Source organism: Pinus tabuliformis, chromosome 7, assembly GCF_031772625.1.
Source record: "Pinus tabuliformis cultivar Carrire ecotype Pingquan chromosome 7, CPIR1, whole genome shotgun sequence".
Lineage (NCBI taxonomy): Eukaryota > Viridiplantae > Streptophyta > Pinopsida > Pinales > Pinaceae > Pinus > Pinus tabuliformis.
The window spans coordinates 822,831,395-822,903,483 of NC_142293.1; positions in this window are offsets into that span (position 1 = coordinate 822,831,395).

Sequence of the window (72,089 nt, forward strand, 5' to 3'; positions counted from 1 at the left end):
GAAGGCCAATGATGTAAACCTGTTGCCAGAAGTGAGAAACTTGCCATTGAGGCATCCAAGCTTCAAAGTACTGAAAGGGTTGTTCCTAGATCGACTTCTTGGATAATGAGCTGATGTCGACAAGAAGCAATCCATCACAGGGGGGCCTTAGGGAATCCCACATCAATGACATGGAACAGAGCAAATGATTTTAATGGAGGTGAAAACGATCTGGTGATATAAGGTTCAGGGTGGCGGTCATGAAAGAATGGAGCGTGAATGTATCGCAATGGGTGAGACACAGGTGAATTCTATGAGCGACTTCTTTTGAACATATCGGCGACACTAACATGATGGATTGGTAGCATTAACCCCAAATATGGATGGTGTGATGGAACCACGGTGATGTGGCCAGTGAATGGAGCAACCCAACCTGACTCGGATGTAGAGTGAAAGTGTCATGTTCAAGAGCGACTTGCTACCAATAAAGTTTTTTCAAGTCTTCTTCCCAATTTTTCCCCAGTCATTGCTGACCAATACCTCTTTGTTTTTGTCAAGCTTGAGGAGGATAACATATGCTTGTTCTATAATTTGCCCTTCGGTCAAACCCATCGCTATGTTTTAACGAGCCTAGCGATAGTGAAACTCGTTCTTGTCTGTTATGGACAAGTTTGTCATTATTCAGTTTTAACGAGTTTAACGACAAGGATAACTCGATCCTTTTAAATTTTAGAGAGTTTGAAAAAGGGACGTAAAGAAAACTCCAATGATCCTTTTTTGTCATATAATCCCTTGATTCCGAAAAGGTATAAACAATACAAAAGGGATGAATCTTCGGTACTTTTAATGAGCCGAACAAAACAAGCGCTCGATCTTTTTGTGTAATAATCCCTCAAGTCCAAAAAGATTAAAATCTAGAGGAGGGATATCACTTCCTATCCCTTTAACAAGCTGGAGAGGCCAATCGCTCAGCAATCTTTTCATATTTTCCAAGTCAGTTGAAAAGAGCTTAAAGGAGACTCTTTTTTTTAGGAACGAGTGATAAATTCGGGTAGCAGTTGATTCTAGGTAAGGTTTGGAATTTTCCAGTCATGACAGTGTCAAAAGGATGGCTAGTAGGATCACTATTCACAGTTGTTCCTCAAAAAGGGTAAACAATCAAATGGAGGTGAATGATTGGCCAAAACAAAGTGGAGGTGATGATGAGAACACGACCAAGGCTTCAAAAGGCTGATGGTAATACATTCACAATGGCTATTTACCAGAAATTGGTTCATTTTTTAATGAGCTTAAACTCTGGGGGAACATTTGCTCATTGCTTATGTTTATTTTTTAACGAGCTTGAATTCCGCGTTAAAACTACTCGATAATCCAGTCGTATAATAAGGATGTCTCATATAAAAACGACATTTTTCAAAGCTTTGCCCCGCGTCCTTTCTTTATGCAAGTTAGGAAACGACCAATCCTACGAGTTTAAAGGGTTAGAGGACCTACAAATTTAAAAAATAAATGGTCGCTCTTCGCTTGCATGCCAAAAGGTTTGCATGCCCCCAGGTATAGCGAAAAATTTCCAAGTTACCAAAGATTGTTCTATCCATACTGCAGATAAAACACTTCTTCGGCGATGTCTACCGAAATAGACAAAGGTGAGTGGCGCAAACACCTCCACTCACATAACTTTGATGGAGGAATCTTATTCTAGTTTTAATCTCATAAACTAGTCATATATCCTTCACGGAAACCTACCCTATACCTGAAGTTTTCCTGCCGAAGCAAACCAGGGTGCATGCCCCATGGGTTTCAGTCATGTCCTCCGAATCACTCGTACTCATCAGGTGGATGGACTGGGGATTGATGAGACATTCCTTGCATGAAAAGACCAGTCAGGTATGGTATATGACTATTTTCTATGTGTGAACCGGGGAATGAAAGCTGGTCTACGAGCTTGACCACTCTTCCTTCGTGCGGAAAACACATTACTCTAAAGAGTGAGGAGACAATGGCTCCCATGCAATAAATATAGTCTCGTCCAAGGAGTAGATTATAATCCAAGGGTCCTTGGACTACCATTCCGTTCATGGTAACGGTTTTCCTTCTCAATGTTATCAACACATTGGGAAGGATCCCTAACGGTCGACTGGTTCCTTTGTCAAAGCTTGTTAGATTTCTCATCTAGGGAAAAAGCGATGGCGAGCCAAGCACTTTCCAAGCAGTTGAGGAAAGGATACTCACAAAAGCCCCTTCATCTATTATGGTATCAGTTATGACCAATCTATATATTTGAGCAATGATTTGAAATGGTACACTAGCTGGTAAGTGGGGTCTGCCTAGTAGATCCCAATCGAAGGAAACAACAAGGTTGCTTGGAGGTGGGACCGAATAGATGACCGGATACGACTCTGACAAACATCCTTCTTGCGGTAAAGGAATGGGTAGACTGTCCCCATGTTCATCGAAGTCTGTGCGTACGAAAAGAGTTTGGATGGTGTCATCCTTGTTCTCTTCGATGACTGTATCATCTAAAGATGGATCCTCTGAAGGCAAGACCGAGTCAACTACTGCCTCGACCTTTTGACTTTCATCTGGTGTGGATTCAGATGGTTTATCTTCAATGATAGACGCTTCGGCCGACCACAAGGGCGTGTCAACCGGATTTTCAACTAGTGATGGACTCGACAAGAGTTTCTTATATCCCAGAGGAAGTCGTAACGGTGAAACCAGACGGTCGTCCAAAACTCTTTTAGACTCATCTAAGAAGGGACAATAGTGGATGGCGTGATCGCCCTCACACAATTTACAAGGAAATTTACATCTTTCTTTTTGTCCAGGGGCTTCACTTTCGCTAGTTGACGGTGTACCTTCAACATGATCATCAGAGGTTGACGACATCGGATTGTGCAAACGGGGAGACCAGTCCCTTAAGATCTGAGGGATGCAAGGACAATCTCAATGATAGTGGTCTCCTTTGCAAATGACACATGGAAATTTAGGCCTGGTCGGTGCAGTGTGTGTATTTTCGCTAGACGATGCTTGGTTGCCCTTTTTCGCCTTTGGCTCCTTCTTCTTCTTCTCTTTCTTCTTCTTCTCCTTCTTCTTCTCGGTTACTTGAGTTTTGGCCTTACCAGCTTCATCAAGAAAAGAGGGAGGAGAGGAATAATTGGATGAAGTAGAGGGTTGGGGGGTAACTTTGGTATCGTTTAGTTGCTAACTTGATTGTTCAGGAATCATGGGGTTCTGAACGACAGAGGTTGAGAAGAGTCATACGGGCAAACCAATTGTCAATCCCGGAAGCGAAAATGTGGCCATATGGGGCGCACCAACATCTCCCTAAGAGGAGAAAGGACTAGGATTTCCCCCAAGGGGAACTCCTTGGTTGGTGGACTCCATTCTTCTCAACCTAAGACCAATGTAGGAAAGGTGATATTTATTCCGTTTAAAATAAATTTTAGACGCTTTGACACAACTTGTTTTTTCAATTTTTAAGAGTCGAGAAAAAACAAAATATGACTCTAGTCGCCTTCGATTTTTAATGAGCCTAAAGTGACAAGTGCTCAGATGGACCTTTTCCTTTAAGGAATCTGAAAAGGAACGAAAGGGACTGCTCTGGAAATCTAGACAGAGGGATTACCAAACCAATCGCAAAACTGCAGAATACTTTTTACGGTACGGAAATCAATCTTCTCAAATGTTGTGTTCAGTGCATTGCAATCGATAGGGCGGCAGACACGACTTCCTATGGATAAGGGATAAAGCCTATTGTGGTCTCCCAATATATACTTGACGGTATGTGGGAGCACAAGTCTGTACTGGCACTTATCGTCTCAAGGTGGAGGAATCACCCAACCAACAATGAGAACAACAGTTACCAGGCTTAATGACGCCGGAATATGTCTCTAGCCTAGAATTCTAGATGTTGTGCGTTAGGTTCCAAAGCATTTTTAGATTCATTAAATTTATTTTACAGTTGATCTTGCTTAAGAAATTTGCCTTTCAGGTTCACCGTGTGATGTAGATGTACAATTCCTAAAATGAAATCTAAGATGATAAACAGTCGTTTAATCTTCTTTTTGCAATGAAAATCCTAGATACTAAGGAAAGAGAGATGGCGTTCTTTCAACATAGAGCAAAGAGCACACACTATATGCATTATCCTAAATGAAACCAACAAACAGTCTAAATGCAAATGCATGTGCATGTATTTGTTTTTAGCCTTCTTAATGTGTGAATGATAAAAAGAAAGCTAAGCGCAAATCTGAATTATTTTTCAAAGCGACGTTACTAACAAGTTTCTTTTCAAGACAAAATGAGGACAATGACAACACTTTGCGATTTGGAAATGAAAACTTGCTTTCGACACTTGAAAAACTACTTATTCAAATCAAATACAAGAGTAACCGTGTAATCGACAATCAAGAACAATCAGATTCTCTTCTATGACTGAAAACAACACTTGCGACACTTTCAAATCAAGAAACAACAGTACGATTACGCTACTTCTTTGTAAAAGAGAACTGGAAATGGCTCAAAATACATAAAAACATTTACAGTCCTTTGCACAATAGAGGCAGAATAATGGCAAGGAAGGGGGTTTCAACAGAGGTGTACTGATTACACGCAGTAAAACTCTTGAATAGAGCTGAAAAGAGTGAACACTGGAACCAAATCTAGGAGCAGGAAAGGCAGTGTTTGATCACCACACCTGTAACACAGTGAACTGGAGATGCAGCGCACCTACTACACTCAGGACGTGCGATACATCTAGAATTCACAGAAGAGACAGTGCGCTGGACCAGGGACGAAACTTTGCTGGGTTCCAGGTCACAGTTTGCAGCTCAGTTTAGGGATATAGGCTGAGCAAGTGGTAATCAGTAAATCAATCACAGGGGTAGATCTAAAGAGGTTACTAGAGCCACCATAAGGTAAATTAGAGAGCTTGTAAATCAATTGTTCAGTTCATAAACAAAACCCGGAGATAGACTGCAGAAGCATTGATCTACTTTGCACTTGCATAGCAAATGCAGTTCGAAGGCTAGCTGGCTTAACTTCAGGATCTGTCTGTAAGTTTATAAAGTAAACAAATGCAGATAAACAAACAATCTATTCGCTCCCCAGCGGAGTCGCCATTTTGTTATTGGGAAAACTAGTGTCTATGCAGAGTTGTTAGTCCCACTAACGCTGGTAGCTACCTTAGAAACAAACAAACTAAAACTACTTTCTTTTTCCTTTATGAGAAATAGATAAGAGGGGAATAAGGAGACCAACCTCTATCTTGTGCTTGGTTCCTTTCTCGATTCCTCTCCCTTCTGATAGATCTTTGCTACTCGCTTCCTTGTCTAGCCAGCTTCACAGAGCACCTGTAAAATCAAAGCAACATAAACTATCCAAGAACATAGATCTATTATCATAAACAATATAGGACCAGATATATATTGACCACACAAATGCACATAACATCAATCATAGAAGAATGTGGAGGAAAACTTTAATAGCTTTATTGATAATCAAGAAAGAGCAAAGAGGATTACAACCAATTGTTCTGACCCAGCATCATCCTCTCAACAAGAAAGCCCTTCTTCACCTCATGAAAAGCTTAGATCACCCAACACTATGATATTGCACCATGAAACCAGCAGCACTTCCTTACAAGATACAAAATTCCAGCGTCTAGATCTCTGGGATGAGGGATCCATATATAGATGTTTGCAATGGGGGTGAGTCAACTTTTGAGAGTTGATTAGTTTCCTCTCTATGATAGTTCTTGATTCCACTTGGAGATTGATGATCTCTTACTCATCCCTAGGCGAATGCAGAGAGGCAAGTGTCACAGGAGAAGTTTCTAGAAGATTCCATGATCCTCCACCTTGCAGATTGACCCTACCATTTGTCCACTCTCGCCCATCACACCCCATAGAAGGGATTTTCAAGATGCATCGCACCTACTATGTGTATTTAGATGGGATGCAGTGCACTTTGACCATGGAGCAGGTGAGATGGTCAAGTTTTGACCAGTTCTGAGCAGTTTTTCATGGAGAACTTCTGGGAGAAGATGTAATCAATTGACCTTGTTCTTTTAGAGCTTGGAACAACACTTTTAGGGAATTAAGAGCCCTTGTTTTATGGACATTTATGATTGGGGTTGCAGTACCCAAAAATGTCTATAACACTCCTGTACTTGTACCATCACCGTGTTGCAACCTATGCACAATCTCCATATACCCAACATCTTGTTGTCTTGCCTGCAAGATCCTATCCTGTAAGTCCATCCCATAGGTTCTCATAGCTACCAAGTGATGAACTTGTACCTGTATACTGAGGCATCTGCCACCCTATACTCTTTAACATTGATGTACTTGATCTCGAAGTCAAACTCGTTAATCGTGGCCAACAATCTAGCTTGCCTGGCATTTAGATTCAAATGGTCAAACAAATACCTCAACCCAATGTGATCACCCATAAGCACAAACCGTCTGCCAAGAAGATAGTGTCTCCACATCTAGAGTGTGTTTATAATCTTTGTTAACTCAAGATTACAAGTCAGGTAGTTCTTCTCATGCTCATTTAGTTTTTGGGACTCATAACATGCCACCTGTCCATCCTGCATAAGGACTCCATCAAGTCCTCTCTTGCAAGCATCTATACATACTACGAACTCTTTGTTCGGATATGCAATCTATAGCACTGATGCATATGTCAAAAAATGCTTAAGGTTCTCAAAGCTAGCCTCACACTCTTCATTCCATTCAAACTTACTACCTTTCCTCTATAATGATGTAATGTGAAAAGAAATCTACGAGAATTTCTTGATGAATCTCCTATAATGAACTGTTAGACCGATGAAAGATCTCACCTCATCCACACTCTTAGGAGCTACCCACTCCATAATGGCCCTTATCTTCTCTAGATCTATTGTAATGCCTTCCTTGGAGATAGCATGTTGCAAGTAGTGTACTTCAATCTAAAAGAAGCTACATTTGTTGAGCTCAACATACAACTGATGCTCTCTCAACAACCTCAATACTGTTGCTAAGTTCTTGGCATTGTCTTCCTAATTTTTAGAATATAACAATATATCATTAATGAAAATAATACCAAAGTTATCCAAATATGGATGAAACAGGCTATTCATCAAACACATGAATGTATATGGAGCATTCATTAAGCCAAATGGAACAACAACAAACTCATAATGCCCATACTTGGTCTTGAACATAGTCTTGTAAATATCCTCCTCTTCGATGCATACCTAATGGTATTCGAAACTCAAGTCAATCTTTGAGAACACTGATGATCCCTTCAACTGATCGAGCAAGTCATAAATCCTCGACAAAGGGCACCTATTCTTGATAGTCACTTTGTTCAACTACCTGTAATCAATGCATAATCTGAGGGTACCATCTTTCTTCCTCACAAACAATACCGGTGAGCCCCAAGGTGATACACTTGACCTAGTGTATCCCTTGTCCATTGTTTCCTTGAGCTACAATTTCAACTAAACCAACTCAGATGTGCTCATCTTGTAAGGTGATTTCAATGTTGAATTTTCCCCTGGCGCTAACTTAGTCGAAAATTCTACCTCCCTGTGAGGTGGAAACTCTGTAATGTCCTCAGGAAATACATCCCTGAACTCTTGCAAAACTAGGTACTTGTTAAACACATCTGCATCCTCAACCTCCTTACCCTTATCACTAGAAATGTGTACGACAAATAGCTTACCCCCCTTCCTGCGGCTACACTTTTCTTGCATAGTTGTCACCATCCTAATTGATGTGGGCTTCTTCTTACCTTGCAAGACTCTTCGTTCCTCATTTTTATCAACGCAATCAATAGATTTGTCATAATAGTCAACCTTGGTTCTATGAAGATACAACCAATCCATGCCCAATAACATATTGTATGAACCCAACAGTAATACATTCAAATGGGCTATTGTAGGCATACCATTTACGTCAAATGTGCAAGCTCTTACCCAATTATGAACTCACTTCTTTGTACCTGTAGCCAACTACACTAACCAAGACTTTGCATCCAATTCCTTACTCAAACCACACTTATCCACCAAGTTAGGACTAACATAGCTAGAATTAGATCCATGGTTAATCAAAATAGAAATAAGTTGATCTCAAAGCTTATCGTCCATCTCAATGATATATGCCTAGTGTCATGCTTTCCTATTGTCCACTACTGCATAGATATGTGGAATAATCTGACCAACATCCCCAATAGTCTACACCTCCTGTGAATTATATATCTGAGGCCTACCACCCTGATTCTATGGAAAATCTCTCTTAAGGTGTTCGTCTCCACATGTCCAACACTCCAACCAACCAGTACCAACACCTATATGTTGTTTCTACGACTCATGTCCTTGTCTAGCTGCATTAAATCTCTTTTACGGTGCCACATTCTCTTTCTCATCTGCATGTTGTGGCCTTGTTCTCTTAGGCTTCCATTTACCTCTACCTTTGTCCATTCGTTTCCATCCATGTTGAGATTCATTCTTATTCTTTGATTGTTCATAGAAATGCTTGAGTTTCCCAATATCTTCTTCAAGTGACAAAGGCTCATCGTACTCAATCCAATCTCTAAAATCTAATAGAAAACCACTGAAAAACCATTGAAATATAGCCTTCTCATTAGTAAGATACGGTGCATACATCAATAGCTCTAGAAACTTGGTTGTGTACTCTTCATACATCATTGATCCCATCTTTGATCATATAATTCTTTTGACTTATTGTCATAGTATCTTTCTGACAAGTACTTCTTCTTGAAAAGCCTCTTGAATTCTCGCTAGCTCAAGTCATCTATCATGATGTCTCTAACTTGCTTAACATCCTCCCACCAGATGTCTACCTTACCTTTCAAGCTAAAGATAACTATTCAGGCCTTCATGTTATCGGTGTACTCATGCAACTCAAATAATTTGTTCATGCCAAGTATCCAAGCCCTTTCATCTTCCAAATTCTTCACATATCCATCAAAGGTAGGTGGTTTTACTTTCTTGAATTCATCTGTCAAGTACCACCTATCATTCCTCCTATAAGGATGATAGCGACATCCATCATGATGTCTATTAGAACCAAAACTAGAATAATACATGTACTCATCACCTCTCCTGTCTGGAGTGTCCAACAACCTGCCATCTCTCATCGTGTCAGATCTATCCAACCTGTGCCTACGAGGAGATCTACTTCCATATGCTCCATTAGTCCCATCCTCATGTGCATAGCTGATCTGAAGTAGCCCTTGTCACTGCAAGTCTGACAAATTATGAAGAAGTATATCATTAACCTCTGTTTCCTTCTCTTGTACCTATATGATCTAGTCATTATCGGCCTTACAAATCCTTATCTCTTCATTCAAGCTCCTCAGTGTATCATCCAAATCAAAAGTATGGCCCACACCACGCTGCTCATCTGATGCATAGGGAGATTCTATGTAGTCTACCACCTTTCTAGCCATTTGACCTCTTTCTTCCTGCAATGCATAATATGTCAAGTAAACCAAATCACAATAAATTGACGTAGCTCAATATAGCTTGGGGAGGATACCTTCTTTGAAATATCATCAAATCAGCGTGATACATGTATAAAATAATCATAACAACATATCAACATACACAAATAAATGTATCATCTCATAAACATCACTCTAACTAGGATCCAGTCATCAATGCAAGGTCATATAAAAAATCCATGCTATGATATTATGCATGACAACAACCATTACATGATTATACATATTCCTACATGCAACTGACAATATGCAAAAGAAATGCCTAACCAAATACAAGTACGCATAACCGCATGTAGTTGAACATAATCGATAAATCCTTGCAATCAACCTACAAGACTAATACATGTAATCAAAATACTCAACAATGTAACCTAACACACAAGGATGTAAGTAGGTGACATAAAATCAACATGTAAGCAACAAATAACCATATACAGTCAGTCACATACCCATGTCAATTACTCTTCATGAAATCAAAATCAAATTATCCATGATAACCATACTACAACCCTAATTCATCATCAAGAAAATGCAACAAGTATATAAGTGTAAGAGACACACATGCAATTGACATGCATATATGACCAACACATTCAACCCATTCAGTCTGAGAGTTGAACCATACTCTGATACCAGTCTATAACACCCTCCTCCCACATCCACCCAAATAACCATGCCAACTAGGGTAAACATGACGTGAGGTTACTATGATCAAATTTGACCTCCTAGGTAACCTTAAGGAAGTGGAATCGACAAAACATCACACACAACCATCCATAATGATCAACATAACTCTCAGGAGACAAGTCAGCCACTCAGACAGTTTATCCCTCGGTCCTACTACTGTTCTAGACAATTTAAGGCTCAGTTGCTCTCATGTTATTGGCAAGGAATCGACTAGGGACCTAAAGTCACTCTCATAGTCTTGGATGCCAACAACTATGGATGAAACTTGCTAGTTTTGTGCCAACAACTCCGAGATTTGAGCCACTTTTTCAGGCCTATAGTCTAGACCATTGCCCAGAATGGAATGAAAGCTCATAATTAAGTAAGGTACAAGGAAACAATGATGCAAAAATAAATAGTTGATAAAGGCCTTAATAAGACCCCTACCTGTAACCTACAGGTCTAAACAACATAATTAAGAGTAGGGATCTCATACTTATCTGAGAATCACTATGAACCATTGTTCCCTCATGCCATTTTTTGCATTGTCATCTATTAGGTCATAGACACATTATCCATTCATATACAAATAAAAACATGTTGATAGCCATACATAGCTGCTGCCATAAAATGAACATATAACCAACATAATAAGAACAAAACTACAATAAAAATATCAACCATCAAAATCCATATATACACCAGTACACTTACACATGAAAATCAATGGAATGAATTTCTCATTAATCAATGCAATGAATCGACTAGAGATAGAACTATCATGTTCCACCCGACCATAGATTGGTTGAACCAAGTCTCTCCTCAGCCAATCAACCTCGTGCCATATTCCAAGAATGAATGTGGGACTCAAACCAAAAGAACTCAACTAGGGCATACCAAGGCTAAACCACCTCACCCTCATCAATAGAAACCATGCTTTACCATAACCCATATCAGATCACTAGGCCAACACAATGAACACATCATAACGGGCTTCACCGTGATCTACACCCGATCACTAGGCCAAACGAGCATGGATGCCACTAGATTTCTCCACCTACACTGTGAGGAATTTTCCTGTCTCCTGGTATCTTAAGCTTTATCGCAATCCAAACCCAAATCACTAGGCCCTAAACCAAGACCCACTCTCAATGCTTTATTGCATATCCAAAACCCTGGATTACTAGGCCCATCAGAGAGCAAACCACCTCTAAGCTTTATCCTAATCTTGTCATTCACCGGCAAGGATTCCCAGGCCATTCAAGGCAACAAAAAATATGACTTTACCACAAGCCACAGGCTGGTTCATGGGTTGAAGACTGGAAAAACTCTAACGAGGCTCTTTCCATGCTCAAATATGCCTCCATAATGTTTGAAGTATGTCTTTTCCTCTAGCACTAAAATATTTGATTCTGAAAAAAAAAAAAGTCCATCATAAAGTGCTCAAATCATAAAACTAAGGCTACTATTCAGTCCAAGACACTCAAAATCCCTACATAGGCTCTTCTTGAGCTAAAAAAGGTTAAAAGTTGAGCAAGATATGCTTCTCCAAGCTAAGCTCTACTATTTGTCTTGCAAATGGGCAAAACCCGCTAACTACGTGACATTTTCTCCCTTTACATAGCTTTCGAACAGAAAAGTTCACTCGAGATCAATGACATTCCCATCGCAAAAGGTGCATTTTTTTGCTTCATTAAATTTTCCAATAACCCCTTTCTGTCGAATCAGGATCATGTGACACCCATAGGGTCATTGCTAACCACCTGCCCCTCCTGGCTAAGCCCTGCGCTACTCTAAGATAGTGTCACATGTGGCCATATCGCTGGGGGACGAGGCGAAGTTCCCGCACCCTCCAACTAAATGCTATTGTCGGCTCCGGTTATGGTCACGTGGTTGTCGTAAAACCTAGGGCTAGGGCCACCGCTCAACATTTTCTCCCAAACATGAGAACACTAAACTTTAAATGTAACTTACACCCTATATGTGTTAAGAACTAGCATGGTGGTGTGATAGTTGGGCGTTGAACTGTGTTGCAGAAGGTCGAGGGGTAAAACTCCACCGAGACCTTCAAGCCCATTATAAAAAAAATTTCCAACCATTGAGTGCCATGTGGTGCCCTCTCATTGGGCCATGTGGTGACCTCTCATTGGGCCACCTCAAACCTCGTCAACCAACCAAAATACGCCACCTGCACTTGTACCATGATGCCATGTATCAAAACATAATTGGTCCTCTGCCAAACGTACCCTGCAAAGTGAGGTGATGATTTCAGCTGTATGGATTGCTTATTTAGCATCCTATTCAACCCTACTGTTGAATTTTCGAATGTTTTTCAGAGACTCCATAATGTCATAACTTCTTCATACGACGTCAAATTGATGTGATTCAAGCATCGTTGGAATCAAGACAATGAACAATACAACTTGACACCAATTTCAGGAGATTTTGAGCACTTTCAATTTTGAGAGGCCTATTTCAGCCCCAATCCCTTTCATCCTATGTTGTGGATATATTGTGGTATCATGACAAGGGGCTAGGGCCACCACCCCTCCCATCCTCCCAGACACTGAAACACTAAATTTTAAATGTAATTGATGCCCTATATGGGTTAAGAACTTGTGCAATTGTGTGACAGTTGGGAATTGAACTGTGTTATGAAAGGTGGAGGGGTTGAACCCCGCGGAGGCCTTCGAGGCTATTCTAAAAATATTTTCCAACCATGGGGTGCCACACAACACCCTTTCATTGGGCCATGTGAAGACCGTTGATTGGGCCACCTAAAACCTCAATAACCAACAAAAATATGCCACCTGCACTAGTACAATGATGCACGTATCAAAACATGGTTGGTCCTCAGCCAGCTATCTTGTACAGTCAGCTGATGACATTAACTATATGAATGACCGAGTCAGCATCCAATTCAACCTTGCTTTTGACTTTTTAACTTTTGGTTTAAAACTTCAGAATTCCATAACTTCTTCATATGACATTGAATTGAGGTGATTCAAGTGTCATTAGAATCATGATGACAAACACTACGACTTGATGTCGATTTCAGGATATTCTAAGAACTTTAATTTTTGAGCCTATTTTTGATCTTCAGATCACATTCGCCATATAGTGTGCCATACAAATGACCCTTCTATGTCTCATCTCTCCTCTATTTCTACCTTCTTTGAGAACTAACGTTGTGAAACTTTCCCCCTCATCCACACCCAAAGATTCAAAATTTCCTAATACAATTTTTAGTAGCGTTTGAGATTTTTGAATAGGATCCCCCTTTCATATCTACTTGGTCTTGATGAGATTATTGAAATTTCTCAATAATGATGCATGTCTTCCCTAATTTTCTCTGCTAATCAAGACTGCATACCTTTATTATATTTTGACATGTTGCACTTGGTTTTGATAAAGTCAGCTATTTTAAGGCTATTAACTCCTTAAGCCTTATGACAACCTTGCAAGATGAGAATCATTCCATGTATAGCGTTGTTAAATGTAGTTAGGTTGGCTCCAAACTCATGGCTCACTAAAACCAAGTATATGCTTTCTCACCACTGATCTCTCGATAGTCCAACCAATGGTTCCCCCTGGTCAAACACTCCAATCTCATCCTCAGTAGCCTTTATCTCTATTCCCTATGTTGGGTATTTTCACGCCACTAACACGCGCTTACCCTCTTCACTGTCTAATAAAAATTGTTAGACACCTATTTCTTCCAAATAATTACATTGGGAATATGAACCTTTAATTTCTATATATGAATTCAATTATAGACAAGATATTCCCATAATGACTAACTACATCATGTGTTTTGTATTCATTTTACAAACCCATTGCATGCTGATATTGTGCACTGAGGAGCATATTTTTCTAATTTTGATTCTTCTTTCTTGATTACATTCTAAATATTCAAAAATTTCAGCCATGTAAATCCTATGAACGTTCTCCATGAGTTGGATGTGGATGGTATTGCATTGACTTATAAGGTTTTGAACATGGAATCTTACACACATATCTAGATTGATATATTTGTCATTAGTGGATGTGACATGATGTTATGTGATGGTGTGTGTTCCAAAACATTTGTTGAGCAACCAATTAATTAAAATACAAATGATTTGAATAATGTGTCTACCATGACCCCTAATACCACTAATGAAGAAAACACCACTAAGGATGCCCACAATCATAGTGTGGCACATTTCATCTGGTGGACATGATTATTTTTAGTATTTCAGTCTGCACAAATACCACATTTACTGTATCGTTTTCTCACCCGCCTGTAGCATCCTCCTTTTAAAATTTTCTTAGTTTGGTGATGATGTCCACATAGATTCAGTCTCGACCATAGTGAGCACCATAACATGTGAATCCATTTCTTGATGATAATTTGTTATAGGAAAGAACCTTGCTCATTCCATTTGTTCTCTGGTCATGGATTTTACCATGAGTTCCAACTCCTACAAACACTAGGCATCATCTCAGCTTTTCAAAAGTCAGAAAACTTGGAATTTTCCCTCGACCCCTCCTCATCGGGTTTAAAAAAAAAAAATTCATAAAAACTAAACCCTAATCTAATAAACTAATGGAAACTTCATGGATTTCCACCATTATGAAATATAAATCATACATAAAATTTTGAATGCTTGGCCTCCCAAGTCAACTAGTTTTAGCAACCCTGTTCCTCATACATGCCTTTCTCCACATACATTCGAAAATCTATTTGAAACAAGATAACAATCACGAAAATATGAAATCTAAAATAAAAAACTAACACAAAAGGGACAAATTACAAAAAAAAAATCACTTTGGAAGAAACTATCTATGTATCCTAAAGGTGAACCATAGTTGTGGATTTGAAATGTCAATCATCTAACTATCATAAATGCGATGGATCCATAAATATATTTGAAACAAGATAAAAATCACAGAAATTTGAAATCTAAAATCATAAACCTCCATAAAGGGACAAATTAAAAGAATTTCGCACTTTGGAATGAACTATCTCTGTATCCTAAAGATGAACCACAGTTGTGGGTTCAAAACGTCAATCATCTAAGTATCATAAATGCGATTGATCCAGAAAGTTATTTGAAACAAGATAACGACCACAAAAATATGAAATATGAAATCATAAACCTACACAAAAGGGACACATTAAAAAGATTTTTCACTTTGGAACAAACTATATTTGTATCATGGAAATGAACCACAGTTGTGGTTATGAAATTTATATCATCTATCATAAAAGTGATGGATCTGGAAAGATATTTGAAATGAGATAACAATCGCAAAAATATGAGATCTAAAATAATAAACCGACACAGAAGGGACAAATTAAAAGAAGTTTGCACTTTGGAATGAACTATCTTTGTATCCTGAGGATGAACTAGACTTGTGGGTTTGGAACATTGATCATCTAACTATCGTAAATGTGATGGATCACAAACTCTATTTGAAACAAGATAACAATCCCAAAAATATGAAATCTAAAATCATAAACCTACACGGAAGGGACAAATTAAAAGAATTTTGCACTTTGGAATGAAATATCTTTGTATCCTTAAGATGAACCATAGTTGTGGTTTTGAAACGTTGATCATCTAACTATCATAAATACGATGGATCCAGAAAGTTGTTTGAAAATAAGATAACAGTCACAAAAATATGAAATCTAAAATCATAAACCTACACGGAAGGGACAAATTAAAAGAAGTTCGCACTTTGGAATGAACTATCTTTGTATCCTAAAGATGAACCAAAGTTGTGGGTTCAAAACGTCAATCATCTAACTATCATAAATTTGATTGATCCAGAAGTTATTTGAAATAAGATAAAAATCACGAAATATGAAATATGAAATCATAAACCTACACGGAAGGGAAAAATTAAAAGAAGTTCGCACTTTGGAACGAACTATCTTTGTATCCTGAAGATGAACCATAGTTGTGGGTTCGAAACGTCGATCATTTAACTATCATAAATGTGATGGATCCAAAAATCTATTTGAAATATGATAACAATCATGTAAATATTCTAAAATCATAAACCTACAAGGAAGGGACAAATTAAAAGAAGCTCACACTTTACAATGAATTATCTTTGTATCCTGAAGATGAACCACAATTGTGGGTTCAAAACATCAATCATAGAACTACCATAAATGCAATGGATGTGGAAAGATATTTGAAACAAGATAACAATTGCAGAAATATGAAATCTAAAATCATAGACCTACATGGAAGGGACAAATTAAAAAAAATTCATAATTTGAAACAAACCATCTTTGTATCCTGAAGATGAACTAGAGTTGTGGGCTCAAAACATTCGTCATCTAACTATCATAAATGTGATGGATCCAGAAGGTTATTTGAAAACAAGATAACAATCACAAAAATATGAAATCTAAAATCATAAACCTACATCCAAGAGACAAATTAGAAGAAATTTGCACTTTGGAATGAATTATCTTTGTATCCTAAAGATGAACCACAATTGTGGGTTCAAAACATCAATCATCTAACTATCATAAATATGATGGATATGGAAAGTTATTTGAAACAAGATAACAATCATAGAAATATGAAATATGAAATACGAAATGATAAACCTACACGGAAGGGATAAATTAAAAGAATTTCACACTTTGGAACGAACTATCTTTGTACCCTAAAGATGAACCATAGTTGTGGGTTTGAAATGGTAGTTGTTTAAGTATCATAAATTTGATGGATATAAAAAGAAATTTGAAACATGATACAATCAAATAAATATGAAATCTAAAATCATAAACCTACATGGAAGGGACAAGTTAAAAGAGGTTGACACTTTAGAATGAACTATCTTCGTATCTTGAATATCAACCACAATTGTGGGTTCGAAACGTCGATCATCAAACTATCATAAATGCGATGGATGTGGAAAGATATTTGAAACACGATAACAATTGCAAAAATATGAAATCTAAAATCATAAACGTACATGGAAGGGACAAATTAAAAAAAAATCACAATTTGAAACAAACCATCTTTGTATCTTGAAGATGAACCAAAGTTGTGGGCTTGAAACATTAGTCATCTAACTATCATAAATGCGATGGATCTGAAAATCTATTTAAAACAATATAGCAATCGCAGAAATATGAAATCTAAAATCATAAGCCTACACGGAAAAAAGTATTTTGTACTCTGGAACGAACTATCTTTGTATGTTGAAGATGAACCATAGTTGTGGGTTCAAAACGTCGATCATATAACTATCATAAATTCAATGGATTGAGAAAGCTATTTGAAACAAGATAACAATTGTAGAAACATAAAATCTAAATTTATAAACGTACATAGAGCGGACAAATTAAAATAGGTTCACACTTTGGAATGAACTGTATTTGTATCTTGAAGATGAACCATAGTTGTGGGTTCAAATTGCCGATCATCTAACTATCATAAATGTGATGGATCTGGAAAGCTATTTGAAACAAGATAACAATTGCAGAAATAAGAAATCTAAAATCATAAACCTACATGGAATGGAAAAATTAAAAGAAGTTAACACTTTGGAATGAACTATCTTTGTATCATGAAGATGAACAACAATTGTGGGTTCGAAACGTCGATCATCTAACTATCATAAATTCGATGGATCCATAAAGAAATTAGAAACAATATAACAATCACAGAAATATGAAATCTAAAATCATAAACCTACACGGAAGGGAAAAATTAAAATAAGTTTTCACTTTAGAACAAACTATCTTTGTATCTTAAAGATGAACCACAGTTGTGGGTTCAGAATGTCAATCATATAAATATCACAAATATGATGGATCTGGAAAGATCTTTGAAACAAGATAACAATTTTAGAAATATGAAATTTAAAATCATAAACCTACATGGAAGGGAAAAATTAAAAGAAGTTCGCACTTTGGAACGAAATGTCTTTGTATCCTAAAGATGAACCATAGTTGTGGGTTGTAACAATCCTAGTTAAAAATCCATGTAAAAATATATAATACCATAGTTATGGGACACATATTCTAAGTTGAATGGTGGGGAAAACATCCTAGTGGGTGTTCACTCAATTTATTATGGCTAAGGAAATTGGAAAAGGCAATGACAAAGGCTTTGGAAATGCAAGAGACATTAATTGGCATTGTATTTCTGAAAATAATGGAAATTAGGAGAAAAGGAAAGTGAAAGGTCACAGGTTGCATGTGAGGAAAATGAAGGAAAATAATAGAAAATGAAGAAAATAGAGGCCTCATTGATAAAAAGGATTCTGAGGATCAGTGGGGAAGCATTGTCAGTTCAGTTTTGGAGCTCTCTCATATTCTTGGATACTTAGATTTCTTCTTGGAGCACTCTTGGAGGTTGTGGCATACATGGAGTTTTGGAGCAAGAAGGAAAAGGAAGAGAAGAAATGTCAAGCGGACATCGGGATCAACAACTACAACACGTTTTTCTTGCAGGTACCAAGTTGCATGTATGTTTTCCTCACTAGTTTTTGAATGCATGGCATATGCATGTGGTTTGTTGGTTATGATATCTCATTGGCATGGAGGATGGCTGGGATTGACAATGGATTGCTTAGACTTACCATTTCCTGGATAGCCATGGAGATTGTGGGTTCATTTCATTGTTTTGTTTTGGTTGGTTCTCATGTTTCCTTAGCTTGGGTTGACTTACTAGTTCCTAGAGCCTTGGTTGGACAAACACAATGAATCCATGTACAACGTGGGTTGAGTTACTAGTCCTGTAGCCTTGTTTGGACAAATGCTCTAGAGCCCTTGGTGGGTTGAGTTACTAGTCTTAGAACCTTGGTTGGAAAAACGCTTTGGAGCCTATTAAAAGTTGTGGGTTGAGTTACTAGTCTTGGAGCCTTGGTTAGAACAAACACTCTAGAGCCCTGAAAGGCTTAGATAGAGACCAATCTGATGATGGTTTTCTGATGTCTCACAGTGAGGTGGAATCACTATTTGATTAGTTGAGGTGGTTGGCCTTGGGAAGCCCTAGATGGTTTTGATTGATGTGTTTTATGAGATCCCACATTCATGCTCGGAATATGGCATGGGGGTGAATGGATGCAGAGAGATTTGGCTCAACCGTTCTATGGTCGAGTGGAATGTGGAAGTCCCATCTTCAGTTTGGATTTTACATCATCAATAGCAGGTTATTTCTACTTGTATTTATATGAGTATCATACTGCTTTATATATGGATCATATGGTTGTGCCGTCATTGGTATTTATGCTGCTATTATGTTAGTTATGTATGTGTTTTATTTATGACAATATCTTTGTATGGATCTCATCATGTTTTTACTTGTAAATGAATGAACAATGTGTCTATGACCTAATGGATGAAATGGAATTTAACTTGTTGAGGCATCAATACCTCTTAGTGATTCTTAGCTAAGTATGAGACCCATATACTCAAATCTGTTACTTACACCTGTAGATTACATATTCGTGATATGTTCGACGAAATGCCTATCATGGCTAGTAGGGGTCCAATAAAGGTCTTAATCAAGTAATTTAATTTGTACTATCATTTCCTTGTTATCTTACTGCTCCAAATGTGTCATTCAATTCTTGGCAGTGACCTAGGCTCTGGGACTGAAAAAGTGGCTCAAATCCCAGGGACTCTGGCACAACATTGAGAAAAATAGTCCCTAGACGCTGGAATGCCTATAGCATGGGAGTGTACAAAGCCTCCTGGACACTAGAAGGCCTATACCATGGGAGCATTTGAGGGTCAAGTTTTCCAAAATCTCAGTGGGACCAAGGGGCTGGTTGGTTGAAAGGTTTTGATGGTTCCTGAAGGTCCTAATGTTGATGTTCAAGGTCTGCATGGTGTGTTTCTGTTCGTTCCACTTTATTAACGTGACTTAGGAGGTTGAATCATATCATAGTGGCCTCGCATCACATTTTTACCTCGGTTGGACGGTGGCTTGGGTAGATGTGGGAGGAGGGTGTTACAGAGTGGTATCAGAGGATGGTTGAGCCCTCAGATTGGATGGGTGGTGTGTTTGTCATGCATTCATGATCTAAAATCACCCCTAGGCGACCTCAGGAAATTAAAGAAGGTATTACAAACTCATGTGCCGGTGTGTGCGTGTCTATGTTATCTTGTGCAATGGATCGATATGATTGCGAAATACACAGACACTAGAAACAATAAGAGATCACAGTAAGAAAAACATAAACACAACAAAATTTAATAAGGAGTTCACCCAATCCTCCTAGGCTATGTCTCGTAGTCCATCTCTCAATGGTGGCCTTTTTATTATGTTTTTAAAATAGATTCTTACATTAAGGAGCTCAATCTGAATCTCACTTGACAGAGGATGATCAGTGGGATGACACTTGGAATTCCCAAGTCCTTAGAGTACACAGACTCCCCTAACTGAATTTTGACCTCAATTGGTCTTTGTCTGCTCGATGTTGCCCTTACTCTGATGGTCAGCTCGACTTCTCTGTCCTTTGCAATTTTTCCTTTCTTTCTGTGCCTCTCGCCCTTTGGATTCTTCACTGCGTCCTTGCCTCATTGTCTGTCCTGTCTCTGTCAGCTCGTGGCTTTAAAGCTAGTTCATTCCTTTGACTTTTTGTTTTAGCTTCCCCGGCTCTCTGGATCGCTTGCCTATGCCCGCTGGAACTCCTCTGCCCTGTGTCATCATCACTATGTAACGCTTCGCAGAGAGGTGGCCACCTGTCCCTTTGCAAACTGAGTGTCAGTTCTTCCTGAATGGTTGTTTTTTTCCGTTATTTCCCAGATGCCTGCGAAACGGATCCTTCTGTAAATTAATCAGTCAAATCGGACTTGAAATCTTATGCGTCGTAGTTTATTTCCCTCTCAGGTCTAGTCATCCATCGGGTTGAACCTCTCCCGTTGATTTGGAGCCTCCAGATCCTATGGTCTTCGCTTATATCATGCTGTTGAGTTGCTCGAATATTAGTCTGCGATGTAAGAGGTTTTTTTCTCTCCCCACCAGACACACATCAATCAGTGTATGGAATCGTTGGGTCCTCGGTGAAACCTGCTTGCCACCGAAAATGCCTCCAATATTCTAACAATTTTGGGCGTGGGACCTCCCTTGTTGGTTTTAGTGCTTTCCCATGGTTTTCTAGTTCCCCTTGTGACCGAACGCTTGGGGTCTCTCCTTCTCAAGGGGTTTTTTCCCAGCAATATGCAATCACGTATCAGAAAACAACCTCCATTTCCGGATCTGAGCTTGCCAATTGCCATTTTTGCACCATGCATGGGCTCCATGGGCCAACGGTCAGCACGCTTTGAACAAAGGTCCTCGTTGTTCTGTGCTAGCTGCAAATTGTCATTATTCAGAGGTTATTTCTAATAGCTATAAGATTTCTTGAAGTCTTTCATTCACTCTGATCAGTCAGGGAATTGTTCGAGGATCCAATTCGGATCACGGCCTTCCCACTGAAAAAGATTTTGGACCACCAAAGGTTGGTTTTCAAGCATTGACTAGGTGAGGATACAACTTTCTCACCTGTCCAATCTCTGTCCATTTTACACTGCTTGTCTTTGAACCCTTGAGTCCAATTCTGAGGTACTCAACATCTCCTTTGTGCGTCATTCTCACCTCCCTGTCCAGAAATGTGTCTTCCTGCAATTCATTAAGATACTCAGGTAATAGGTCATCAATAGTAGGAAATTGACTCTGCTCTTCGGGATCTTCAATTAATGAAGGTTCAAATAGTCTCAAGCTGTCTGCATTGACGACTGAGTAGATGTCCATATAAGCTAGCAAATCAAGGTGAAAAGAATTCTCACCAATTTTCTCAAGGATCCTGAAAGGTCCATACCTTATTGGTTTTAGCTTTTTACCTTCACCTTTCATCTTGTCCTTGCTGATATACAGCCAGACTTGATCACCAACTTGGAAACTATGCTCCATCCGATGCTTGTCATGCCTTGCCTTGTATTTGTCCTGGCTCTTTTCCAGCTATTCCTATACTACCTGATGGATCTCTTGGATTTTTTCAATGAACCTAGTTGCCTTGTCCACATCATTGTGTCCATCAACTGTTGTGTCCTTACCAAAGACAAAATCCAAGGGAGACCTTGGTGTGAAACCAAAACAGGTCTCAAAAGGAGATCTCTGTGTGGAAGAATGTTTGGCTCGGTTGTAAGCATGCTGCACATAAAATTTTTTGTCCTGTTGACTACTTCTATTTGGCCATTGGTTTGTGGATGGAAAGCTATGCTTTTCTTCAATTTAGTGTCCATTAGTTCCCATAGACTTGACCAAAACTTCCCCACAAAACTGGTGTCTCGATCAGATATAATGGAAGCGGGTAATCCAAAATGAACCCATACATGCTAAAAGAATAAGTTTGCAGTTTGTTCAGCTGTAATCTATTTATTACAAGGTATCAAAATACACATTTTACCGAACCTATCCATAACAACATACAGATAATCATGACCTTTCCTAGATTTAGGCAGTCCTCCAACAAAGTCCATGGAAACACTTTCCCAAGTATGAGAAGGAACTAGCAATGGAGTGTACAAGCCTAATTTCCTATTGCTGGGCTTGCTTTTAGCGCACATAGTACACCCTGTTACATTTATAGAAACTATCTCATTCATTTTTGGCCAATAACAAAATCTTTGCAGCTGTGCAACTGTTTTACTTACCCCAAAGTGACCTGATATTAGAGAAGTGTGTGTCGCTCATATTATCTTTACTCTTTCAGTTTGTGGAATGCATAGCTTCCCACAATGATACAAGAGTCGGTCCTTAATGTGATAATCCAACTCTTCCATTCATTTGCCTTGACTTAAAGTTGCATATACATCTTTAAATTCCATATTTTGAGCATATTGTTCAATTTAGCTCTCATGCAATACTGAGTTATGCTTAAGTATAGTAGATGCATTTATAATAGGTCTAGATAACATATCTGCAACTTTATTATGTATGCCCTTTTTATATCTGATGATTAAATGAAACTGTTGTAGGAACCCCATCCATATGTAGTGTCTTGATTGCTGCAACTTAGTTTAGGAGTGTAGATATTGAAGTGGTTGATGACCAGTATGGATAACTGTCTCTTTGCCCATTAAGTAATGTTTCCACTTTTTCACACTCTGTACTAATGCATACAATTCTTTATCATATGTGGAATATTTAACTACTGCAGAATTAAATGTCTCAGAATGGTAACATACGGGTTTGCCGTGTTGTATCAACATTGATCCCATGGCATAGTCACTGGCATCTATTTGGATCTCAAATGGTCTTTGAAGATCGAGCAGTGCTAGTACTGGTGTTGTACTAATCTTTTCTTTCAAGGTGTTGAAGGCTTTCTGTTGTTTGCCTCCCCACTAAAACAGCTTGTTCAATCCTGTTAAAGCATGTAAGGGAGTTGCAATTAAGGAAAAGTTAGAAATGAACTTTCTCCAATATTGTGTTGCTCCTAAGAAGCTTCTAATTTCTGTAGCAAATTTGGGTTTAGGCCAATTTACAATGACTGCAACCTTAGAGGGATCTATCCTCAATTCACCACCCCCTACTATGTGACACAGATAATTCAAGGATGTTTTTCCAAATTCACATTTTGAGAGTTTAACATAAAGTTTTTCTCTTTTCAAAACATCTAATGTCTGATTAACATGCTTTAAGTGTTCTTCCCACATTTTGCTAAATATAAGAATGTCATCCATATATACAATAACAAAATCATCAAGAAAAGGTCTAAGTACATCGTTCATTATTCTCATGAAAGTAGCAGGAGCATTAGTTAAGCCAAAAGGCATAACTAGCCACTCATACAACCCTTTCTTTTTTTTGAAAGCAGTCTTCCATGCATCTTTCTCTGCAACCCTGACTTGATGATACCCACTATGCAAGTCTAACTTTGAAAAATAAACAGCTTCTTTTAATTGATCTAATAGATCATCTATGCGAGGAAGGGGATAACGATTTTTGACTATTATTTTATTCAATGCTCGATAATCAATGCACATTGTCCACGAGCCATCTTTCTTTCTCACCAAAGCGATTGATGACCCACATGGTGATGTGCTAGGTCTGATGAACCCCTTCTTGAGAAACTCCTCAACCTGCTTCTTGATTTCTACATTCTCGAAAGCAAACAACCTTTTATAGCTGTGGCTACAATGGTTGTTTCATCTTCTGATTCTAACCCCAAATATTTCTGAATAGCTGCAGGAGTCTTATTCTTCTTGCCCCCAAACTTCTTAGGTATTAGCTCCAGATGCAGAATCCAATAGTGCTCATCATCATGCCCATCCCTCTTACAGTGAGTGAATGAAGACTTGCTTTTCTGTGCAGTTTTGGCCTTCCTCTCTTTCCATTTCTGTCTCCTTTTCTCCTTATTCTTTCTTGCAATGGGCTTGGATGATCCTCCAACCTCTAAGTTCCCATTCTTTCCTCTAGCTTCTAGATGCATAGCTTGAACATATACCTCATCTATACTAGTGCGATTAAACATGAGGATAGTGTCCCTCATGTAGCTATGTAGACCACCGATGTACTTCAACAGAGTCTCAGGTGAGTCTAATGAGATTCCTAGAATCAAAGCTCTCTTCCTAAATTCTTGGGTGTAACCTTGTACACTTTTCCATTTCAATTGGCGAAGAGTTTGCCAGCTCATCATGGCTTGCTGCATGTAGGCCAGTGGATAGAACTTCTTTATGATTGCATAAAAAAATTCACTACAGACATAAAGAGTCTTACTATGTCTCTTCATGTCAGCTTGGGTCCTGCCTTCCCACCAAACCAAGGCAGTGCCCCCAAGGCGTAGGCTGGCCAGCTGAATCTTGCTCTTGTCTGAGTCGATACTATGCACTCTGCAATAAACATCAATTTGTTTGATCCAATTGTCCAGCTTTTCTGCATTCAACTCTCCATCATATATTGGTAAATCAAATTTAACATCTAGTTTAATCAAAGATGTCCTTTTTTTATGTTCAGGGCTATTAGGAGGTAAGAGAAAGCTTTCTTCTTTCCCTTTGCCTTTAGAGTGGTCATGGAGGAGAGATTCTTCTTCTCCTTTATCTTGTTTGGAGCCTGATATTTCCTCATATTTATGTTTTCTAAAGTCCTTATACATTTCCTCTACCATGGATCTCATGGCCAGGAAACTATCTATAAATTGACGGTCTGGGCCCACCGAACCTTCCTCCGACATTGTCTTCTACTGATGGACTCTTCCAATTTCAGGATTAGTTTCGACCAACTCTCCTTCTCCTAATTTGAGCTTTGATCTAGTTAGCATTCAACAATGAAATATAACACAAGCTTGTCTAACCTTAACAACCTGGAGCTCTGATACCACTTGATCTGAAATCACCCCTAGGTGACCTCACGAAATTAGTGAAGGTATTACAGACTCATGTGCTGGTTTGTGTGTCTATGTTATCTTGTGCAATGGATCAATAAGATTGCAAAATACACAAACACTGGAAATAGTAAGAGATCACAGTAAGCAAAACATAAACACAACAAAATTTAATAAGGAGTTCAACCAATCCTCCTGGGCTACGTCTCCTAGTCCAGCTTTCAGTGGTGGCCTTTTTATTATGTTTTTAAAACAGAGTCTTACATTAAGGAGCTAAATCTAAGTCTCACTTGACAGAGGATGATCAGTGGGATGGCACTTGGAATTCCCAAGTCCTTAGAGTTCACAAACTCCCCTCACCGAATTTCGACCTCAATTGGTCTATGTCTACTCGATGCTACCCTTACTCCGATGGTCAGCTTGACTTCTCTGTCCTCTGCAATTTTTCCTCTCTTTCCGTGTCTCTTGCCCTTAGGCTTCTTCATTGCTTCCCTGCCTCACTGTCTGTCCTGTCTTTATCAGCTCATGGCTTTAAAGCTAGTTCATTCCTTCGACTGTTCGTTTCGGCTTCCCGGCTCTCTGGATCGCCCGCCTCTGCCCACTGGGACTCCTCTGCCTTGCATCATCATCACTGTGTAATGCTTTTCAGAGAGGTGGACACCTGTCTCTTTGCGAAATGAGTGTTAGTTCTTCCTGAACGGTCATTTTTTTTATGTTATTTCCCATATGCTTGTGAAACGAGTCCTTTTGTCGATTCATCAGTCAAATCGGACTTCAAATCTTATGCGTCATAGTTTATTTCTCCCTTAGTTCTGGTAATCCATCGGGTTGAACCTTCACCATTGTTCTGGAGCCTCCAGATCCTATGGTCTTCGCTTATATTGTGCGGTTGAGTTGCTCGAATGTTAGTCCACGATATAAGCAGTTTTTCTCTCTCAGCACTAGACACGCGTCACTCAGTGTATGGAATCACTGGGTCCTTGGCCAAACCCACTTACCACCCGAAATGCCTCCGATATTCCACCGGTTTTGAATGCAGGACCTACCTTGTTAGTTTTAGCGCTTTCCCATGGTTTTCTGGTGCCCCTTGTGACCGAACACTCGGGGTCTCCCCTTCTCGAGGGGTTTTTCCCAGCGATACATGCTAATCACGTATCAGAAACAACCTCCATTTCTAGATCTGAGCTTCCCAATTGCCATTTTTGCGCTATGCGCGGGCTCCATGGGCCAACGGTCAGCGTGCTTTGACCGAAGGTCATCGTTGTTCAGTGGTGGCTGCAAATTGCCATTATTCAGAGGTTATTTCTAATAGCTATAAGATTTCTTGAAGTCTTTCATTCCTCTGATCAATCAAGGAATTGTTTGAGGATCCAATTTGGATCAATTCATGTCGGTTGCATAAGTATTCCTTATGCTTTTAGTCCATGTGCTTGTTGCATTTGCATGGTGTTGATCATGATGTTGTCATGTGAAGCATGATGGTGTGGTGTTGGAATGTGTCGTCATGAGTGAATGGTTGTATATGCATGTTAGTGTTTATATGGTTTTATGCATGCATTGTCATGGTTATGGTTATGCATGTATGGTAGGTTAGACATGCATTTTGAGGTCATTGTATTCAATTAGGTAATCATGATGATATTTTATGTTATTATGATAATGTGTTGGTTGATATAGAGCAGGAGAAGAAGATCATCATGTGAAGTTGCAACATTGGACCTTGAGGCAAGAGCATGCAGGTATGTGGGTTATAGATTTTTATATTCATGATGGTTATGTGTATGCCTTTCATTCTATTGATGTTATGGTTACATACATGATAGATGATAGTTGATTAGTGTAGTCATATGCATGTATTGGATAGTCATGAATGATATTAACCTGTGATTGTATACATTTATATTGTTGTTTTATGTTAGATAACTTTATGATTATGTTATATGTTGGTTATGAGTAAGTTGTATGTTAACTTATTGTTGTTATATGCTAGCTAAATTGATGATTAGGGTTATAGCACTAATATCTTAATGTTATATGCATCATGCTAAATTGGATTGACCTATGCAGTTGGTTAGGGTTATGACATTCAAGTATCAGTTAATATGTTGTGATATTATGTTATACTAATCTAGACTCACTATGCAGATGTGGTACTACAACAAAACAAGCAATTTGCACCAGATTTTAGTGCATTTTTTTCTCAATTGGGATGAACAGCCTGGCGCTAAATCTGGCTCTATTGTAAAAATTTTAAAGCGTCCTTTTTTGCACCAAATTTTGCATATTTTTTATGCCAAATATTCCATCATTTTTTGCATCATATTTTGCACCAAGATTTTCATTTGGTTTTACAATAGGTTTTTCTTCTAGCTTTGTGCCATTTTTTGCATCATTTTTTGCTTACTCTTTTGTGGCATTCTTTGCTTCTAGTTTTGTGTCGTAATTTGCATCAAGTTTTACACCATCTTTGGAATCTGATTTAGTGGCTTTATTTACATCCAGTTTGTGCCAATTTTGCATCTGGTCCTATGCCATTTTTTGCTTCTAGTTTTGTACTTATTTTTACATCTATTTTTGTGCCAGTTTTTCTACCTTTTTTACACCATTTTTTCCATCCAATTTTTCACCATATGTTGAATCTGATTTAGTGCCAAATTTTGTATGCATTTTTGCACCCACTTTTGCGTTTTATTTATCTCCCTTTTTTTCATCCTATTTTGCACCATATTTTGCATCTAATTTTGCATCATTTGTTGCATCCAATTTAACATCATTTTTAACACCATTTCTTGCATCCTTTTGAGCATCTAAATTCACATCCTATGTTGAACCATGTGTTGCATCCACCTTTGCATCCAATTTTGTGTCTATTGTTACGTTCAAATTTGAGCCATTTTTTTTGTCTACTTTTGCATTTGTTTTTGTACCAAGTTTTGAATGATCTGTTGCACTTCATTTTACATCCAATGACATCTAAATTTGCATCCAAATTTGAGCCATTTTTATGCCCATTTTTGCACCATTTTTTTTTCTTTTGTGTCCAATTTTGCATCATTTTTGGTATCTAATTTTGCATACTTTTTGGCATCCAAATTGGCATCATTTTTTTCTACCACATTTTGTGTCCACATTTGCATCTCATTTTGCACCTAGATTTTAGTTTGAATTTTCATCTAGTTATGCATCATTTTTTACATCCTTTTTGCACCCAATTTTGCATCCTAATTTTACACCATTCTTTGCATCCTCATTTGGGTGTCCATTTTTGCATCCTTGTTTGCACCCAATTTGGTATCCTTTCATATGCCCTACTTTGTTCCCTTATTTGTGTCTAGTTTTGCACCCTTTTTTAATTTTACATTAAAACCCTTTTAATGTCATTGTTTGCATCTTGTTTTGATGGCTAGTTTAACATCCAATTTTACTCCCAATTTTGCATCCATGGTTAAATCCACTTTTGGCTTCTTGTTTAGAGTTTTACTTTTATTTCCATTTATGACCCCCTCTATGGGTTCATTTTACTAATTTCATTTACATAGTGAAATATATTAAAGTTTCTAAATATCACTTTTATTTAGGATTTAATGCACGGTTAGATGAACATAAAACCCTCTCAGTTTATCCTGGAAACCTAGGACAGACCAACTAAGAGAAAGGTTGTTCTAAGGCTCAGGATTCTTAGTAGATAAAGATGTAGAGTATAGATTAAGAAAAAGAGAAGGAATTCTTGTGAGTCCTCGCGTCCAAGTCTTCTTGAAGTTTTTAGTATAGCTAGTAAGCACTCCTAGCTAGCTCCAAATCTTGGTCCTACACATAAGGGAGATAATAAAGCAACCTTCATAACATAATATCTTGATAATAGAAACTATTAGAAACATATAAATATTATTAAATAAATAAATATAAACCAAAATCCCATACATTCATTATTTAAATAAAATAAGTAAAGAATGAAAAGAAACATATGGAAGGAATAACAACTAATCTATATTAATAAAGGAGTTGGAGGAAAGTTACAACATATGTAGTTGCAACAGCACCTCCCCCAAATCCTAGCTCCAAAACTCTCCCTCTCAAGATAGATCTCAGCAGCATGACAATACAAGAATTCCCATCATTTTCTCAATTGCCAAACCTACAATATATAGGAGAGTGAAGGTTATGAAGATCTCCCAAATTCCTCATTAGTTCAATTTGGGAAAAAAAAAATTGATGAATAATGTTTCCTCATAAAAAAATGGCCTTTTCCCCTTTTTAGATGCTTTTGTGCTTAGGAAAAAGCTTCCCCATGCTTTATGGCTCTTTCCCGCTTTTGTATACTTTTATTTTTTAAGAAAAAGCTAAAGATGAGGATAAAGAGACCACATTCCACCATATGAGTTTCCAAAAGTGAACAAGAGTGTCAAATTCAAATTCTAATTTGCTTATGTTTTAGTTTTTTTTTAAATATATATTTAGTTTCACTATTTTTTATTTTCTAAAAAAATATATTTAATTTTTGGTATTTTTTTCTATAAGAAAAATTATATTTTGTTTTTATAGAAATGGATTTTAAACATTCCATTCATTCTAAATTTGTGATTTTATGATAGGATTTTAAATTATATATAAGAAAGTAACTTAATGCCATGTGTTGTGTCACTAAGATGGGTATTATACATCTCTTCCTTGCTAAGTTATAGAATGTGCTTGGGTTCTCTTAATGCAATAAAACTAATTATGTTCTTCATTATATCTTGAAATGTTCATCTTGAACCTAATAAAACAATAAAGTTAAAATAGGTTTGCCTTTGTCCTTTGTAGATCTTTGTCCCCATTAATCTTGGTCTTAATAAATTAATTGTCTTATGGCGGCCTTGAGTGGTCACTTCCATTAGTTGCATGCTTTATAGTTTTTTGTTAGTGACATTTTTTAGGCTTGATAATATGTTATTTAATTTATCAAAATGTGTTATTGTCCATATTATTGTTAAATACTAATATTAAATATGTTGGATTTTGAGCATGGTTTAGAAAAACATTCCCAAAAGGTTTATAGATTGTATTTTATAATACAATGATTCATTGTTTGATGAAATTGTTTTAGATATTTTTTGGTAATGATTCATTGATTGATGAAATTGTTATGGATATTTTTTTTAGTATATTAAATTGTATGTGATAAAGTCAAAAGTCACCTCGTTTTTAGGTTTTCATTGGTCAATTTCCCTTAAGGCCATCAAGTTCACCATTCGATCCCAGGTTAAGGAACTATATGAGTCATGAAGTGGAATTGTCCAAGCACTTAAATCTTGAGATATGGTTTTTTTAGTCACATTATACTTCCTTTTATGTGTAAATTATGGATGAAAATAGTCTCATGGAACATGAGGGGCCTCAATAGTAAAGGAAAACAAACACTCCTAAAAGAAAAATGGTACACAAAGCACCGATCAATAATGTTGATATAAGAAACAAAAATATTAAGTGAGGTTCGACGTCATATAATTAGCAAATGGGGTAGGAATTCCCAAGTAGTAGTGATTGATGCTTAGAGATACTTGGGTGGAATGGTTATTATTTGAAATGATCAGGACATCAAGGTTACCAGTATGATTACCTCTTTTCGCATTATGACAATACAATTTTAGTTAATTGACATCGAGGACTACTACCATGTATCCACTGTCTATGACTCCAATATCACAAATGGAAAACCTCCATTTCTCAATTCTATTTCTAGCACAAGTAATTTATACTGCCCATCTCCATGGATTATTGGGAGTGACTTCAATATTATCAAGTGTCTCGAGGAAAAGAAACGATGAACCACAATGTTTAACAAGATATTTTGTAATCTATACCATTAAATCCATAAAGTAGTCTCCATTAAAGTTGTCAAGCAATGAATCTCCAACCCACACATGTGGATCAATGAGATGTAATACTATGTGTTTGGTGACTAAATTAATACACTGTTCTAATAACTCCACAGTCTTATGTATTTCACTCCGTCACATAAATTGACAGTATTGTGAAATAAGTAAATCAAGAGTAGACATGAAACCCTTAGGCAAAAAACATTCCATAGATCCTCAATTAGGTTCTTAAATGATGAAGTGAAAATGCAAGGGGAAAAGATGACTTCATGATTTAACCATCACAAACATGTGATCAAGTGTGACTAGGAGTGTATATATTCATATATTTTCCAAAGAGGGAGTGAATACATGACTTACCATTCATTGGGCCTTATTTTATTTCTTTTTATTTTTCTTATATATAGGACTTAGGGAATAAGGTTTTCATAAGTTTGGCACAACTCAGAGATATAATGAATTTTCACTTCAACCTTCGAGTTTAGACATAGATAAATCAGTATAGTGTATCTTTAATGATTTTGGCTTTAACTTTTTGATTTTATTTCATCACAAATGACAAAAGGGGAAATATTTTTCCACAAATCTATGAATGCTTAATCATAAAGGTTTCATGTGATGAAAACAAATTAATGATGTTATTCTCTATGAAAATGATGGGTATTCTTGAGAAAATCTTATGCTTGTTGATGTCTCCTCTCTAGTTGAGAGGGATTGAGGGTAGACACCATATTATCCATGTGTCATCTACTATGGCCAGGACTAACATTCATAAGCCTAGTACAGACCCCAGTAGGGAGAATGGTCGATTGGATAAACATCTGGGACCAATATTCTTTGAGAATTTGTACTTTTACTGGGACTAACTTCCATAAGTCAAGTAAATTAATCCAAGATAAGAATAGTCAGGAGGATGGACATTTACTAGTGTCAAATATTATGATAGTGGATTAGGAAAAGATCATGTGAGGACATACCTGGTGAACATCCACGTGGGGTAAGTGCCTAGAGAGGAAGTGGTGTCCAAATTTATGCCTCCCAACTTTGTCCTCTGATCTAATAGAGAGATAAACTTGTTAGTCAAGGCATTGCTATTTTGACAATGTTGGCTATGATGATGTCAATCATCATTGATGGTTATCAATCCAAATCCCTTCTTATATAAATATTTCAACTTGAGAGTACTTTTTTGTCTCATTATGAGTACCTCCCTAGTTTAGAGCGAGGGTCATCATCTTCATTATTTCCATCATCAACACCATCATAGTCATCATTATTGTCATCATTTCATTATCTTCATAATCACCATTCATGTCATCATCATCATCATCATCATGATTATGGACTTTGTCGTCAATTGTTCATAATTATAGGTATTGTAAGAAATATCATCAACCCAAAAAATGTTACAAGTGCTCGAAAAGGGTTGTTAAGACACATGATATATGTAAGAGAAATAACAACTTTATTTGTTATAGATGATTGGCGATCATCATTATCACTACCATTATCATTGTCATTATAATTATCATCATGCCCATCATCATAACTACTATAATTTTTATCATAATTGTTGTCATCTTCATCATGAACATCATAATCATTATTCATGTCATTATTTTTGTTGATTATGACCAAGATGAAAATAATGATAATGATAATCAGATGATGATGACTTGGAAGATGACGCCAAAGATAATTATTATGATTATGACCATGACAACATTTAAAAATTGGGAAGAATAGCCAAGGTCATTAGCATCGTCATCATCATTGTCATTGTAACCCCCAACGTCTTTATCATCATTGTCCTTATCATAACAATAACAATTCATGTCATCGTCATCATTTTCATTGTCATCATCGTTATAATTATTGACATTGTCATCAATTGTTTATAATTTTCAATGTCATCAATGCAAAAAATATGATGTGTGTTGGGAAAGGGATGCAAAAGTGAACAAAAAAATGGGGGTAAAAATAGACGTAAAATTGGATGAAGAGTGGACACAACATAAGTGGATGCAAAACAAGACAAAAAATTTGACACAAAAGTGGATGAAAAAGTAGATGAAATAGTTTATGCAAACTTGAACGCAAAATAGGATTCAAACATAGATGAAAAAGTGGAAGAAAACATGGGAACAATAGTAGGCATAAAACTTAATACGAATTGTGGTGAAACAAATGTGGATACAACAATGAATGTAAAAAAAAAAAAAAAAAGACACAAACTTGAGTGCAAAAATTAGGAAAACTTGGATGCAAAAAGGGATGTAAACATGGGCCAAACATGGTTGCAATATTGGACACAAAATTAGTTGCAAAATTGGATGAATCAAAAGTGGATGTAAAAGTAGATTCAAAATGGGATGCAAAAAACATAAACAATATTTGATGCAAACATGGACACAAAAGAGGATGAAAATGTGGATGCAATATGGAAGAAAATGTGGGTTGCAACGATAGGCATAAAATATGGCACAAATCATAGCACAATAAAAGTGGATGAGAAAGTGGATGTAATAATAGGCACAAAAGAAAAAGATGCAAACTTAGATGCAAGACAAGATGCTATGAGGGATGTAAAAGTGGATGCAAACACGGGTGCGACAAGAGAAACAAAATTGATGCAATGGATGTACATGCAAAAGAAGATACAAAATGAGACGCAAAACCCAACACAAAAGTGGATGCAAAAATAGATGCAATATTTTATGCAAAATAGGATGCGAAGATGGATGCAAAATTCGAGACAAATGTGGATACAACAGTAAGTACAAAACGTAGCACAAATTGTGTCACAACAAAAGTGGATGTAATGATGGATGAAAAAATAGAAACAAATGAAGATGAAAAATAAGCTGCAAAAAGAGATGTAAAAGTGGGCATAAACATGGGTGCAACAATAGATGTAAAATATGATGCAAAGATTGATGCAATAAAATTCGATGCAAAAGTAGATGCAATATGAGACACAAAACCTGATGCAAATCTTGATGCAAAAGTGGATATAAAAAGGGATGCAAAAATAGATGTAAAATTCGATGAAAACCTACATGTATATGAGGATGCAATCTTGGATGCAAATTTAGAGAAAACAATGGGTGCAAAGGGAGGTGTCAAACTAGGTGCAAATTATGGCACAAGAAAAATGGATGCAATAGTGGACACAATAACAGATGAAAAAGAGGATGTAAATATGGATGCAAAACAAGATGTAAAGGTTAATGCAACAAAAGTAGTTGAAAAATTAGATGGAAAGCTAGACACAAACCTTGATGTAAAACTTGGCACAAAGGGGATGCAAAAAATGATGTAAAAGAGAATGCAAGAGATGATGCAAAGTTGATGCATGTGTAGGCGCAAAAATTGGATGCAATAGAGGAGGAAAAAGTTGGTGAAACAAAATAAGGTGCCAAACTTGATGCAAAACATGGTGCAAAGGATGGCACAAAACTTGGCATAAAACCTAGCGTAAAACTTGGTGTAAAATCTGGTACAAAACCTATTACAATACCTAGTGCTAAACTTGATGTAAGACTTGGTGCAAAACTCGGTGCAAACTTTGCATCAAGTTTTGCACCATATTTGATAAATGGACACAAATATCACCAAAAATGGGCTCTAGACACAAAAGAGGAAGCAGAAAGGGATACTAATCATAGGGATTTGTTGTAGTGTTATTATGTATGAATGATAATTGCTTATGAGTTTATGATGTGAACATGTTAGTTAGTGACTATTATGGATATCATCATCTTATTTTTGTTTGAGCTAATGTGTTGTGAAGTTATATCATGCTAACTAGATTGATTGTGAAGATAAGATAGCCTCCCCTGAGACATATTAAGGGATGAGTTGATTATGTCATCTATTTGGTGTTTGAATGTTTGACTATATCATCTACTTGGTGTTTGAGTGTTTGATGTCTATTATGTCATCTATTTGGTGTTTGAGTGTTTGATGTCTATTTGGTGTTTGAGTGTTTGATGTCTATTATGTCGTCTAGTTGATTTATTTAACATGGTATGTTTTCTAGATGGTTGAATGTTTGATGAATTGCATGATATGAGTATGTGTCTATAAGACTGCATGAAAACAATGATCTTGTCTTAAGATGGTCGTACTAACCCATATGTGTTGAGATAAATGATATGTACTTTGATTATAAGTAGGTGATGGTTACAACATTATGTATTATGCCTGATGAATGTGAGTTGACTGTTGAGTATGACACGATTGTTAGTCTTGGTAAAGTTTGATTTCAAATTGATAGATATGATTGTCTTGATATTTGGAACATGTGGTGGACATGTGTAAGAAGCTGCAGGGAAACATGCTTGGAATTAGTGTGACAAGGTAAAAATTAATGTGATTATATAACTCATAGTTGTGTGATGTGATAATACATAGTAAGCCTCGATTGTAGCAAGGTAAGAAGGTAAAAGAAAGGAACTAGGAAAGAATTCCTTTGCCTATGTTTGGAAACCCTAATTCCAAGCGAATGAGTGATTTACCTACGAGAAGTCTTTTAACCTTGAATTTGTTTTACATTATGAGGATGTGTGCTATATTCATAAATATGTTTTTACAGGTATAACAACTAGTTCTAGTTATGGCTAGATTCGTCCAAATATTGGAGTCCCTTGAGAGATGGCATTGATGTGTTTAGTTGCAAGGCAGGGTGCTTGGCACAATAACATAAGGTAACCAATGTACTATTATGTTTATTTATGCACTGAATGTTATGTGTGGATGGAAGAATGATGCAAGGGATTGCATGGAAAAGAGGTTTCAATGGAATCTTGAAGAAGGCTTAGGTTGAGCTTTCCCTTGGGAGCACTGGGAACCACAGAGATTGAGTCACAGTGTTTGTTGCTAGTCTTGAGATTTTGGTTTGTTGTGATTTGTTGAGATTGATTTGTGGTTTGTTTTATGTCTGGTGCAAGGCCTTTCCACTTTTCGTGTGTTGTCATATTGTTCTTGATTTTTATGGTTTTCTTCTTGGTTGTTTCTTGTCTTGCCTTTTATGTTCTGGGTCTTGGGAATTGGTTTGGGAAAGAGGAATATTAATGGACTTTGGGGAGAGTTGTGTGATACATGACACATAAGGTAAAACCTGAATGAATCTCAATGCATGTATAAGTGCAGGTCAAGGCAAGAGTATGACAACCAATTGGACTGGTTGGGTCCATTGGTGTAAATGGACGATGGTAGGACAATCATGGGAAAGATAATCAAGAAAAGGTAAAGTAGATGGAGCTGGGGTTTCATATGCCTTGGCTAAGTTGCGAACTGTGGTTCTTCATGTTTCACATGTTGTGCACAAATAAGGAAGTTCTCTTAAGTTGCCTATACCTTATGTTATATGGTAATTATGTTCTGGTCATGACTATGTTGATGTTTATATACGTATACATGTGTGTATGTATGTATGTTGTTGTCTGAAAGGGTTGTTAGGAATCATTCTTGTGAAGGAAAGATTGCATAAACAGGTGTATGGCATGAGGAGGTTCCTGGCTATGAGGAATCAAATGGGAAGAGTAGTCATGAAAAATATGAGGTCAATATCATGTGGATATGAATTCATATCACGTGCTTGTATTATGCCTATGTTTATGCTATGGACAGGCTATACTTAGGGATGCATCAGCGAAATGAAAGAAGTGTGGTTAGTGGCATGCTATATAAGCATGGGTGGCATAGAGACACTGAAAGCAAGGTTGTTTGGTAGAGACAATGTGTTTTGGGATGTGTGGTACTACTTTTGTGCATATGTTGTATATGTTGTACATGTTGCCTATGTGATCTTGTGTGCATGTGGTGTGGTTTATATATAGTGTGTGTACATTTTTTTTATGCAATGTTATGTACAAGGTGGTATAGATAGTGTTGTGTGAATATTTCATATGCAATGCCGGGTATAGATGGTGCTATGTACATGTCAAATATGTGATGCTATGTACATATTGTACTGAGCACACAACAGATATGCAGTGTTGTGTGAATATGGTGCTCTGTGCATGTTGGATATGAAATATTGTGTACATAGGGTACTATGTACATGTTGTATATGTGCTATGTACATATGGATTTTTGTGCATGTTGTAAAAGTGGTACTATGTGCATATCGTATTTTTTGCATGATTGTACAAGTGGTTTTGTGAGCATCCGGTGTTATGTACATGTTGTACATATGGTATTGTGTGCAACTAGTGATGTGAACATATCGTGCATATGGTGTTGTGTACATGTAGTGTCGTGTACATGTCGTGAATGTGGTTCTATGTACATTTTCCATTGTGTACACATTGTACAGGTGGTACAATGTACATGTGGCATTGTGTACACGTTGTGCAAGTGGGGCTGTGTACATGTGATGTTGTGTATAGGTGGTACTATGTACATGTTGTACATGTGGTATTATGCTCATGTCGTACATGTTGTGTTGTGCATTATGTAGTCAGGGTATTCTGACATGTGTAATCGCTGTGTCGTGATTTGTGTACATATATGTATTGTGTTGTACATTGGGTGTAGGTGTATGTATTGTGTTGTGGTGTACATTGGATGTAGGATTATGTATTGTGTTATGCTCTACACTGGGTGTAGGTGTATGTGTCATATCTCAGGTGTAGGTGCATGTATTGCATGGTGTTGTATGTCGTGTGCAATTGTACATGTGTGATGCACACTATGTGTATTGCGCATGGTTGAGGAGAAGGCACTAGGTGTTGGTGGGTGTGGAAACCAATCTAGAGTGCATACGGAATAAGGAAAAAGGTATACGATAAGGATTGATTAAAGGATAACCATCATTATTTTATTTCAGTTTTATTATGCATGTGATTTAAGATTCTGGTCTATGACGATTACATGTGATCTATGATTCTACTCTATGATGGTTACATGTGATTTATGATTTTCATCTATGATGGTTGTGTTTTGAGTTAACCTGATGTGATATTTTTATACATGTTGATTTGGTCAAAGATGCTAGTTTGACTTGTTGTGATAGGAAGTAAACAGAATTGCAAGTGTACCTTGTTGACGGGCCACCAATGAGGTATGATTTGAAGTTATTTCAATTTATTTTGAATCTAATGGAAATTACGTGCTTGGCACAAAAAAGCATGAAATGCCCGCTGGGTGGTTGAAACAGACTACAAGAATTAGCAGCGTCAGTGAAATGAATTAGAACATACTGCAGTATGCTAGTAAAGCATTCAAGAGGAGGGACATTGTGGGACATTGGTACCCAATAGTGTCCACTGATTTCCATGAGCATACCTGATTGGTATGATGGTTTGAGGCATGTATATGCATTGGAATTTTATATCTTCTGATGGGAGGAGGCATTTCCATGGATGGACTTCTCGAGATGGGGGTGCTAGCGGGTCTTGGAAGGTGCAAGACTACACAAAAGGGGGTGAACGGATTTCCTGAGGGACTGTGTAGCAAAGAAGGGAAGGTTGAGATGGATTTGTTTTGGTCATTAGAATTTCCATATGGAATCAAATGCACATTGGGAGTGTCCCCTTTGAACAATGATCTGGTAATTGTTCACTAAGAGGAAAGGTGGCATTGGATTGTAACGCTAGATATTGGATGTAGATTTGACCTTTTAGAGGATTCTAGACTTCCTGGGAAGGAGGTGAATCCTGGTATTGCTTTCAGGGTGTAGATGTGACCCTCTGGATTCCCTTGTCGTGGATGTATGCATCATATCCTTTTATTTTTTGGTTGAGAAAATGTGGATATGTGTATATTAATTTAAGTATTATATTGAGATGTTGAGATGGTTTTAAAGTTCCATAGACAGTATGATTATTTGTTGGGTGAAAAAAATGTGTATGTGTGTATATGTGGTTATCATTGTACATATCGTAATGAGTTGTGTTATAAAGCTCAAGTAAATAGTATGTTTGTCATGTTTCAACAATGGTCATTGTAAATACTGCGAAGACTTGTGTTATAAATCTCCATGGGCAATATGTTTTGTTTTCAACCCTCTTATTGGTTATAAGTGTAATTAAACACTGAGGATTGTGTTCCCCTATGGGGAAGGGTTCTATAACGACCCTCATTAAAACCACATTTAAAAATATATAATACCACGGTCATGGGACATGTATTCCAAGCTAAATGGTGAGGAAAATATGCTAGTGGTTGTTCATTTCGTTTATTATGGCTAAGGAAATTGGCAAATGCAATGACAAAGGCTTTGGAAAGGAAAGAGGCATTAATTGGCATTTTATTTATGAAAATAATGGAAATTAGGAGAAAAGGAAGGTGAAAGATCATAGGTTGCATGTGAGAAGGAAAATGAAGAAAATAGGCCTCATTGATAAAAAGGGTTCTGAGAATTTGTGGGGAACCTTGGTTAGTTCAGTTTTGGAGCTTTCTCATTATTCTCTCTCTCTCTCATACTCTTGGATACTTAGAATTTTTCTTGGAGAACCCTTGGAGGGTGTGGAATACTTGGATTTTTGGAGAAAGAAGGAAAAGGAAGAGTAGAAAAGTGCAAGAGGACACCTGGATCAACAACTACAACGGGTTTTGCTTGAAGGTACCAAGTTTCATGTATGTTTTCCTCACTAGTTTTGGCATGCATAACATATGCATGTGGTTTGTTGGTTACGATCTGTCATTGGCATGGAGGATGGATAGGATTGACAGTGGATTTCCTAGCCTTTCCATTTCCTGGATAGCCATGGAGATTGTGGATTCTGTTAGGGTCCCACCCTAACCCCCTTATTTATGTCATGGGATCACGTCATAGTCAAGAGTCAATAAAGCCCATATTAATATTTGTAAGTGGTTAACCCGCAATTAATGACGGGACCACAGTTAGTTGCAAATGGGCAGTAGTATTAGATAGATGGTAAATGGGTGGTAGTATTAGATAGACGGTATTAATAAAACCCACGGTATTGGCCCGTGGTATTGCATGTATGAGTCATATATAAAGGATAGAGACTCCCTGCGAGGAGTATCATGTCTTGTTTTGTAATCGAGCTCTGCTCTATTGGAGGTTGCCCCCTCGAAGAGGCCTGTGAAAATTTCTCTCTGAATAATAAAATCATTGCTATTCTCTGCTCTAGGTATATTTTCTTCGCATATTCTGTGTTCTCGGTATCTTTTCTTCGCAAATTCTATGTTTGGGTATTACTTTGTAGGTTAAGAGCATAACAAGTGGTACCAGAGCACTTTCCAGGGCTCAGTGGGATCTCCAAATTTTAACAAAAAAAATTTTGGCTAGAGACGTGTTCCGGTGTCTTTAAACCACGGGATCTGTCGTTAAGCGCATAAACCTGCGGATTTGGGGAGGCATGCACGTAGGAAATACAAGAGGTGGTCACGTCTATTGGACTCCCTTGTAAGCCCTGTGGGTACCCCTTCGAGTAGTAGCGCATTAGACAGAACTGCGCACAGACTGTCTTCCACGTACCCTCTGGGTATATAGGAAGCCCCCTAGCTCCCTTGAAACCTCGCCATAGATAAACCTTCGGCCGTCTTGTGGCTACAGTACACCGAGAACAGCACTCGGAGAGATTACTCGCCCGTACGATAGGGTAGTCGGGTTGTACGGCTAAGGGTACGGTCGATCCTCCTTAGTTAGAGCCCTGAAACATTGGGCCGAGTACTACTGTCAGACCCTTATGTATATTGCGATCTATAGCACCTGACACTCCTCAAGACCATAGTTCCCTTTCTATCGGGGGATCACACATCACCTATTCCAGATCAGCAAGTGCAGCAACAGCCGACATCAGTCCCGCAGCTCCATCAGATCAACAACAGTAGTTGTTCCACCATTCAGATCTCTCAGATCCACCAGATTGGAGTAGTTGTGAAGGGTTCCTGTCCCTGGATATAATTTTCGCAGGACTTTTGGCGGCATTGACATTCTGAGGATTTGGCGACTGCAGTATTGATCAGGAAGGAGTTCCAAAAAAAAAAAAGTCTAAGATCTTCCGGGGCGCTTATTGGTGACCTAGCCCATCAGAATCAGGACGACGAGCTGAGCAAGGTGGTACCATTCAATTTCTTAGTAAAAATTTTTTAGGCGGTCCCAATTTTTCATCAGGTTGGTGTATGGTAGAAACTCGCGCTCAAGCGATGGCCAATGAATGGATCGACAAAATTGAAGACCATGTGAACTCCCTCCAAACTGCAGTGAAGAATATCGAACTTGAGCTTAAAGGAATAAGTCACCAGATACATGATGCACTCCCAAAGGGCAAGGAGCCAGCCCACGAGGAGGCGTATAATGGCCATGAATACCATGAGGGTGAGTCTAGCCACTCTCATCACGTCTGGCACACCCATCCACCACCCAGTCAACGACCTCCCAAGTTGGATATGCATAAATTTGACGGTTCTCACACGTCCGCATTGCTAGCACAAATGGAGCAGTATTTCCAATTGAATCATATCATAGATGAGGGGACTAAGCTTATGGTCGGCACCATGTACTTGGACAATGAACGATGGCAATGGAAGGAATGGCATCAGCGTTGCAATGGACATTTTCAGAATCGGGCCAATTTTCCAAAACTCTTCGCAGTCGCTTTGAACAGGAAGACTCTTTTTTGGGGCTTCTCACTAAGCTCTGACAGATGGGTATAGTGGAGTAATATATTACTGCTTTTGAAGCGTTAGCCTTCCGCACTAGGGGTCTCACAGATGAGTTCTACATGGAATGCTTTATCAGCAGTCTTAAAGAAGCCATCAAAGCTCAGGTTCTACTCCACCACCCTCCCACATGGACAGAGGCTTGCCAGGTAGCCCATAAGGTGGAACGTGCATTAACAGCCCAATCCAGCCGCCCCAACTTCCCCGCTAAAGGTCGTCCCTCACAGGCTCCCAATACGACTCAGACACTTAAGATTCAAAAGGTGTCACCTGCGGAAATGGCCGAAAGAAGGAAGCAAGGACTATGTTACTACTGTGATGAAAAATCTTCCCCGGGTCATAAATGCAAAGAGCACAAGCTTTTTCAAATAGATGCCACTGACTAAAGCTCCACCGAGGAAGATCCACCACTTGAGGAACCGGAGGCGATCGAAGAAGATAACCAAAAGGAGGTTGTATCTGATGAACCAATTATTTCGCTAAATGCATTGGCAGGAATTTCTTCCCCTCAAACTCTCAAAATCAGGGGTTTTCTTAAACATCGCCCAGTAGTAGTCTTGATTGATAGTGGAAGTACCCATAATTTCATCCATCAAAAGATCACTGAAGCAGCACATTTTTTCGTCCGGGCAGTTTCTAACTTCCAAGTCTAGATTGCAGATGGGGGCACAATGAAATGTGAAGGTCGCTGTGAAAATGTCAAAATTCAAATGGGGGATTATCAATTGAAAACCCACATGTTTGCAATAAACATGGGGGGTTGCGACATTGTCCTAGGCGCGGAATGGCTCCGCACTCTTGGGCCAATCACAATGGATTTCCAGGAGTTATATATGAGTTTTAAGCAGAACAACTCCACACATACCCTCCGTGGACTACAGGCGGGAGCCCCCTCTATCATCAGCTCGCATAGGATGGAAAATTTGTTAAAAAAGGGCCATCATGGAGTGGTAGCTCAATTTAATGCCATCCAGGTAGTAGACACCATGTCTCTGCCAATTCATCCTGAGATGCAACAGATTTTAAATAAACATCGGACGGTCTTTGACAAGCCTCATGAGCTTCCACCCTCGCGAGGGGAACATGATCATAGCATCAAATTGGTTCCAGGGGCCCAACCCCCAAATGTGCGGCCATACAGATATCCGTTCACCCAAAAGAATGAAATAGAAAAAATCATCAAGGAATTGTTGGAAGCAGGTGTCATTCGTCCCAACATTAGTCCTTATTCATCCCGAGTAGTCATGGTCCTCAAGAAAGATGGGGAGTGGCGGATGTGTCCCGACTTCAGGGCCCTTAATAAGTTAACAGTCAAAGATAAATTTCCCATCCTGGTGGTTGACGATTTGCTGGACGAACTCAATGGGGGTCAATTCTTCACTAAGTTGGATCTTCGCTCAGGCTACCACCAAATTCGCATGAAGGAAGTCGACATTCCCAAGACAACTTTCAGAACTCATGAAGGCCATTATGAGTTCCTGGTCATGCCATTTGGTCTCTGTAATGCCCCCTCTACTTTTCAGAGCCTTATGAATCACCTCCTCAAACCATATCTCAGAAAATTTGTCCTTGTCTTCTTCGATGACATCCTCATCTATAGTGGCACTTGGGCGGCACATCTTCAGCATGTAGATCTACTCTTGCAACTACTCCGCACGCATAAATTATTTGTCAAGATGTCTAAGTGTTTGTTTGGCATGGAAGAAGTTGAGTATTTGGGCCACATTGTGGGGCGTGAAGGTGTCAAGGTGGACCCCAAAAAGATCCAGGCAATGCAAGAATGGCCTCAACCTAAGACCTTGAAAAGCTTGAGAGGATTTTTGGGTCTCACAGGCTATTATCGTAAATTTGTCCGCAACTATGGCCGCATAGCAAAGCCCTTAAAGCAACTCCTAAAGAAAAATTCCTTCTTCTGGAACGAGGAAGCACAACAGGCATTTACCGCTCTCAAAACCGCCATGTGTTCCACTCCGGTCTTAGCACTACCGGACTTCACCAAATCATTTGTCATTGAATGTGATGCTTCGGGAACAGGTATTGGAGCGGTCTTAATGCAGGAAGGGCGACCATTGGCCTTCACCAGCCAACAACTAAGTGGGAGGAATCTGGGCCAATCTACCTACGAGAAGGAAATGATGGCCATCTTACATGCAGTCGAGACCTGGCGACCTTACTTGTTGGGGCGACGTTTCCAAATCCGCACAGATCATCACAGTCTTAAATATTTTTTGGAGCAACGCCTATCTTCCCCACAACAAAATAAATGGTTAGCCAAAATGCTGGGATATGATTATGATATCATTTACAAGAAAGGGAAAGACAACAGGGTAGTAGATGCATTGTCACGCCAATTTGAGGAGGAAAGTACTCTGCTTGCAATTTCCCTCCCCATTCCAGACTGGATTGAAGAAGCTCGCAGGGAATGGTTTTCACATCCCGGGCTCTCCCAACTCATTTCTCAATTGCAAGTAGATCCTAATTCCAGCAAGGGCTACTCGTGGCAGAATGATATTCTTCGCTACAAGGACAAAGTCATAATATCACCAACATCCACCCTCAAAAGTCGCATTTTGGCAGAATTGCACTCCTCTCCCATTGCAGGACATTTGGGCTTTCAGAAGACGTATGCTCGCACCAGAAGATCATTTTTTTGGGCCGGCATGAAACAAGACATCCTTACTTTCGTAGCAGAATGTGACGTCTGTCAACGCCACAAAGGGGAAACCGTCAACACACCAGGCACATTACAGCCATTGCCCATTCTGGCGTCAATTTGGACGGGGGTCTCCATGGATTTCATTACAGGTCTTCCAAAGTCTGGGAACAAGTCAGTCATCATGGTGGTTGTGGACCGACTGTTGAAGTATGCTCATTTCTACGCCCTACCCCAATCATTTACACCAACTTTGGTTGCTCAAACTTTCATGGATAAGATCTTCAAATTGCATGGCATGCCCACTTCTATTGTGTCCGACCACGACCCAATCTTCACCAGTAATTTTTGGCAGGAGCTCTTCAGAATACAAGGCACTCAACTCAAACTCAGTACTTCATATCATCCACAAACAGATGGTCAAACCGAAGCCGTCAACAAATGTCTAGAAACCTACCTTAGGTGTTTCACTTCAGAAAAGAAACACCTTTGGGTACAGTGGTTACCTCTGGCGGAATGGTGGTATAACACCAACTATCATGCCACCACCAAAATGACTCCCTATGAAGCAGTCTATGGACAACTTCCACCTTCCCCTACTTCTTATCTCACGGGGTGCTCCAAAGTACAAGCCGTGGATCAACTCCTACAACACCGCGCAACCATGCTTGCCCATCTGCGCGAGAATCTTCATCAAGCTCAGAACCGTATGAAGCAACAGATTGACCAACATCGCTCAGAGCGCCAATTTCAAGAAGGGGATCAGGTCTTTTTGAGGCTGCAACCATATAAGCAAACATCACTCAAAGACAAGGGTTGTCAAAAGCTCTCTCCAAAATTCTACGGACCATACCAAGTACTTCAGCGCATTGGAGAAGTGGCTTACAAGTTGGCTTTGCCACCTACAACAAAAATCCACCCAGTTTTCCATGTATCGTGCCTCAAGAAAGTGATTGGGAACAATTGCCGAGTTCAAACCAGTCTACCTGAATTGGACGAAGAAGGGTCAATCTGGCTTCAACCTGAACAGGTTCTAGATACACGAGACAAGCACCTGCGCGGCCGCATGGTTAAGGAGGTCCTCGTCAAATGGAAAGACACCTCTCCGAAAGATGCAACTTGGGAACTAGCCACTATTCTTCAGCAGTTTCCGCAGCTTCAGCCTTGAGGACAAGGCTAGTCTTAAGGGGGAGGGCATGTTAGGGTCCCACCCTAACCCCCTTATTTATGTCATGGGATCACGTCATAGTCAAGAGTCAATAAAGCCCATATTAATATTTGTAAGTGGTTAACCCGCAATTAATGACAGGACCACAGTTAGTTGCAAATGGGCGGTAGTATTAGATAGATGGTAAATGGGCGATAGTATTAGATAGATAGTATTAATAAAACCCACGGTATTGGCCCGTGGTATTGCATGTATGAGTCATATATAAAGGATAGAGACTCCCTGCGAGGAGTATCGTGTCTTGTTTTGTAATCGAGCTCTGCTCTATTGGAGGTTGCCCCCTCGAAGAGGCCTGTGAACATTTCTCTCTGAATAATAAAATCATTGCTATTCTGTGCTCTGGGTATATTTTCTTCGCATATTCTGTGTTCTCGGTATCTTTTCTTCGCAAATTCTATGTTTGGGTATTACTTTGCAGGTTAAGAGCATAACAGATTCATTTCATTGTTTTTTTTTTGTTGGTTCTCATGTTTCCTTAGCTTGGGTTGAGTTACTAGTTCATGGAGACTTGGTTGGACAAATGCTCTGGAGCACCGTAATAACTTGGGTTGGACAAACCCTTTATACATTATTTCATTGAAGCTAGAAAATTATATTTTTTCATATAATTTATTTGGTGAGTAGGTGGTATGATTATTATAGTTATTATTGGAATGATAATATAAATTAAAGAGTTAATAATAAATAATAAGTGTGTTTGGTGGGTCATTTAATATAAAAACTCTTTTTTCAAAAAAAATGCACAAAATATTGTAATTTACATTCGTCAATGTTAAATTAATAGTGGCCAATTGACAAATAGAATCCTAAAGTCTTGCTTAGCCAAGAACTAATGAATTGAGATGTGAAATTGATAAATTAATTGACTGCTCAACCCCAACGACTTACATAAATTTTGGTGAGTAGTAACCACTAGTAGGTGTACACATTTAGTTTGTCTCCTACATAAGTGCCAAGGAAAACATAAATAATGGTGGAAAGTAACTCCTGGTGACTTAGAAACACTTCTATCATAGAAATAAAAAGTTAAAGGATATCAAGTAATCTCTTACTTTCACAACGTAACTCCTAGTGATCTAGAAACATTTCTATCATAGAAATAAAATCTTAAGGAATCTCAAGTAATCTCTTACTTTCTTAAAGTCCGATAGACCATATTTGTCTTAGTGGATATTAATAATCATCAATGATCATCATCAGCATAATTTATTTACATCTTATTCCTATCCATTTTTTATTGCTTAAATTATGGCACACAGTAAATGATGGTAAATATGTTATTTACGTGAGTATGAGTTAATTTCTACACAACTTAAGAATAAAAAATCACTACAAAATATCTAAAAATCATCATGAATATTGCAACCAAATCCATAAATTATGGCATAAAATATGTTAGTTATTTATCCACATGACACCTTCAAGTTATGGTCCAATCATATGCTTGAATTTTTTTTAATAATATTAAAAAATAAATACTTGCGTTTCAAATTTAAACATTATAAGCTGCATTGGTCAATCATAAATAATAATGGTCAACAAGTTGCTAGAATAATGGATTGGCGAAGACTAATAAAAGTTTAATGTCATAAATAGAAGTTAAATAGAAATCCAAATAGTTGTGAATATGGCTTTTTAAAATAAAATTGAAAAGTGAAAAGGACGTAACTACCTTTGAAATACATTCCTACCCTTAATCATAAATGAAATGTCTACCATTCACATCCACCTAATAATTATGTATGACATAGTCTAACTTATAGATGGAATAACTTTTTTCACCAGAATTCACTAAAATCCGACAAGACAATTTCAACTCAAGTGTTTAAAAATATCTATTGAATTTTGATTAAAATTAACATGAAAAATGGTGGTGAAAAATGTCATTTCGTCTGTAAGTTAGACCACGCCAATAATTATTCCTAATTAAATTAAAATTCTAAAAACTTTATTCTAAAATAAAAAATTATAATTATTTTTATATATTAATATTTTACATACCACACTTTACTTATTTAAAAAATATATTTTTATTTGATGAGTGATTTCTTTCATGTAAGTTATTTACATCTTATATACATTATTTCCTTTTAAAATTTACAAAATTATATATTTTAAGATTTTTTAATTGTATTTCACTATAGTATTATAATAATAATTATCCTAATCTTTAATTGATTATATTATTTATTTATTTCTAAACTTTAAAGCCATATTTTAAAGAATGAAAAAATTTCTCATTTGTCATATAGGATTGGTCTACATTAGAGACATAATAACTATATTATGGCTTCTGTCACTACAACCAACCTTGCAATATTGATTAATGAGACTCCTACTGAGTTCTTTAGAATTCATCGTGGTATGCTCACTTCTATTTATACTTGTGATGGATGGATGAGTAGAGCAATCAATGTTTCAAGGCTGGAAGGTTGAATCATGGGATGTAAGATATGAAACAATTTGCAAATATCCTACATCATGTTTGTGGATGACATTTTGGGGATGGGGGAGACTGAGATGGCTCAATGGCACAGCTTCTCTTTAGTATTTTCCAAATTTGGTAGAGTATTTGGAGTCTTCTTGAATAAGGAGAAGATTTCATTAATTGCAGATTGTGTAGAGGATATGGAGATAAAAAGGATCACAGATTTGTTTGGTATCAAAGTCAAGCCTATAGCTATGGGTTTCAAATAATTATGGTTCCACTTGAAGCCTTGTAAATATGAGAGGAAAGAATGGGATTGGATTCTTGAAAAAATTAAGAGGAAATTATCCCAATGGGAGAGCAAGTGGCTATCCTTGGGAGGTAGGACAATTATGGAAAAGGTTGTTCTTCAGGGAATTCATGTGTATTGGATGCACATATTTCATCTTCCAATATCCATAAAATCAATTCTTGAATAGCGAAGTTTATTTAGTCAAGCACAAGGGACAAGGTAAAATTTCATCTATCATCTTTGGCTAATATATGCAAAGCCATTTGACTATGGAGGTTGAGGCATCAAGGATACCAAAATATTTAATGGTGCACTACTCACTATAAATCTTTGGGGGGATTTCGTGGGTGATGGAATTTGGCTGCAAATTATAAGAGAAAAATATCTTGGCTTGACCACTTTGGAAGATTGGATCTGGGTTGGTGCTCCAGTCAAGAGAAGGGCATCGTTTGTGTGGCATATTTTTATGAAAGTTGGGTCATGGTTGTGCAACCATATTCATTCGGTTTTTGGCAGGGGAAACAAAATCTTGCTCGATCTTAATGCCTTAGTGGGTATGGAGGAGTGTCATACCCTTTCGGTGCTAATCATTCATCACCTCCACAGTCAGGGTTTCCACCAAGTTTCACATATTGGACTGGTTCTAAAGGAGGGATTCCCCTTAACACATTGGAGACAGGTGGAAGAGATAAACATTGGCAAGAGATGCTCTTTGAATGGGAGACCTCCCATTCACACCTCATTCAAGCTGACATTGTGCTCTCAGAGAAAGATGAAAGATTGAGTTGGGGTGGCATACCACATGGTGATGACATTCCTGCAAAGGATGCATATTTATATATATTTACTCAAACCTATCTTGACCCCATCATTGGTTTGTTGGCCTGGATGTGGATGTGGGAGGTGTCATCGAAACTCGAATATTTCACTTGGTTGGCATTTCATAACCACATCTTGACTTGGGACAACCTCCTCAAGCGATGCTAAATGGGTGCAAGATTTTGATGTCTCTGCAAATACGACTCTGAGGATGGGATACACTTATTCCTGCACTTCCCTTTTGCCATCAATGTCTAGGAGGAAGTCCTCTCTACTCTCCAACTCGTTTATGATGTGAATTGCACTTCATTTTTCGCCTGCCTCAGCAGATGGTATTCTACTCACTTTGATTTCAAGGTTATTCCACCTTACATCCTGTGGGGGATCTCACGTTGCCAAACTTCTTGCATTTTTTTATTTTGCAACCCCTAATCTGAGATCTACCGCCCTCAAAATTGTTGCATACTTCTCGAAGATTGACCCTCATAAACGAAAGAGTTCCAGGTTTTTTTAGTCCTACAAACCCTTTGAGCAAACCTTTCTTATTGGCTCCTTTGATGGTGCTTCTGTCAATGGGATGTGTGGCTGTGAAGATGTTATTCCCCCTCCCCCTCCTAGAGTTACAACTTCTTCCACTTCAGCGGTTTGGGAACCAATACAAGGGCATAAGTGTTGACCTTATGGGGTGCCCTCAAATGTGCTTTGTGGCTCGCGATGAAGGAGATCATGATCACTAGAGATTCAAAGGTGACTATAGACCGGGCCACCGCAAAGTCCTCCCTGATAGTGCCATCGTTATGCCATTAGATGGACCAAATCACCTCTATGAAGACTTGTTTCCACTCTGTCTCCTTCTATCATGTATTAAGTGGGGGTGGGGTGTCGGGGGCGGAATTCCCAGGGTGATTGGCTCTCCGATCGTGGATTTTTTGTGTTGCCTGAGCTGATTCATTATGAGACCATGGTGCCATTATTCGATCAGGGGCCTTCCCCTTTGCATGAGGTTCTCTTGATCTTTTTCGAGATAGACTTTATTGGTCATGTGATCAAACAATATGAATATTTTGAATTTTTTTTAGCTATAAGGGTTACTCCCCTGTTTTGCAATGGGAGTTCTCTATTTCCATCGTTTTAGCTATCTTTTTTGGTTTATTTTGGCTTTCCTTGTTTCTCAAACATTGTGGTTATATGGCTTTCTGGAAATTGTAATAGCTTATATACTTAATATAAAACCTGTTGTTTTTCTCTCTTCAAAAAAAAGTCTTGAACATGATAAAAGATTGATATGTTAATGTAAACCGTAAGAATATTATATTAATTTGAGATTAAATCAATGGTAGATTCATGAATATTTTTCAAATGTGATGAAAATGAACAAAATCAAAGTCAGATTTTAAAATACTCCAAAATATACGATACAAAGGATAATCTCCACGGAAAAATATACAAAACAACTAAAGCTACAAGATCAACATCTATGGAGCTACTAAAGATCCACATCGCTGGCCTCCATTCAACAATTTCAATCGATGGAATATTTGAGCTCGAATTGAGTGCATCATGGAATATTCGAGTTCGAATGGTGCAATGAACGATGAAATAAATAATGATGCATGATTTGTTGCCGAAAAGATTTAGCAAAGCCAGAGTGATAGGCATGTGATCAGAATTAAGCGTTGGGATGTGCATTAAAAGGATTTAATTAAAATATTTTAATAGGTTAAAATAGAGCAAAAAAATTATTGAATATACTATGAGGAAGTATTAATGTAATAATTATATCGGATTAAATTTATATAAATTATTTTTTTCATGAATTTTGAATATAAATTATAAAACCATTAATTAAACTGTATAATTTATACATTTAAATTATATATGAATTTTATTTATAATATTATAATATAATTACTTTATTTCAAAATTTAAATATATCAACTTACAAAATTTGATTTCAGTAAAAAGAATCACAACTATGCCCTACTGTTCAATATATCAACCTATGAGATTTGAAATTTAATTTACATTCAATTAAAAATTAAGATATTTGACTTGAGTAACTAATGAAATTTGATTTACATCCAATGAAATATATCAACCTAAGATATTCCGCTAGAATATGATATGAGATTTAAAATTTGATTCATTTAATTAAATAGGTCAATTCAAGAGATTTGATTTGAATAAAAAGAATCACAACCATGTCATCCCATTCAATATATCAACCTATATGATTTGAAATTTGATTTACATCTAATTAAATATATCAATTTAAGGTATTCGACTTGAATAAATATGAGATTTGAAATTTGATTTTGGTTTGAGTAAAAAAGTTCACAACAATACCATCCAATTAAATATATTAATTTAAGAGCTTTAATTTGAGTAAGTAAAATAAGAATAACCCCATCCAATTAAATATATCTAAGTTACCAGATTTATTATGATTATTTATATAAGACGCTGAATGCACCGAAAGTTCCAGCGTTATTTTTTTATTTCCAGATAATTCACAGGCTACGTTTCATTGAATTTTGGTGAGAAACATTATAATATATTTAAGTTGCAGAGTTGAAGCCAAAGCATATGCCATTTGTCGCACTGTGCAATCATTTAATAAATATCAAAATAGACAATATAATAATATCATGTAACTTTTAATTCCTCTAGTAAAACACTCGTGATACGTCGCTAATAAGGACCACATTCCAGCGTACATGATTATAATTGGGAATCATTATCGGATAAAGGATATGAATTAACATATTATATTGTGATTATATTGTGTGGCCGTATGTATATTTATATAATTCTAAATGAAAACTTTTTTTTTAAATAATAAATATATTATTATTAAAAAGAATGAAGTTTTTGTGATCCATATCAATTTTGAGTGGTGAAAATTTTATAGAGATATTTTTGTCAACGTTTTTCGAACCAATCATTGTGGTTCATCGTCACAACAAGTTGAATGCGTAGATCTTGCTATGCATTAGATCGGGTAAAATATCCAATGACCAAAATTCTAGACCATGTAACCACTAGAATAATGACAGCTAGATTTGACCGGGAAACGGCTAGTTTGACCATGAAAAATATAAACAAAATTATTCAAATTAGTTAATTCAGTTATTAATTTTCTTATTAAAATAAACGTAAATGGACAATTTTATAATTATAAATATATATTACAATAAGTGAATTAATATACCATAATCATAAAATAATCATAGTAATTAAAAATAGAGAATAGGTAGTTATATTTCAAATAAAATATAAGTTAATTATATTTTAAATAAAATATCAGTTAAAGGGACATTTAAATCTTAATCTAAATTAAGTAAATAAATAAATTAATTAATTAATTATCAAAGATGTTATATAAATATTAGTGAGTTGTATAAGCTAAAAATAAAATATTCTATAAATAGTTAATTCTATTTTAAAATACAAGCTAAACGGACATATAAATATAAATATATATTAAAATAAATAAATTAGTTTCATATTCATAGTCAAGGAGTATCCACATATAAAAATATTAGAGAATTAAAATATTAATGAAAATTAGAATGTTAGTTTTAAATTAATAATAAACTAAAATAAATAAATAAATAAATATAAAATAAAATTAATTAATTAATTAATTAAAATAATAATAATAAAAATAAAAATAAATAAAATAAAATAAAATTTTATTTTTAATTTAATAGTTAAAGAGCTTAAATATATAAATATTAGAGAAATTCAAGTATTAGAAAAAGTTAAAAAAAAATACATGTATATATATAAATAAAAATAAATAAATAAATTAGATAACTTAAGGGAGAAGACGACTAGGAGGCGAGGGTTGGAACCCAGCGACTACTAATCTTCCAGCCATCCTCCCTATTGAGATTTTTCGGTCTTTTCTCAATCTCAAGGGCTTCCCTAAATTTCCGGTGATGGAATTGCGACACTCTAGCAATCACAGTAGCTTCTTCGATGCAGACATGATGATTGGTTTTCTCCACATGCTTTATTAATGCGAAAGAATGGTCATTAGATATTCTGCCCAATCAATTTATAATGCATAGCAAAATTTTCTCATTCAATTTGTCCTGACGATGAATCACACTGGTTAGTTCGAAACGCGTTGACAAAAATATCTCTATGTGATTTTCACCTAAGATTCTTCTCAAAAAAGAATGAAGTTGAAAACTATTTGTATTATGGATGCGTAGGTTTTATTTGAATTTTTTACTTTTGTTATTTATATGACATTGTTTGTGGTGTTAGCCATAAAAGTTTCATTAATCAAATTAAGTTTTTTCACTTGGGGTTTGGTCATAGCTATGTTTTAAGCCATAATTTGTTAAATTTGAAATTAAGCTCTATAAATAATATATTTTGATATTAGGGATAGTTTAAACTTAATGAGAAATATTTTAGAGGAAATCACATTGTAATATTTGTCGACGCGTTTCGAACCCACGAGTGTGGTTCATCGTCAGGACAAGTTGAAGAACCAGATCATGGCTACAGGTTAAATAGGGATAGCAGATCTTCCAACCGCTAAATTTGACTAGGAAACAACTATATTAGTTGGTTCATCATCAAGACAAGTTGAAGAACCAGATCATGGCTACAGGTTAAATCGGGAGAGCAGATCTTCCAACGGCTATATTTGACTAGGAAACAACTATATTGGACTGGGCAATTTAACTGAGAAACGATTAAATTTGACTGGTCAACTCGACTGGAAAGAAGGAGAGGAAAAGTTATTAATGTTATTGTTGTATTCATTACCAACATTTCAATAAAAGTAAAGTTTGTAAAATAGTTATTACTATTATAATTAAATAAATAAAAGGTTAGTAAATTAAGATAGATGTTTTTTTTTGTACACCACCAAACATCACTCATTAATAACCTAAAAATAGCTAATATGGAATACTAATAAAAAACATTACGTCAATAATATGTTAATATATGCATTCTGAATTTAGTGTAAATATATAAATAAATAGGTAATAAATTATTATGCAAGATAGTTTCTTTTTTTACTAATATCATAGACAGAAATTGTAAGAAAAAGACCTATAAAAAACAAAATCAAGCATGCATATATATATCTATATATATATATATATATATATATATATATATATATATATATATATATATATATATATATATATATATATATACTAAATCAAAACCTAAAATCATTAATATAATATGGAATAAAATGTAAACATATGCTTTCCAAATAAATAATTAATTAGTTATTATACAAATTAGTTTCTTGTAAGAATAAACTCACAGAACCTTAACCTATTAAAAAAAAAAAAAAAAAAGATATATATAAATATTTCTGGAGGGAGTGAAGGAAAATAGAGAGACGAGAAGGAAAAAAGGACAATGATCAAACAAGGCAAGGAGGGGAAAAACAAGGAAACCAGATAGGGGACTGGCGGGGGGGGCGCAGGTGGGGGGAAGAGGGAGGGAAAAAACAAGGAAGCAGATAGGAGGAGAGGCCAGGGATCCAACAATTACTAATTTTCCAGTCATCATCTCTATTGAGGTTACTTAGCCTTTTTCGATTGCTATGGCTTCCATAAATTTCTAGTGATTAAAATGTGCCACCTTGAGGGGGAGTTCTTTGAATAGACCTGTGGTGTTGCCATGGGCTCCTCCCTGCCCCCAGTTGTTGCTAATATTTTTATGGAAGATTTTGAATCCAAGGCTCTAGCCTCTGCCCGAATCCTTCACAAGATTTGGAAGAGATTTGTAGATGACACAAATGTCATCTAGTCCCATGGCCAAGAAGAGCTCGATCTTTTCTTCAATCATCTCAATAATTAATCCTCCTCCATAAATTTCACTATAGAGCAGGAAGTTGATGGGTACCTACCCTTCCTCGATGTTCTCTTTTCAAGGAATGGTGATGGTTCAATCTCCCACCAAGTGTTTCGGAAAAAACTGATACTGAGCAGTATCTTCATGTTAGTTCCCATCATTTCCCCGCTCAAAAGTTAGGTGTTCTTAATGCGCTAGCTACTCATGCACTAAGGATCTCTGACGAAAAGAGCCTAGAGAAAGAGAAAGCTCATCTCCTTAATGTTTTTGCTAATAATGGTTATAGCAGGCACCTTGGTGAGAAAGGTTTCCTCAAAGCCAACAAGTATTATGTGGTCAAGGGAGACCCTAAAGAGCGAGTCTCAAGGGTTCATCTCTCTTACATCTAGGGGACGACTGATAAGATTGCTAGAATTCTCAGGAAGCATAATGTTCCCTCCACCTTTAGACCCCTTGACACCATTCGTAGCTCCCATAGATAGGTTAAAGACTTGGTTGACCCCAAGGACATGAAGGGTGTCTATGTTATTCCATGTTCATGTGGGACCCCATATGTTGGTGAGACCGGTCGCTCTATTAATCAAAGGATTAATGAGCACTCAGCAGACATAAAACATAGGAGAACCTGGTCTTCCACCCTGGCTAAACATACGGAGAAGATGAAGCACCATGTATGCATTGAGGAGACCCATGTTATTGCAAAGGTGGCATATTTTTATCACCGAGAATTTAGGGAAGCCATAGAAATCGAAAAAAGTCCAAGAAACCTCAATAGAGATGACAGCTAGAAAATCAGTAGTTGTTAGATCCTTGCCCTCTCCTCCTAGCCGCTTCCCCTTTTTTTCCCTCCCTCTTCACCCCCCCCCCCCCCCCCCCCCCCCTCTCACCCCCCCGTGCCCTACCTGGTTTCCTTGCTTTTCCCCTCCTTGCCTTGTTTTATCATTGTCCTTTTTTCCTTCTCGTCTCTCTATTTTCCTTCACTCCCTCCAGATATATTTACATATATCATTTTTTTTAATAGGTTAAATTTTTGTGAGTTTATTCTTACAAGAAACTAATTTGTATAATAACTAATTAACTATTTATTTAGAAAGTATATATTTACATTTTATTCCATATTATATTAATGATTTTGGGTTTTGATTTGCTACTCCAAATATATATATATATATATATATATATATATATATATATATATATCCTTATTATATCCTTCATTTTGTTTTTTATAGGTCTATTTCTTACAATTTCTCTCTATGACATTAATAATAAAAGAAATTATTTTGCATAATAACTTATTAACTATTTATTTATATATTTACACTAAATTCACAATGCATATATTTACATATATTTACATATTATTGATGTAATGTTTTTTATTAGTTTTCCATATTAGCTATTTTTAGGTTATTAATGAGTGATGTTTGGTGGCGTACAAACAAAAAACCTCCATGTTAATTTACTAAACTTTTATTTATTTAATTATAATAGTAACAACTATTTTGAAAACTTTACTTTTATTCAAATGTTGGTAATGAATAAAACAATAACATTAAAAACTTTTCCTCTCCCTCGGTCCAGTCGAGTTGACTAGTCAAATTTAGCCGTTTCTCAATCAAATTGCCCGGTCCAATATAGTTGTTTCCTAGTCAAATATAGCTGTTGGGAGATCCACTTTCCCTATTTAACCTATAGCCATGATCTGGTTCTTCAACTTGTCATGAAAATGAACCACACTCATTGGTTTGAAACGCGTCGACAAAAATATTACAATGTGATTTCCACCGAAATATTTCTCATTAAACTTGATATGGATCATAGAAGTTAAATTCAACAATAGTTCAAACTTGTTTTAAAACATCTAGTCAAAAAAATTGGGTACTTATTCAAAATAATGCAAGGATAGTGAAATTTAACAAAGTAAAGGGAGCACAATGTAAAATTAGATGGGTGACACCCAACGTGGATGCCTTTATATTAATATAAAAAATCATACAAGAATACAACAAGAAAATTGTACCACTATCTATGACTCCTTTTGCAAATGTACAATACATAACTACCTATTGCCACAATACTTATGCATTCTAACTCTTGAAGCATCGATGGAAATACCTCCTATAGTTCCCTTTCCTCACTAATAACATCTCAGTCTGAATTTTCCATGTTTTAAACACTTCCCAAGTTTTCCAATTCCTTTGTAAAGAGTGTTGAGAATTCAGTAGGGCAATGAATATTTTAATTCTCTTTAACTTGATAACTGTTTGTGTTACCTTTTTCCTTATTTTCTTTGTTCCTTATTATTATAGTGTGAGATACATCAAACAACTACCAAAACAACAAGAACAGTGACACATTATATAGGCTGCAAGCTAAGGCCAAAACCCTTCCTCTTTAGGGAAAACCCTAGAGGCGCTTCTCTTCTTATAGATCCTTCAGTTGATGAATACCATGACCTAATTAATTAGACAAATACTCTCCAACATCAATATCAACTCGGTCTCATGCTACAAAAAATTCAACCTCTTACTACAAATCCAAAATTCTCTCTTCCAACTGCTACAACAGTTTTTTCTCCTCTAGAAGACTTTGATCTTCTTCGTATGGCCTTCTCTTCCCTTTGCTTTCCTTTCCTTATGACTTAGGGCTAGTGAGATACCATAAGTGACCTTCGCTTGAATTCATTTCTCTCTTTCCTCTAAGATCGAACCAAAGATAGCCCCAACGCAGAAACCCTCTCTTCGACTTGTACATGAGAGAGAGAGAGACTTTACCCAAGAACATCAACTTCCTTTTTCTCTTCTTCGTCCTTCTTCTTTGACTTCCATTTTCTTTCCTCTTATTCGCATAAAATGAGTGTGAATGTATTCAATGGAGGACGAGTTCCTCTCTATATATAGGCTTCTTCAAGGGTAGACATGGCTCTTCATGTAGGCCAAATTTCACTGCTTTTAGGCTGACTTGATCTTGGAGGTATTTTGACACTTTAAAGACAAAACAAATTTTTCTTTACAAGATACAATGTGCCCATAGGGTCTTCAATATATGAAAATGATTCTTAAACTTAGGACAAACCTTAGAAGCACTCAATGGGTGGTTGACCTCTAAAATAAAATAACTCGAGAATGAAACTCATGCTTCATTAATAATAATTTCTTTTCATTTTATAATTTACAAGAATACATTTCATACTTATGAATACTGAACCTAGTTACACATTTTTAAACACTCCCTCTTACCTACGGAGGTGTTCATAAGAGGTAAATGGTCATTCTCAATGTGAAGAGATCTCATAAAAAGAGTCGGATCGGTAACCCATTTGTATAGCATCATATCAACTAGCATTGTCACATAGCAAGGCGTTAACTAAAAAATCTATCTCTCAACGAGATCTGAGCACAATGATGGTGATACAAATGATGTATAAACACCATAATAATTTCCTCTCAAAGTGTGTACTCTACCCCCGTGTTCAACGAGTATGACCTTCCATAGGACTATTATTATCTTGGGTAGCTAGCCCTCAAAGAATATCGGTCCTCCATGACTCCTCTTATTTTGGTTGCATGTCTCATACTCAAAGAGTATCAGATGCTAAATGATTACCTAATCCTCTATTTTGTCTTCCTAATTGAAGTCAAGAATAATGTGTCTATCTCTCACTCTCAATTAGGGACGATATATCAACCAACCCAAGCTTGTCTCTTAAGTATACAAGATTCTTATTGGGAAGTGACTTTGTTAGTATGTCAACTACCTGCTCATCAGTGGATATATATTGTAGTTGTAAGGCACCATTTTTCACTAGATCTCGTATGTAGTGATACTTTTTGTTTGTATTCTTTGTCTTTCCATGAAACACTAGATCCTCAGACAAACATATACAATTAGTGTTACCACAAATTATCACTATAGGGTTCATTGGTTTGTTAAACAGGTCGTAATACAACTTCCTTAACCATATTGCTTCTCTACTTACTTCACAGGTTGCAACATATTCAGCCTCAACACTACTCAAGTCAACGATGTCTTTATTTCTACTCATCAATGACACCATGTAGGATCCTAAACTAAAACATCCTCTCCTAGTGTTTCTTCCATCTTGCTCACTACCTCCCCACTCAGAATCTATATATCCAATCAGTTGGACATCATTCCTTCTATCATACTTTAGACAATAGTGGATGATTCCTTGTAGATATCTTAGAATGTGATCTCTTGCTACCCAATGATCATGCTTCGACTTCACTTGGAATTGGTTGAGAATAATTACTACAAAAAATATGTTTGGTCGGGTATTCACCAAGTACATCAATGAGCCAATAAGTTGTCTATACTTGGAAGGATCCACAAGACTAGATTCAGAACTCCTTAGTCGCTTTAAGTTTGTGAACATCAGAATAGTCATAGGTTTGCAATCCATTAAATGTCAAACCTTTTCAACATCTTGAACACATGTTTTCCTTGACCCAAATAGACTTCATCAGATTCTTGCTAGACTTCTAGTCCCAAATAGTAATGCATCAGCCCAATATCCTTCATATCAAATTATGTTGCTAGTTTCTTCTTACATTCTTCAATTCAACCTTCTACACTTGTCATGCCTGATGGATCTAGATTTTCTTTTTTTTCCTTATGTATATGGATATATACAAGACATCCAAAGATCTAGAGATGATCTACATATGGCTTATTTCCAGTGAGCACTTCCTTCAGAGTTTTGTTCTCTAGGGACTTGTGGGGAATTCGATTCTGAATGTAAAAAATTGACTTCATGGCTTCTCCCCATAGAAACTTAGGTAGATCCTAATCGTGTAACATTGCTTTTACACTTTCCTTAGTGGATTTATTCTTCCATTCTGCAACTCCATTTTTTTCGAGATCATATGGGACTATCAACTCCCTCTTAATCCAAGACTCCTTACATAATTCTATAATCTCTTTAGATGTACTATATACTCCATTATCAGATATTAGTATCTTGATTATTCTTTTTGTAAGGTTCTCCACTTCATCTTTGAATTCTTGAAATTTTGTGAATACTGTTAGCCTCCTCTTGCAACAGGTGTTCATCTTTCATGATTGACATTTTTACATTCCAAATATGTCATACTTTGCATACTGCAATGCTCCATATTTCCAGAAAGAGATCAAAAGAGGCCATGAAAGTGTGCCAGTCTAAATGCCACTTCTGTATTCCAATTTTGATGACTTAACCATTTTTGAAGAATGTTCTGTTAAGGGAAGTCCAAACATCTTAATCTTGGCTTCCCTAGGTTTCAATTTCTTGCTTTAGAATATAGAGAATGAATATTTGTCCAAACAGTTTAATCTTGGCAGATTCGTAGATAGGTAGAGAATCAAAGGAGCCCAACTGCTTAATCTGGGCCCTTGGAAGAAATAAGTGTATATTTGGATAGGAGGGCAGTCAAAAGAAAAAAGGATAAGTAGGGTCTGCAAGCCTAAGTGCACCCAAACCAAAAAGGAGAAAAAATGCTAGGTAAGTAGGCTGGGTAGCTAGTTTTTGAGGTTGCAGAATGTTGATTTGTGATCAATTTTGTGTTTCAAAGTGATATTGTACTTCAGATCACAAGTACAAGGCAGTTTTCATTTGGAGGAGCTCAAGCGAGGCATGGCTAACTCCCCTTTCTTCTCATTCCCCAAATCACTCACTAATTTCATAAAGAGGTCAAGATCTGGTTGATACCTCTTAGTTTCATCATTGTTTTCATATCATTTGCCTTGGTGAAGATCTACTTTACTCAAGCAATGTTCATACTTCCTATATGAATCATTTCCCCCCCTTATAGCCTAAGAATTTACATACTTAGCACTTTCTTATCACTTCATATTAACTACTAATTTTACTATGTAGCTTCCTATCTGTCTCCCCTTCCCCTGCTACAACTATGTTAATAACTTCCCTATGTACATATTCCCATCCCCTGGCATTTTAGCACTATAAATATCAGTTTGGGAAATGTTGAGTTCATCTGGGACTCAGCATTAGCCTTCTGCGTCCTAACCCTGGGATTAACTTGACATCTGGTTAAGCTAATAACCTTTTTCTCACCCCTTTACCCATAACATTTCATCATTTTTAACCTCTCGCACTCACAGGTTTGGGCTTAGTTTAAAAAAATTTGATTAAATTATGACCCCGACGCTCAAACCATGAAAAACCCACTAAACCAAAGTCTAACCCCAACCCTACAGCACCCATATCCCGCCCTTATCCTAAAGTTTTACATGTAAATATCTACCCCGCCCACTTATAACCTCGTAAACCCACTTTTCTAATGTTTAAACCCCCCTGCCATTTAATAAATTATTCAAATGCGCAGCGGGCCTCGTCCATTATCCCTCCGCCGCCTCATCTGTGCCACCGACCGTCAGATCTGTCGCGTAGCAGATCTACGGTGGGAAGGTGTTTTCATGCCCCGACATGTCGAGGGTTAGCGCCCGGGAGATCGACAGTTTTACCGTCGTACTCCTGCCACGCGTCGCCCTCTCGACTGAGGCGGAGCCCACTTTGCCGAAACCACTTCTGCTCAAAGGCGGTGTTCCCAAAACTAGATACCGCCTTCCCCCCTTCTGCGTCAACGCCACGTCATGCTGACGTCACCATCCCGTGTCGACCCCTTGCCACCGTGAACCTGCCACATAGCTGCCACCATACTACCACATCACCTCCTCCACCGTACCGCCACGTCACCAGGCCGTACTGCTGACGTCACCCCACTGATGTCACCTTGCCACGTCACCACCGTACCGGGACTCGCCTACTGACATCATGCTGACGTCACCGTCAAAAAGTGCGAAAGGCCCAAATCGCAGCCTAGGAAGGCCGGAATCAAAATCTGAGGTAGTTTTTCATGCGCGATTAGCTACGTGAAATAGGCCAAAATGGAAAGCCCCTTCGTGACTCAGCCTCTAGCAAGCCCGAAAGGCGCAAAATGACCAAAATTTCTTCGTGAAGCATACAGAAAGGGGCAAACACAGTTTTTAAAGAAACAGAGGGCTGAACAGCAGCCATAAAGGGTCGATGGGACAGTCTAAAGCATTCATAAGACATTTAAGACTCCAGGTTCAGCGCCAAAGCAGATCAAGGAAGTGGCAAAGAGTATCAGTTAAATGTTTTTAATGGAAATCCTTTTTCCCAATACAGGTGAACATTGAATGAGCTCCAACAAAGTCAAACAAAGCGGTGGAGCTATATCGAGGCTCTCCCATCATAGTTAATGCACCTCAGAACCACTCAATATAAATGGATCAAAACCCGAAGCACAGTTATGGCTAAGTGACCATCACAGAGCCATAAAGGCAATACATTAATTCCTTTTTGTTACAGCTGCACCCAGCGCAGCTCGAGGATAGTTTCCTGCATTTATTTCAGACATGTGTTAGACTTAGGGCATTTATTACAGCAAATCTATCTGAGATCTAATTAGCCTAGATATTTTGCTTATATAAACAACCCTAATTCATTGTTTAAAGGGGTTGGTTAGTTGATTGTATAGAAAAGGAGAGACTCGCTCTGTGGACATGAGGTTTTACTTAATCAAAGATTGCTGAAAAGCTTGGAGGAATGACTGTGTGCTGTGTATTAGTGGTCTGAAGAATTGAATGTGGAATTCTTGTGCTACAACATCATGCAATAAGTGTTTCTTACCGTTGTTTCAATTTCATATATGTTTTATCATACTTGTATCACCGTCTAAATAGCAGGAAGAAAGATTAGCTTAGAACTGGTTTAATTGCCCTCTATGCTCAATTTCTACTGTTTCTTTATGTTTTCATCTGGATTAGTAAAGAGTATGAATTCCTTGCGGCTCATATTTTACCTAATTCACTTATGTTTGATAGTTATCTAAGGATTCTTCACTGCTCCTAGATAGAGCTCATTCGCCTTCCCTCTGCTAAGCTGAAAGAGAGATTCTTAACTGCTTCTCTTTCCCTAGCCCTCATTCCATCTTTTTAAGCTTGAATCATTGTTTCATGTGCAGCTAACTTGCTCCATATTCCTTCTTGTGACCAAGAAAATGCACCAGCAGTATTACTCCATGACTCCACGCCCAATGGTTCTAAAACCTTCATGCTATCTTTGCCTCTCTACTTGAAAGCATCAATCTTCCCAGAAAAACACAAACAAAACCCCTTGAACCCAATAAATAGACTAAAATCATCATCAACAAAGCTAAATCAGAAAGAGAGAGCCCTCTCTAATTGCAGGTGGGCCAGAACCTGCAGTCCAAAGATTGGTTTGTGGTTACCTCGGCCGTATCCTTTTAGGAGTTTAAGGACAACCTGAGTGATAACATAATGGAAACTCCATTGGGGAACATCCTCAGTTAATTTCACAAATCAAGTTGGAAAACTCCATGGGAACAAAAATCAGTTATTCAAGTGTTGTCTATTCCTTAAAACTACAGATGAAGTCTAAATGTCAGTCAGGAAGCCTTTGAAACTGTTCTTGCTTTGCATTTACAAGAGTAAATAAATGTTGCTTCAGTCAATCTTCATGCTAGTTTTAAGCTGCAGATAGCTCTCCCAAAAATTTGATCAGTTCCTTGCTAATTCTAAAAAACATTCACAGAAAATACCAAAACAAATTCAGAATCTGGCTCCCAAAAAGAATTCTTGTTATACAAGGACAAATCCGGACCCAAATCCCCCAGCTTCTTTTGAAAATCCTAACTTAATCCCAAAGATCCTTAGGAAGCAAGAACAAAGAGAAGATTTTGCTGATAATAGTCCTGAAGCAGTTCACCCAAGCAGTGTTCCAACCCCTGTCAAAGTTTTATTTCATTCAACCCCTGTTTCCCCTTGTTCATCGTCCACATCTCAAAGCATTCCTTCCACACCTCCATTCACTGCACATATTACCACTGCCACCACTGTTGTTACAGCTATTCTAGCTGTCCGTGTGGTCCCTGTTGTTCCACTTATCCCTCTAAACATGGCTAATAGATATGCACCCCTGCAAATACCTGTAAATCCTGGGGCTATGCGTCAATATTATCAAACTAAAATCACATATTTTGATGGAACTGGTTCTTGCACAGCCCTTCAGCATACAAAGAAAATGCAAGACTATTTTGAGAACTACGAAATAGATGATGATAGCATGAGAATGAAAATTTTGTCCAAAGTTTAACAGGTGATGTAAGAGCTTGGTTCAGAGCACTTGCTGCCAATTCCATAACCAATCTGGATGAGCTTTAAAAATCCTTTACCAATAGATGGGAGAAAAGAAAGACCCTTTGCACATACTAGCTGAATACGATACAATAAAAAGAGGCCCTCAAGAGTCTGTCCTAGATTATTGTGCAAGATTCAACAATGTCTATAATTCAATACCATAGAACCTAAGACCTCCACCTGACCTTGACTTGTATAAATTCCTTGATGGATTTGACCCAAATATGGCCTACCAGTTAAAAGAAAGAGCCCCTCAAACCCTTGCAGACATGAAAAATGTTGCTGTTAGCGTAGAGGCCAACCTAATTGCCAAAAGAAACAGAGCTAGAATGGAGAGAAGAACCACCTTCAAAGAGGAACCCTCAGCCTTAGATTAGAAACTTGATGCTATTATCAATGGCATGCAAAGGCTGGGAGACAGAGTAGAAAGTGTTGACAGGAAATCATCATGGGAAGGACAAAAGTCCAATACCATAAGGAACCCAAATTTTAGGAAAACGCAGAACACAAATGCTAGAAGGTCTAGCCCAGACCATGAAATAAGACCCCCTTTTCATGAAAATTATGCGGAAGCATCTACATCTAGTGAGCCCCCAGAGGACACTCACATGAACTTGGTGGATTCGATGGTTGAACAACAAATTTTCCTAACTCAACAAGACCAAGATGAGCATGACTTTAATCAATTTCAGACTAAGTCTGGTGAGTCTTTTGATTTTAAACAAGGCTATGATACTGTTGTGTATGAGGTCCACAAACAATATAAGCTGAGAACTAGGACCATTGACATTCCTGAACCTAGCAATCCAAAGGATGGCAAACAAACCGACAAGATTAAAGGCAAGGTTGTCATAATAGAACCAGCAGATATACCTGTCCCAAACCCGCATCAAGTGACTGTAGAGGACATAATAGAAATGCAGCCTTCTAATTATTAGCCTCTGCCACCCTTTTCCTCAAAAGAGAATTCAAACAACGTTCTGAAAAGCCCTCCTAAAACTGAAAAACCACAAGCAGTCACTTCCCATAACACTGATAAATAAGACCAAATTGCTGATACTCCAATGGAAAAAGGGAAGCTTGCCTCTCAAAATACTAAGACCCAATCTGAAAAATCATTTGACCTAGAGGCAGAAATAGGTGAATCGAAGATATCCATCCCCTTATCTGAACTTGCCAAACATGATGTGTATAGGCAACAAATTCAAAGGTCACTTCAAATGCCCGAAATCAAGGATGATGTTAATGTTCTTGATGATCAACCTGAACTACTGTTCAGTCCAGAAGTTAATGGAAAATCAACATATGGATCGGTTCTACCTTTTTATGTCAGTTTGTACATACATGACAAAGTCCTGCACAATGCTATGTTTGACTCAGGTGCTTCACACAACCTTATGCCCAAAGCTGTAATGGAAAAGCTGAACGTTGATGTTAAAAGACCCTACAAAGATCTATTTCCTTTGACTCAAGTCAAGTCAAGTGTTTAGGCCTCATCAAAGACCTGTGTGTCTCCTTAGTCCAATTTCCTAACAAGACAATCCTCATGGATGTGGTGGTTGCTGACATTCCACCAAAGTATGGCATGTTATTGTCAAGATCTTGGGGAGCAAAACTCCAAGGATCCCTCCAATTAGATCTCTCTTACACCACTATATCTGTCTTTGGGCAACCAAAGAGACTGTATAGAGAAACATTGATGAAATATGTGGTAACTAGTGAGAGAAAGCCTAAAAATTTTCCCATTTACTCAATCCATTCTGACATGGATTATTTTATTTTATTTAATGATGAAACAAGTCCTCCCATTAATGGCAAGCCATTGGCTTTAGAACTGAACACCCACGTCAATGAAGAATCAGTTTCCCATATTGAGGAAACCGTCAACACAATAAAGGCAACCAGCTTACAGCAAGAACCTCCCCAAATAAAATTCTCAAATCTGTCCACTGCAAGAATGACTGAAACTCTTGATAGTAACCATAAGCAAGAAATCGCATGGTATCTAGAGGTTGATGGCTCTGTTAACAAGTTAGGAGTAGGGGCAGGTGTCTGGATTCACAATACACATAACAATCATGGAGAAGGCCATGCCTACAGACTAAACTTTAAATGCACCAACAACATGGTAGAGTATGAGGGGCCTTAAACTACTCAAAGTTCTAGGAGCTGCAAAGGTTTCCATCCTAGGTGACTCTGATTTAATCATACAACAAATGAAAGGTAACTTTGTTACCAATGACAATAGAATGAGGGCCTATAGGACTGTTGCCACTAATATACTCAATGCACTTACTGAATCCAAGCTTGCCAAGATTTCAAGAGAGCATAACATTCATGCACACAGCCTAGCTACTTTTGCTAGTACATGCAAGCTACCTTTTGAGCCAAATCACCATTTTACTGCTGAGATAAAACATAGGCCTGCTATCCCAAATAATGTTAAAGATTGGCAAGTGTTCGAAAATGATGCCCAGATTAACAACTTCCTCACTCTTGAGCATGTGTTTTCAAATATTAACATTGACATGGATGCCATGACAGATGAGCAACAGAAAATGAACAAAAATCAGCAGGCTGTAACTGCTGTAATAGCCAAACAAATGTTAAACCCAACTGTTTTTGACAAAACCAATATAGAAGAGCTAAGACAAATGCATTTGGAGGAAATAGCCGAAACAGAGGCCGAGATCGTTGATCTAAAGGATAACTTTCTCCCTGCTAGCCTCACTCCGTTAGAAGATATGTTTGATGCAAATGATGTTCCCAAGAAGCCAAAAATGCAACTCTTAAATGCTGCTACAGAATAACATAACATCGGGACAGCATAGAAGCCCAAAATGATCAAATTGTCCAAAAATTTGCAACCCGATCAAAAGCCTAAATATGTTGACTTGTTCAAAGAATTCCAAGATGTATTTGCTTGAAGTTATGAGGACTTGAAGTCCTATGACACCTCAGTAATCCAACACACCATTCCCTTAAAACCAAACCAAAATCCCTTCAAACAGAAACTGAGGTGAATCAATCCTATGCTTCTCCCTTTGATTGAAAAGGAAGTGAAAAGAATGTTTGAAGTAGGTATCATAGCACCCATCAGATTTTCTGAATGGGTATCCAATCTTGTTCCCACAAGAAAAAAGACAGGCGAGATTAGGCTATGTGTAGACCTAAGAAATTTAAACCAAGTCTCCCTAAAAGACCACTACCCATTTCCCAAAATGGATCATATTCTGCAGAGAGTAGTGTGGTCATCTAGAATTTCTTTTCTAGATGGCTTTTCAAGTTTCAATCAAATACTGGTTCACCTGGATGACCAAGACAAGATAGCCTTTACCACACCGTGGGGAACATTTAAGTATGTGAAGATGCCATTTGGACTTAAAAACATTGGTGCTACCTTTCAAAGAGCAATGGATATTGCATTTGCCAAAGAAATACATGATTTCCTAGTTGTCTACCTTGATGACTTAACCCCTTTCTCCAAATCTGATCAAGAGCACCTGAAACATTTGAGGCAAATATTCCTGACATGTAGTAAATATGGCATTTCCTTGAACCCCAATAAATCCCTCTTCGGCCTTGAAGAAGGCAAACTCCTTAGCCATATCATATCAAAGGACGGGATTAGAATTGATCCGTTAAGAATCCAAGCCGTCCTCCAAGTCCCATATCCAAGAAACATAAAAGAGTTGCAAGCATTCCTTGAAAAAATCAACTTCTTGAGGAGATTTATTCCAAGTTGAGCCGAGCTAATAAGACTGTTAAGTAACATGTTAAAAAAGGATGCTAAGGTAAAATGGTCTCTTGAGACCAAGCAAGCCTTTGAGAGTATCAAAACTTCCTTAACCCAAGCCCCTGTCCTCACAAGTCCGCAATTTGATAGGGACTTTATCATATTTTCATTTGCATAGGAGCACTCCATAGCCGCTGTCCTTTTGCAAAAGGATGACCAGGGAGCTGAAAAGCCAATTGCAGCCTTAAGAGATGCCCCTCTGAAGTACCCAATCATGGAGAAGCAGGCCTATGCCCTAGTCAAGGAAATCAAAGATTTTCGAGTCTACATTTTATATTCACATGTGATTTCTTATGTACCAAACGCTGTTGTAAAAAACATATTAACCCAAGAGGGATTAGAGGGCAAAAGAGGCAAGTGGATTGCTAACATCCTTGAGTATGACATAGAAATAAAACCAACCAAACTGATAAAGGGACAAGGTTTAGCCAAACTAATGTCCGAAACAAACTTTCAAGCCTTAGACATCAACCAATTGGACAATGAATAGGAGCTGGCAACTCCATAGATCAGTGAAACCTTTTTGCAATCCCCATGGTATGCTAATATATGCTTTGTATTGTTAAACCTGTTTGCTCCCCCAGGATTGTCCAGGACCAAGAAAAGATTTTTAAAAATGAAGGCTTCAAAGTTTTGTGTCATAGATGGTGCATTATTTTGGAAAAATCATGAAGGTATATTTCTTAATTGTTTAACCATGAATAAAACTAACGATGTCATGAAATAATTCCATGCAGGTGACTGTGGAGGACATCTATATTGGAAGTCCACTGCTGATAAAATTTTAAGGGTTGGTTTCTATTGGCCCTCTCTTTTTGCAGATGTAAGGAAATTTGCCATTTCATGTCATAAATGCCAAATATTTGAGGGCAGAAGAAAGATGTTACCCCTGCCCCTTAAACCCATCTCAACTGAAAATCCTTTTCAACAATGGGGTCTTGACTTCATTGGAGAAATCCATCCCTCCTTCTCAGGCCAACACAAGTGGATTCTAACAGCCACTGATTATTTCACCAAGTGGGTTGAAGCCATCCCATGCAGACAGGCCAATGACTCCATCATTATCCAGTTCCTTGAGTGCAATATCCTTTCTAGATTTGGCTGCCCTGAGAAGATCATTACTGGCAACGCCGCTGCTTTTAAATCCAAAAAAATGATCAATTTTTTCCATAAATTTCACATCACCTTGGGGCATTCCACAACCTATTACCCCCAAGATAATGGCTTGGCTGAGTCATCTAATAAGAACCTGATTAATATCATAAAGAAAGTGCTAGAAGAAAACAAGAAGAACTGGCATAGAAAGCTCACAAATGCCCTATGGGCAGAAAGACTTTCAACAAAGAAATCCATTGGGATGAGCCCTTATGAGCTGGTATATGGCATGGAGGCCAGATTTCCTTCATCCTTGGGCATCCCTACTATCAAACTGTTACATGAGATTCAGGCTGAACCAAATGACATTCAACGAAGAATCAATCAAACCATTCATCTTCAGCAAACCAGAGAGCAAGTTTATGACAGAGCTCAGATTTTGCAAGAGAAGCTCAAAAATATGTTTGATAAAAGAGCTAAGGTGAAAGATATCTTTGTTGGAAACAAAGCTCTAGGGTGGGATTCATGAAGAGAAGACAAGGGAAAACATGCAAAATTTGATTTTTTATGGAAAGGGCCATTCGTTATTTCTGTTGTTCAGGGAAATAACAAATATTTTCTCAAATATGTAGAGGGCAGCACGGCTGAAGAAGGCCCTGTAAATGGCCGAATGTTAAAACATTACCATGATAACTTTTAAGGGATGCAATTCATCTTTTATATATCTCTTTGTACATCGATATTTGTGTATATCAGCACTTTGTTTTTTTTTGTATAAGAAGTTTGAGTGTTAGAGGAGCAGCAAAAAAGTTTGCGAAGAAACAGTTAATGCAAGTATTCCATTTTTTAAGGCTCTATCTCTGCATTAATCTCAGCGAAATAGCAAAGAGTAGCACTGTCATACCACAGAAATTCATGGTAAAAAGAAACCGTTTCCAGCTTGCAGTCTTCAGTCAAATAGTATCAATAAAAGAGGAGCATTTTTTTAGTTTCACATCAACAACTGTTTCCAGATCAGAGGCTAAGGAAATGCATCAGTTTTGATCCATGTTTTGGATCTATTTTAAAGGCAATGCTCAAGAAACATTGTATATAATATCAAGCACACAGAAGAAGGCAGGCAGTGCTTCACTTTTTATGACAATGCAGTTGAGCAGAGGGCTATTCATATTTCGAAGTTTCACACTCTTAACAGCCAGCATAAAGAAGTTTTCTCAATCCCCAGAAACAATAGAAAATCAAGGCAGTTGGACCTGTTGTTCTTGGCTTTTCACAAGGAAAATCCATCCCCAAGTGGAGCCACTGTTAGCCTCTTGTTGCAACAGGTGTTCATCTTTCATGATTGACAGTTTTACATGCCAAATATGTCATACTTTGCATACGGCAATGCTCCATATTTCCAGAAAGAGATCAAAAGAGGCCATGAAAGTGTGCCAGTCTAAATGCCACTTCTGTATTCCAATTTTGATGATGTAACCATTTTTGAAGAATGTTCTGCTAAGGGAAGTCCAAACAGCTTAATCTTGGCTTCCCTAGGTTTCAATTTCTTGCTTTAGAATATAGAGAATGAATATCTATCCAAACAGTTTAATCTTGGAAGATTTGTAGATAGGTAGAGAATCAAAGGAGCCCAACTGCTTAATCTGGGCCCTTGGAAGAAATAAGTGTAGATTAGATAGGATGGCAGTCAAAAGAAAAAAGGATAAGCAGGGTCTGCAAGCCTAAGTGCACCCAAACCAAAAAGGAGAAAAAATGCTAGGTAAGTAGGTTGGGTAGGTAGTTTCTGAGATTGCAGAATGTTGATTTGTGATCAATTTTGTGTTTCAAAGTGATATTGTACTTTAGATCACAGGTACAAGGCAGTTTTCATTTGGAGGGGCTCAAGCGAGGCATGGCTAACTCCCCTTTCTTCTCATTCCCCAAATCACTCACTAATTTCCTGAAGAGGTCAAGATCTGGTTGATACCTCTTAGTTTCATCATTTTTTTCATATCATTTGCCTTGGTAAAGATCTTCTTTACTCAAGGAATGTTCATACTTCCTCTATGAATCATTTCCCCCCCCCTTATAGCCTAAGAATTTACATACTTAGCTCTTTCTTATCACTTCATATTAACTGCTAATTTTACTATGTAGCTCCCTATTTGTCTCCCCTTCCCCTGCTAAAACTATGTTAATAACTTCCCTATGTACATATTCCCATCCCCTGGCATTTTAGCCCTATAAATATCAGTTTGGGAAATGCCTAGTTCATCTGGGACTCAGCATTAGCCTTCCGCGTCCTAACCCTGGGATTAACTTGACATCTGCTTAAGTTAATAACCTTTTTCTCACCCCTTTACCCATAACATTTCATCATTTTTAACCTCTCACGCTCACAGGTTCGGGCTTAGTTTAAAAATATTTGATTAAATTATGACCCCGACACTCAAACCATGAAAAACCCACAAAAAACCCACTAAACCAAAGTCTAACCCCAACCCTACAACACCCATATCCCGCCCTTATCCTAAAGTTTTACATGCAAATATCTACCCCGCCCGCTTATAACCCCGTAAACCCACTTTTATAATGTTTAAACCCCCCCACCATTTAATAAATTATTCAAATGCGCTGCGGGCCCCGTCCATTATCCCTCTGCCATCTCATATGTTCCGTTGACCGTCAGATCTGGCACGACGCAGATCTATGGTGGGCGGGTGTTTTCATGCCCCGACATGCCGAGGGTTAGCGCCCAAGAGAT